Source organism: Miscanthus floridulus, chromosome 8, assembly GCF_019320115.1.
Source record: "Miscanthus floridulus cultivar M001 chromosome 8, ASM1932011v1, whole genome shotgun sequence".
NCBI lineage: Eukaryota > Viridiplantae > Streptophyta > Magnoliopsida > Poales > Poaceae > Miscanthus > Miscanthus floridulus.
This window is the reverse complement of record NC_089587.1, coordinates 66,636,244-66,708,332: the sequence shown is the minus strand read 5'-3', so window position 1 is coordinate 66,708,332 and position 72,089 is coordinate 66,636,244. Positions and strand designations below refer to the sequence as shown.

General features: G+C 42.9%; 5 protein-coding genes and 1 long non-coding RNA gene across 6 annotated transcripts; 4 read left to right on the top strand and 2 right to left on the bottom strand.

The window, feature by feature from the left end:
* The first annotated feature begins 26,710 nt into the window (after positions 1 to 26,710).
* Positions 26,711 to 27,774, top strand: LOC136472401 (protein TRACHEARY ELEMENT DIFFERENTIATION-RELATED 7-like). The gene has a single exon (XM_066470111.1). It carries the CDS (start codon positions 26,766 to 26,768, stop codon positions 27,768 to 27,770), a length of 1,005 nt encoding a protein of 334 aa, XP_066326208.1. The 5' UTR covers positions 26,711 to 26,765; the 3' UTR covers positions 27,771 to 27,774.
* Positions 27,775 to 28,254: 480 nt separating this feature from the next.
* Positions 28,255 to 33,374, bottom strand: LOC136472400 (chromatin assembly factor 1 subunit FAS2 homolog). The gene is made up of 13 exons (XM_066470110.1): positions 33,128 to 33,374; positions 32,891 to 33,014; positions 32,737 to 32,763; positions 32,392 to 32,464; positions 32,187 to 32,290; positions 31,883 to 32,097; positions 31,697 to 31,796; positions 31,476 to 31,542; positions 30,933 to 31,021; positions 30,698 to 30,836; positions 30,502 to 30,602; positions 29,037 to 29,198; positions 28,255 to 28,474 (listed from the first exon to the last, which is right to left on the bottom strand). The coding sequence occupies exons 1-13, from the start codon at positions 33,239 to 33,241 to the stop codon at positions 28,266 to 28,268; spliced, it is 1,524 nt and encodes a 507-aa protein (XP_066326207.1). The 5' UTR covers positions 33,242 to 33,374; the 3' UTR covers positions 28,255 to 28,265.
* Positions 33,375 to 45,005: 11,631 nt separating this feature from the next.
* LOC136472399 (pectinesterase inhibitor 28-like) lies at positions 45,006 to 46,001 on the top strand. Its single transcript, XM_066470109.1, has one exon. It carries the CDS (start codon positions 45,159 to 45,161, stop codon positions 45,795 to 45,797), a length of 639 nt encoding a protein of 212 aa, XP_066326206.1. The 5' UTR covers positions 45,006 to 45,158; the 3' UTR covers positions 45,798 to 46,001.
* Positions 46,002 to 52,573: 6,572 nt separating this feature from the next.
* Positions 52,574 to 53,421, bottom strand: LOC136472398 (uncharacterized). Its single transcript, XR_010762336.1, has 2 exons — positions 53,205 to 53,421; positions 52,574 to 52,876 (listed from the first exon to the last, which is right to left on the bottom strand). It is a non-coding gene; the product is annotated as an uncharacterized lncRNA (long non-coding RNA).
* Positions 53,422 to 61,865: 8,444 nt separating this feature from the next.
* Positions 61,866 to 62,643, top strand: LOC136472397 (pectinesterase inhibitor 28-like). The gene has a single exon (XM_066470108.1). It carries the CDS (start codon positions 61,906 to 61,908, stop codon positions 62,572 to 62,574), a length of 669 nt encoding a protein of 222 aa, XP_066326205.1. The 5' UTR covers positions 61,866 to 61,905; the 3' UTR covers positions 62,575 to 62,643.
* A 4,755-nt stretch (positions 62,644 to 67,398) lies between these two features.
* On the top strand, positions 67,399 to 68,337 carry LOC136472396 (pectinesterase inhibitor 28-like). The gene has a single exon (XM_066470107.1). It carries the CDS (start codon positions 67,476 to 67,478, stop codon positions 68,160 to 68,162), a length of 687 nt encoding a protein of 228 aa, XP_066326204.1. The 5' UTR covers positions 67,399 to 67,475; the 3' UTR covers positions 68,163 to 68,337.
* The last annotated feature ends 3,752 nt before the right edge of the window (positions 68,338 to 72,089 follow it).

The following is a 72,089-nucleotide window of genomic DNA, read 5'->3' as shown; positions in this document are numbered from 1 at the left end:
ACTCCAACACCGGCCTTATCGCCTCCACACCGGTCTCCAACACCGCCCCCACCACCTCCACAGCGATGCACTACAAAGACGTCTAAGGTCCCGACGGCAAAGAAGACAAAAAAAGAGTTATTTCTCAAGAAATACTTCCTAAAAGACATGATGAGCAAATAGCAGCTGAAGAAGGCAAAAAAGTGAAAGATTTTTTTATAGATATCCAAAAGCAGAGACAAGCGAAGCTTAAGGAGAAGTCATACTTTTACATACCACGAGATCAGCTGAGGCAGAAGGTCGAAGCTCACAAGAAAAAGATGCTTGAAGTTCGTAAGCCACCGCCACTATCAGACTATGACCGCTCCCTCGTGAAGTCACATGATGCACATAAGAAAAGGAAAAGAGCATCAGGGAAGGATGTCCCCACAGCTCGGACAACAGAAGCAACCAATGCAAAATCTTGTTGTTGCTAATCAATATGGTTCCAACATAGAAGTCTATCGACCAGACAACTCTAGAGAAGTGTCAGTTCAAGACCTTAATGATTTTTTTGAATAAACTGGTTTAACCTTGGATCAAGTGATGGGCAAAGCTCTAATCCAGAACCTGAAAGTTGATACCTGGAAGACTTATAAATTTGGCAAAAGTCTGTACAACCCTGCGGCTCTGAATGAATTGGGTACGCAAATGTACTTGCTCAACAAGTGGTACATGCAGGCGTGTGGCAGGGGTGAGCAGTGGATCTTTGTCAGATTTAGAGGCCATCATTACTTCCGTGGCGATGACATCTTACATATTAGTTTTGAAGAATTACATCAACTATACCACTTGGACGCTCTGGACAAATCAATCATTAGCTCATTTTGTTTGTAAGTGATTCTTACTTTTATTTAATAAACTCACTTCCATGCGTACGTGTATATAATTATCCTCACATGTAACTTATATTTATATACAGATTCTAGATGTTAGAGCTCCAAAGAATACAAGACACCAATGTTGGCTTTATTGATCCTTATATCGTATTCAAAACTGATATTATTGTCAAGGAGCACTGGGTATCTGAAGCACAGACGAATATCATGAAGTTCTTCGTGAAGCAGCACGACAAGACAACAATACTTTTCCCGTACAACTTTGAGTAAGCGTTAATAATAATATAGTCTACACATTTTATGTAATATCAATACAACTTATATGCATGTACGTGTGTGTATAAACCAATGCAGGTTTCACTGGATACTCATTGTCAGTTGAGTTAAACTCAAGTCAGTTAGTAATCTTGGACTCATTGAGAAAAGAGCGAGCAGTATACCAAGATATGATAGACATTATCCAGGGGTAATTTCGATCTCTCGCGCACAACTATTATTGAATAGACTTTGCCATAATTTATTAACGATCGTACATTATTGGTCGCACAGGGTTTGGAAAGAGTTTATTCGGCAACACCGCAAGGATTGTAAGGCACCACTTAATGTAGTTGAAATACCAGTAAGTTGTAATATATATACTTCCCCACGTGTTTAATTACTATATCATACTTCAATTTACGTGTGAGATGATGAGAATAATCTTCTTCTCATACAGTGGTGTTTGCGTCAGGAACCAGGTAATAACTTGTGTGGATACTACGTTTGTGAATTTATCACTGCATACATAAGAAGAACTCCTGAAGATGTCCTCAGAGTACGTATATATTAATTTTTATTTATTTTTAAATGAATATATATATATATATGTATTAATACTTTTCCTTTTATTTCAAATGCAAGACTGAATGGTTGAAACGAAGGGTCATGCAAAAAGACCTTCTGAAAGCAGTTCAAGAGTCAATAGCAGGATATCTTCTAGAAAAAGTGCTAAATCCCAACGGCGAGTTCTACTTTGATCCTAAGGAACTAATGATGTAAATAAATGTTTATTGATATCGTTATTTTCGAGAACAAGATTATGAAATTGTTGTATATATACATATATATCTATAATATATATAGTTTCATACTTTATTCGAATATAATAATGCTCGAGATGAGAATTAGATGTAATTATATGCGTGCGTGTATTTATATTAGCAGCGTAGAATACGTACATAAAAATATATTATATATTAAACAAATATGTGTAACTGAACTGAAAACAAATTAAACAAAAAGAAAAAGAAAAAGAAAAGGAACCTTTAGTCCCGGTTGGGGTTACCAACCGGGACTAAAGGGTGCGGCCACGTTTGCTCGGCTGGAGCGCCTTTAGTCCCGGTTGGTAACACCAACCGGGACTAAAGGTCCCTTTTTAGTCCCGGCTCGATGACCCAGGACTGAAGGTTCCACCTTTAGTCCCGGGATCGTTGTCCCAGCACGGTAATTAGGACTAAAGGCCATTACCGTCCGGGACAACCAGTCCATTCTGTAATAGTGGCATAGTGTAAAATTGTACGGCGGCGTCGGCCTGCCTCCCGATTGCAAATATACTCGGGGGCATATATATGCAACAACTCTACGCCGGCCGGTCCCGGCCAGCCGCCGGCGAGGGATAGAGGAGGATCGCCATTATTGGGGCCCGGTCCGGCCAGGCGTCAGCATGTGTCGTTGAGCAGTCACTGTCACTAGCAGTGCAGTGACAATGCCGGTGTGTGCACAACATACAGAAGATAAGCTAGCTAGGTGGTTGTCGTAGCTGCCACTGCCACTAGGAAGCAAGGACGCTCTACTAGCTATATAGCTGCTTCATTCTACCCATGCATCACAACACACACTTGCACCGATCCACTGTTTCTGTAGCTAGCATTATTAGGGTATATATGCTGAAAATTATTAGTTCAACCATATAGGTGTCACATGAACCATATATTACATGACATCACGCACAAAAAGAACATTGAAGGTTGATCCCACTTTTCTTTCAAAATTATATATATTTATATATGGCGGCTCCATCATACATATATATGGATGACAGTACTAGTACAGTGATCTGACTTTTCCATTTGCTCTACAAAAATATATATACTCCCTCAGTCTAAAAAAAAGCGTTATAGAATACGTATTGGTCAAACTTTTTAAGTTTGAGTAGACTTATAGTACATACTAGCAACGTTCATATCTCTAAATAAGTTTATTACAAAAATATATTCATCGATTTATCTTATGATACTAATCATGTATTATAAATATCAATATTTTCTTATATATATTTAATCAAACTAAAAAAATGCTAACTATTCGGAAAGTGAGAACGTCTTTCTTTTTGGACGGAGGAGGCGTAGTAGTAGATAAGGGCAGTGGAGTAAGTAACAAAATGTATATAGCATATATACACAGCATGTGTGTGCCATGCATGAATGGGCACGTGTGGGCCCCATCATCCGGCAAAAGTGCCACCGCACACCACAATCGAAGGAGGCCCCACTGCAGTGGGACCCAATGGAACGAGGATCTTTGTATCTTTGTAGCAGTCGACTGTTTCATCATTGACATGTCACTGTGCGCAAGCATATACTGATGCATGCTATGCTATCAATAAAATAGAAGTCGCTGTAGGATACGTGTATGTCAAACTTTCTCAACTTTGATTATTTTGTAGGAAATACGTGCAACATTTATATCTTCGAATAAGTTTATTACGAAAGTATATTCAACGGTTTATCAATGATACTAATTGTGTATTATAAATAATAAAATATTATATATATATATATATTTAGTCAAAGTAAAAAGTGTTTGACTTCTCGAAAGTGAGAATGACTTTTTATTTTGAGACGGAGGGAATATATATGAATATATATGCATGATTGATTGAGTAATAAGTAGTATAGCAAGCAGTGTGAGGCCCCATTTGTTTCGCTAAAATTTAACTTATGCTGATGCTTATGTTGATTTATTGTGAGAGAAAAAAATACTATTTATTTACTGATGAAGTAGTGTGGTAGAACAGAGACCGTGTTTCACGGAGCGAGCTAGGTTTACCGGCAAGCATATAGACATGCAACAGGCTGCTCCAACACGTACTACAGGCATGCATACATGCAGGCAGCTAGGATCGGGCAAACACTACCGGACACGGCCAATTTGCCGAGTGCAAAAAGCTTTGCCGAGCGCTTTCTGTCGGGCACTCGGCAAAGGCAATCTTTGCTGAGAGCCGGACCCAGCGGCACTCGGCAAAGATAGGCCGTCGGGAAATATGCCTTTGCCGAGAGCGGTCGTCGGCAAAAAAATCTTTGCCGAATGCCAGGCACTCGCAAAATTTGGCCGTCGGCAAAGGTGGCCGGCGTGACGACGGCCACCTGCCGTCAGCCTTTGCCGAGTGCCCCGACGTTAGGCTCTCGACAAAGGGTTTTTTATTTTCTTTTTAAAAAAATTCTTTGCCGAGTGCCCTGTGACCTGGCACTCGGCAAAGGCTTCTTTGCCGAGTGCAAGGTTGGCACTCGGCAAATTATTTTTTTTTTTTTGCTTTTTTCGCCCCATTTTTTTTCTGGGGCCTTGCTACAGTAATTAAAACTCCATTTCAAAAGTTGGTTCAATTTTGAGTTTTTTACTATATTTCCTTAATTATTTTTGTTTCGTTGAATTTTTCCGACTATTTCAAATTTGAACTGCATGTACATGAAATAATATAATTTGGTCATTCAAAAAATGGTATTCATGATGTTTGGCGTATGTTGAGGCCGTATCCAGGAATTCGCATGAAATTACGAGCATCTTGTTGTCGTAACATGACGATGTAGTTGCGGGAAAAGTGTATTTAAATTATATAAAATCCAAACAAAGTCCGAAAATCACAAAACTTGTCGAGGTGTCTTGTTATCGCATGTGGATGCCGTGGTAAAAAATTGAGAAAGTTTGAAGCAAGTTATGACGTCGGATGCCTAAAAGCCAGACATCTCCACATGTGATCAGCTTCGTGATTTTCGGACTTCGTTTGGATTTTATATAATTTAAATACACTTTTCCCGCAAGTACATCTTCATTTTATGACAACAAGATGCTCGTAATTTCATGCGAGTTCCTGGATACGGCCTCAACATATGCCAAACATCATGAATACCATTTTTTGAATGACCAAATTCCATTATTTCATGTACATGCAGTTCAAATTTGAAATAGTCAAAAAAATTCAACGAAACAAAAATAATTAAGAAAATATAGTAAAAAAACTCAAAATTGTCCCAAATTTTGAAATGGAGTTTTAATTACTGTAGCAAGGCCCCAGAAAAAAAATGGGGCGAAAAAAAAATTTAATTTGCCGAGTGCCAGGTCATAGGGCACTTGGCAAAGATTTTTTTTAAAAATAAAATAAAAAACCCTTTGTCGAGTGCCGCTGGGCCCGACACTCGGCAAATCTTTTAACCTAAAGGCCCAGAACGGGCTGGCCCAACCCCACCCCCTCCTCACTCCTCTCCCACCCGCCCCTGCGTCCCTACCGACCCCGGCCGCCCACGCCGCCCCCGCCGTTGTCCCCCTCTGGCGAGGTCCTGCCGGGCCCACCCCAGAGCCCCCGTCCTACCGCCCCCGTCCCGGCGGCGCTCACCTCGACGCCCGGCCGGCGCTCTCGGCCGGCCCTGAGCCGCCCAGAGCTCCCCTGGCCCCGAGCTCCCCCGCCGGCCCCGAGCTCCACCGGCCCCGCCATGCCCTACGGCCGGCCAGCAGAGGGAGAAGGAGAGGAGCAAGAGGAAGAAAGAGAAGGGGAGGAGGAAGAGGAAGAAAGAGAAGGGGGAGGAGGAAGAAGAGGAAGAAAGAGAAGGGGGAGGAGGAAGAAGAGGAAGGTGCCGACCCGACCGCCTGTCGATCCTCGTGCTGTTCCGACCGCTCGTTGATCCTCGCGCTGCTGCGGTCATCCCCGCTGTCGTCGCCGGCCCTCGCTCTTGCCGTTCTTGCTGCCAAGGTAAGCCCTACCCTTGTAGGGTTAGTAGTAATAGTAGTAGTTAGTAGTGTTAGTAGTAGTTAGTTGTAGTGTTAGTAGTAGTAGTTAGTAGTGTTAGTTGTAGTGTTAGTTGTAGTAGTTAGTAGTGTTAGTTGTAGGGTTAGTAGTAGTAGTAGTTAGTAAATAGTAGTAGTTAGTAAGTAGTAGTGGTTAGTAGTATTAGTTAGTAGTGTTAGTTGTAGGGTTAGTAGTAGTAGTTAGTAAGTAGTAGTAGTTAGTAAGTAGTAGTGGTTAGTAGTAGTAGTTGTTAATAGTTAAGTAGTTCTTAGTATTAGTACTGTTAGTAGTTAAGTAGTTGTTAGTAGTAGTGTTAGTAGTAGTTGTAGGGTTAGTAGTAATTGTTGTTGTACTACTTCAATACTTTCATCTGCATGGAATGAGAACTAAAGTATATGGCTTCTCTTGATATATTGGTGGTTGTTGGCCTTCATGCCCATGTTTGGTATATATGTGGTTGTTGGCCTTTGTGCCATGTTTTTTGTAGGTTTTGGGAACCTCCCCGTGCAGGGGAGGTGCTGCCGAAATTTTGAGTCGACACTAACCATTTTTGCCCTTTTTTGCAGGAGGACCTGTGGGATGGACTCGGCGACCCCGATCATCTTTGTCGGCGCTGCGGGTCTTCCTGCACCGCGTCGACTCGCCACTGCATCGACTCTCCGCAGCCCCGCTACCCTGACCTCACCGGCACCCTAGGTATAACCCCTCTATCCGTATGTGGTCTTTGGTCACGTAACCTAGTTAGGTGTCTCCTGTCCAAAAGAGATACGGTTGGAGGTATGCAGATCTTTGTATATCTGCGACCGTATCTGTTTTGGATTGTCCACATTTTTTGGATAGCCCACGGATGCGTAGATGGGATAGTTTCCATGGTCTGCTCCGGTCCAAGATGGTGTTTCAGCATTACCCCCTATTGTTCTCTAAATACACACTCTCCCTTGCAGGACGTGTATTGGGAGAACAGCAGGGAGGTGCTGCCGAAATTCTATCTTGGATAGGAGAAGAGCATGGAAACTAACATCATCTACGCATCCGTGGGTAGGATTAGGACCTATCCTCACCTATTAGAGAGTAGGGACACCGCGTAGATGCAATTGATGGTCACCTGTGGAGATGTTATATATGCTAGAGGATGGAGGACCGTCAGTGGATGTACACAGGCCAGACAAGTCAGGGTGATGTCAGCATTGAATGGATGAACAAGACTGATCGTTTCTTGAAGCGTGCATTTGGCAAGGCCGCTAGATACCCGAAAATGGCTTTGTGTCCCTACAGCAAGTGTGGTAACAGGAGAATGCAAAACCAGGAAGTCATGGGTATACATCTGCACAAGAATGGGTTTACGTTGAACTACACCCGGTGGGTCCACCATGGTGAAGCCAATCGTATGAGAGAGGAGGTGGTGAGACCATGCGTCGAGGCTTTCGATGCTGATGCCGGGGTAGCAGACATGGTAGATGACGTTCACCAAGCACAGTTTGTTGAAGGACGTGAGGAGGCGGAGATGCAGGCAGCCGTAGATGCGTTCAAGTACATGATGGACTCAGCGGCGATACCCCTTCACGCTCATTCTGAGGTCTCTCAGCTGGATGCCATTAGTCGCTTGATGGGGTTGAAGTCTGATTTGAACATGAGTGGAGAAGGCTTCGATAAGGTGTTGGCCGTGGTTGGCACCCTGCTTCCAAAGGACCACATGTTGCCAAAGACCATGTACGAGGCACAGAAGTTCCTTAAAGCACTGAAGATGCCGTATGAGCAGATACATGCTTGTCCGAATGGGTGTGTCCTATTTCGTGAAGAACACAAGGAGGCAAATAACTGTCTGAAGTGTAAAGCTTCTAGGTTCCTGGAGGTAGAGTCTGGTGATGGTGGTGGCCAGAAGAGGCAGCTTAAGATACCTGCCTGAGTCTTACGGCACCTTCCCTTCGTGCCGAGGCTTCAAAGGCTATTCATGACCGAGGAAACCATGAAACAGATGACGTGGCACAAGAATGGCAAATGGTACAATCCTGACAAGATGGTACATCTATCTGATGGTGAAGCATGGGCCAGCTTTAATGACAAACATCGTCTGAAATCCGATGAGGCTCGTAATGTACGTGTCGCGCTGGCAACAGATGGGTTCAATCCTTATGGCATGATGGCCGCCCCTTACACATGTTGGCCCATGTTTGTTATCCCCCTCAATCTCCCTCCTGGTGTCGCCTTTCAATGACATAACATGATCTTGACGTTGATAATTCCTGGACACCCAGGGAAGAATATGGGTGTGTTCATGGAGCCTATGATTGATGAATTGATCAAAGCTTGGAATGAAGGGGTATGGACATACGACCGAGCTACAAAACAAAGCTTCAAAATGTACGTCTGGTACTAATACTCCATGCATGACTTCCTGGCATATGGGTTATTCAACGCCTGGTGTGTTCAGGGGAAGTTCCCGTGCCCAATATGCCAGTAAGCTGTGAGGTTCATTTGGTTGAAGAAGGGTGGCAAGTATTCGTCGTTCGATCAACATCGTCAATTCCTAGATTCCAACCATCCATTCCGACAAGGCTATGTTCCTGAGCATGTCTGGCTAGTGCTTGCAGAGTTGAGCTATTTCTTCTGCTAGCTTTGTGCTAAGGAGCTATCTCGGACCGTGGTTGCAAACTTAGAGAAAGTGGCACCTAAGTTGCTTTGTAAGTTGAAGATCTTTTCACCCGACTTCTTATCGATGCAGCATTTGATTGTGCACCTCCCGTATGAGGCACGTATGGGGGGGCGTGCAGGCCTGTTAGTGCTATCCAATCGAGAGATGTCTGAAGGTCATTCGCAAAAAATGTAGAAATAAAGCCAAAATTGAGGCTTCCATTGCAGAGGCTTCCATTCTAGAGGAGGTGACAAACTTCATATAGATATACTACACAACGAACCTTCCTAGCATGCATAATCCACTCCCTCGCTACAATACTGACGAGAATGAATCCAACCTCAGCCTTTTCCAAGGGCAACTCGGAAGCGCAAGTGGATCGACCAATAAGAGGTTGGATAATGAAGAGTGGCGCAGTATCATGCTATATGTGTTGCAGAACCTAACCGAGGTGAAGCCGTTCATTAAGTTCTCAACGAACTTGTTTCAATACGCCGTCACTATTCTGCATCCAACTGATTCTTTCTCGTTTGCACACGGAATTTATTCGTGTATCCTGGCATCAACCAAGGGGTCCTACCCCACGGCAAACTGATACCCTTCTTTCACAGGGTCCGGGAGCAGGGAGGCCTAATTTCATTTCTTGGTTCAAAACAAAGGTATTGTCCAATTTACCTCATACCTAGTTCGAGATTTTGAGTTTCGCATACTTAGTCCGGCAATCTTTCATTCTTATGCTTGCAGGCCTAAACCTATGCAACTATGAGTAAGGAGTTGAGACAGGTTGCAAATGGCTTCGACAATAAGGTGAAAGCTTATTCAGGTTATGATGTGAATGGATATCGCTTTCACACAACAAGCTACGAGCGAGCTCGGCCCCATCAAAAAACCACAAATAGCGGAGTTTGTACTCCCGGCACTGATGGCCTCGAGTATCATGGTATAATCGAAGAAATCTATGAACTTTCATTTTATGGTTCGAAACCTCTTCGTCTCGTCATGTTCAAATGCCACTGGTTCAATCCTCGACTAACGAAACAGAGCCCTAATATTGGTCAAGTCGAGATTCGACAAGATTCCGTCTATCAGGGAAAAGATGTCTTTATTGTGGCTCACCAGGCCGTGCAGGTTTATTATTTGCCATACGCGTGCCAAGGCAACAAGGCTCTTAAGGGTTGGGCTATTGTGCACCAGGTATCGCCACATGGTAGACTAGCTGTCCCAAACGATGAAGATTACAACTTCAACCCAAACACATATGAAGGAGAGTTCTATCAAGAAGATGGGCTACTAGGGAGGTTGGTGATAGACTTAACCGAGGCGATCGGAATGGAAGTAGACAATGAAAGGGTCGATGACGAGGAAGAAGGAGATGAGGTGCAAAATGCCAAGGACATAGAAATGCTTGAGCGATTACATTTAGACGATGACGATGAAGGCAACATTGAACCTTCGGACAGTGTTGTTTATTTGGACAATTTTGATAGTGATGACGAGACATATGATCCAGATAATCCCAATAATGATGATTATTCTAATACATGTAATACTATGTTATTTTGTAATCGTGTTTTGTTTATTTATTTAGCATCTATTTTTAACACATGTACTAATATGTCTTGTTTGTTTCTTTTTAATTGCAGGTCATTGAACAAAGATGGCGGGCAGTCGTGTGCCAAGGAACGTGAACTCGAGGTTCATGAGGGCACGCGATGCAGATCCGAATGTAGAAGAGGGGTCGTCGGATGGGAGGAGGTAGAGGGCCAGGAGCAGCGGTAGCGGCAGTGGCAGCAGGAGGGGCCAGCCTCCTCTAGTCAGGCCACGTGACGTGCCGAAGGAGGAGCGCCGTACCCCGGACTCCTCGGATGAGGAGCTGGTTCGACAAACGGACGACGAGGGAGACGAGGCACAGTAGGGCGGCGAGGCTGGAGGCACAGCTGGTTCGGACTCCTCTGCTGTGGCCAGGATCTACTTGCAAGGTCCCTCGAAACTCCCTGGGCCTCCGCTTCTTCCCCTACGCCCAGTGATCCGCCCCCAGGGGGACAGGTAAGTAACTTTAGATTTTATCACAGCTACTTCATATAACCTATTGAAAATTGTTAGAGAAACTAATAATGTTTGTTAATGACTTGTGCAGGCACTGGCTGGTTGTGTCGCCTAGTGACTCACGCAACCCCAACCACATCCTGGGTCTTGTGTGCAAGCACTTTTACCTCGGCATTGTCACGCACAAGGGGAACACTGAGCTGGCCAAATCATAGGACCACTACAAAGATGCCCCCGACGCATGTGGAGATAAGTAGGAGCAGGTGAGGAGAGAGTTCTGGGTGGGTCTCGCTCGCACAACTTTGATCAATACATCGCATTCATTTGACTTTTTTGACATAATGAATTGATACATTGTGTCTGTCTGCAGACTTTTTTCAGATGTGAAGAGGGACAGGAGGACAGGGCGGAGAAGGTGATGGTGAAAAGTGCCAGGAAACGAATCAACGACATGCACTATGAGGAGCGCCTCACTTGCATCGTCAAGTACTATGCCACGCACCTTGGTGAGAAGATCACCAAGACACAAGCAAGACAGAGGACGCTGACTCGGGAACAGTACCTTGAGATAAATGAAGAAGAATAATACTGATTCGTTTTGAGATTAAGTAGCTTTAATTTGGTCTTCTTACATCTCAAATTCTTTATGACATGTAGACAATTCCATGGTGGTGCGACTCGTATCGGGACTGCTGGGAGATGATCGTGGACAGGTGGTTCACGGAGGGTTATATCCAGGACCATGAGGTGGGGCGGGAGCAGCGTATGGCAGCGACAGGCCCCACACACCATCAAGACAGCCCCAGCCTCGGCACGTACAAGCAAGCATGGGTACGTGAATTTTTAGTATTCTTACGCTCCATTCTTCATGTTTCTTCTAATCATCTTGTTGTCTTTCTCGCAGTCGGCTTCACATGGTGGGCAGTCCATCGCCAATTTCATGGCATATGGTCTGGCCCGCAAGGGTAAGGCGACGTCCGTTGTCACCTTCACCCCGGATGACCCGCCCGAGTCCTACAGCGACCCGAACGTCCACACCCGCATCAGTTCGTACGCGTCGGAGGCAAGGTCGGTCCATGGGCTAGACTGGGATCCGAGCACCGATGACATCGATGGGACGATGGTCATGAGGCTCGGACAAGGCAAGAAGCATGGGCGGTACTGGATAGGCGATGGCACCCTCGAGCCTAGTGAGATTCCCTCCCTCTCCTAGATCCGAGCATAGACCCCGAGCGGAGGCCCGGACATATGCCAACGGTCGTCCCCTTCACAACAGCGGGTCGACGCACTCCAGGTTAGTCTCGTTTAACTCTTCGTACATTGATCTTTAAATAACTTAGTTACCTTTGCATTACTGAAACATTCGATTGAAATGTTGCAGGCCGATAACGAGAGGATGGCTCAGGAGCTGTGGGACCTGGCGGCGAGGACCGAGCAGGCCGAGCGGGAAAGACAGGACGAGCAGGCCGAGCGGGAAAGGCAGGCCAAGCAGCTGGCGGAGATTACGACGTTCCTGAAGAACTTTGGGCAAATGCACGGTGTGGCTGTGCCGCAGTTCGCTCCACCATCGCCGCCAGTTATAGCTAGTCCTGTGAGTATGAAACCAAATTGCTTCGACTAGTGCTTTCATTAGATGACCACTCTAACAGATGCAATCTCTTGTCCTTTATGCAGCCTCCGTCGGCGGGTTCGAATAACCCATCTCAGGCACAAGCAGGCGACGACACTTTTCCTTCACCAAGCACTCAGTTTCCTCCCCACCGGTAGTTTGTATCTCTTTTTCACCGCTTGATGGACATGTGATGCACTGTGATCAACTATCGACTTGTTTCGATGGATATTGGACCTATTATGCTTGTGATGTCGTGTATGTGAGATATTGTGTGATCGACATGTGATATATATGTGGTATTGCCTTTGTGATGAGATGGATGTGATATATATGTGCTATATTGTGTTTGTGATGTCACAGATGTTATATATATCTCTTATATGCTGTGTTTGTGAATATAGAATCAAAAAAAAATAGCCTCTTTGCCGAGTGCCAGGGCCAGGGCACTCAGCAAAGAAATTACGAAAAAAATAAAAAATATTTGTCGAGCGCCAACCTGGCAGGGCACTCGGCAAAGAAATTATTAAAAAAAATCTTTGCCGATTGCCAGGGCCAGGGCACTCGGCAAAGAAATTACGAATAAAAAATAAAAAATATTTGCTGAGCGCCGACTTGGCAGGGCACTCGGCAAAGAAATTATTAAAAAAAATCTTTGCCGAGTGCCTCCCCAGTAAGGCACTCGGCAAAGACATTTTGAAAAAAAATTAAAAATCTTTGCTGAGCGCCTCTGACATGACACTCGACAAAGCATGTGTTAACGCCACCGGTGCCGTGACGGTCACTTTTCTTTGCCGAGTGCCGAGATTGCACTCGGCAAAGACTTTGCCGAGTGCCCGATAAAAGGCCCTCGGCAAAGAATTCTTTGCCGATGGATTTTTTACCGGAGGCTCTTTGCCGAGTGCTGCCCTCGGCAAAGGCTTTGCCGAGGGCAAAGTAGCCTTTGTCGAGTGCATTAGGCACTCGACAAATCGCCTGAATCCAGTAGTGAAAGGTCACACGCACCTTTGGCTGCACGATGTACGGTACGGTACAGCTTCCTATGGTGTTAGTAGGACATGCCGTGCTGCATCCTTAGTTTGTAGCTTTGTTTCCGGACGGCGGACACAAGCATATATAATCACCTTTAAAAAACATATAATTAATCACTAATAACTAACAAAAGTATTACAAGGTTTCCACAAGAACTATAACCACGAGTTTTCAAAATTGTTGTTGACTTGTTGCTGAGTAGTTTGGAATTCTTCTTTTTAATATAATTGGTAGCAGGTCTCTTGCCTAATTTGTTTCAAAAAGAAAAAAAATGTTGACTCAAGGGTTTCATCGGGAACCGTCGAATTAGACCTCAAAATTTGTTGAAATAAATTTCACAAATATTTCATGGTTTTAGTATATGTAAGAAACGTTGATGGTTTCCATCTAGTGGTAATATAATTATGAAATGAGCACACGTTACCGTGAGTAAACCAAACCCGGCCCTATGCATGTATAGAAGTACTTAACCTAGCTCAATGTGTTGATATATAATTGGATCAAAGCATAAGAGGATCAATCATTTATGTATAATTATGTACCCATTGTATTTTATTTTTGGTGGAAATAATCAAATATATTAGAGGAAGGGGGCATCTAATATATAGTATAAGGGCAGTGCTTCAATGAGGGGAACACTAACGAGCCCTTATGTGTGGCAACTATGTTAGGGTTTATTAATAAGGATTCTTAGCCGGCAACATTACACCAACATAGTGTGGGAATAGTATGCGAGTGTGGCCGGTGTGACAAAGATGTTTTTAGTTCGTCTTGCTAGCTCCATAAGGTAGCCCTAGCAGGTGGCAGAAAATAAAAATGGTTGTGATTGCACTTGAGGGTCAAATAATTCAAGAGACCTATCCTTTTTAATTTAATGTAGGATACAACTTGTATTAGAAATAATTGGTAGTAATTAATGATCGATACACCTTAATTAGATAAAAGGCATGGATCCATTTCAATAACTTGTACATATTGCCCATCATAGTAAAGGGAGATGGCCATGTATGCTCGACTACTTAGATTCTAGCAGGACACCATGGTGCAGCTTCTCTAGGAAGCACACTTCCTTGAGAAGCTGTACAAATAGAAGACAAGCATGGTTAGGATAAACTAGTCTTACCCACTCTCTGCATGCATTTTAGTACAAATAGGAGTAGTTGCGAGGAGAAGCGTGGCAAGAAATAATAATTATAGAAAAACGTGTCGTTTAGTTTTTAGTTTCAGCTTACTTTGGCCACAAATAGATTATAGGTTGTACCAAACATGAGCCATATTTGAATGAGAGGAGTAAAAAGGCTAGAGAAGAATGAAAAGAAAGTGGTGGATAAAGATGTTGGGCTGCCCCCTCAATCTGAGGAAGGTGAGGGCATGCAGTGACATCCACCGTGACGCCTTTTTAGGATAACCCTCAAGAAAGGCACTTATTACATGCATGCGTGGGGCAAGAAAACCTAAGAAACTTCTTCTCCTTACAAACTTGTTAGATTGTTGGTTGCAACTTGCAGTAGAAATTAATCTCTAATAACCGTTGATGGCTATATGTACCATGGTAACACGGTTGCTACAATACAATTCGTCGTGGAGATGTACAGACAAATGCATGCCCATAACTTATACACATTGCCCATGACACTGTATAGAAGAAGCCATCCACCTTGTTCAATTTAAGGTTTCAGCAGGGCAGCATCACAACCATGTATAAAAGATAGGTAAGAAGGCGATCATGAGACGAAGGCGGCGGAAGGTCATAGCTCAGTTGGGCCAGGTATCATACGGTGAAATTTGCCCATCTGGGTCAGGTTTAAGTTCTCGACTCGACACAGGCGTAGATTTAATGATGTTGTTCTTTCAGTGGCCGCTCGACAACGATACACAAGGCAGGCAGTGTGCCGTCCCGTTGACATGATGCACATGTGATTTAGTTAATCTCGAAATCTACTAGCTCAGTCTTTCGGAGGCCCAACGAGGCGAGGCTGCCATGCAAAAGGGGGACCGAGCGGCGGACAAGAAAGAAGGCACCAAGCTACCCACCATACTACTTTTATTTTCTCCCAATAAATGAATAATATATTTCTCTTAACATTATGGGCATATGCATGAGTTTGTGTGGGCCTAGGGGGGAGAGAGAGAGAGATTGGAAGGGGAAAAAACTTCGTGCAAGTGTGTGTGTGTGTGTGTGTGTGTGTGTGTATATATATATATATATATATATATATATATATATATATATATATATATATATATATATACCTAAACAAGCCTGGTCTGCTCCTCCAAAGGAACCACCGTCCACGTCGCCCGAAACTCCTCCCACTGTCGGATCTCACAACGGACGCTCCGGATCGCTCGAATCAGCTTCCATCAGGAGCGGCTTCTCGTGCTTCTCATCCTTCTTTCTAGCTTCTCCACTGCATCTTCGGCTTCACATCCGAATCCAGCCACATCAATATATATAGACATGGCTTCTGCTTCTCCTCCCAAATTCTCTTTCTCTCCCATCCTCTCTTTCTCTCCCGTCGATCTCTTCCTCTCCCTCGATGCGGACACGGGCCATGGTAGCGCGTGGCTGGGTGGCCACGGGAGCATGCGGCCAGGCGGTCATGGCCACACGGCAACAGCCCTCCTCCTCCTTTACCTCTCTTCCCTAGCGAGCCGGCGGCGGGCGAGACAATGACGGCCACGGCGGCGGGCGTAGGGCGAGGGTGGGGCCCAGCACCCCCTCCCTCTTCCCCATCCTCTGTGCGGCCTCCTCGATGCCTCCTATTGCCTTGGCAGATGTGCTTCTATGGTCGACGAACCCTAGGTAAGGATGGGCCAAACCCTAAATTCTCTGTCCTTCTTCCTCACCTTCTCCTTCCCTGACTTTGTTCAGTGATATGGCTGTAGATGTCGTCTTTTGTGTTTTTTAACCAGCAATTTCGATTTGGGAAGTGCCCCATGAGCCATACATGGTCACGTCGATTTGGGATATTCAGCTAAATTTTCGTTACCAAATTAGGTCTTCAAAGATGATGCTCTTGATATAATATATAAGAAGTGAATAATTCATGCTCTCATTGTTCCTTAGTTTGGTTTCATATTTTTACATATATATATCTTTGTGATTTGTTGTACGAAGTCTCATTGCTAAGAGAAGAGATAAGGGAGTTATTTGACTGATACATTATTAGTTGACGTTGATACATTATTATTTAATGTTTATAGTTTGCTACACGATTTGTCTTGGGTAAGAGAAGAGCTAAGGAAATTCTTTAACGTTCATAGTTTAGTTGACGCTAATAATTAACCTTTATAGTTTCAATTGATACCAAGGGAAACAAAACAATATGTCTCTATAAGGTTGATTTCTAAACAAAAAAGCTAGGACTTATTCTTTGTTGTATTGTATGTAACTATTTAGGTTTGAAAATAGGTGATCCACACTCTTCGAAAATGAGATGGTTTACTCTACAAACAAAGCACTCCACTGGCCTTCATGTTTGCTAGCTTTCCCCATTTTTTCCGTGTACACAATGTGGCTTCTAATTCTATCTGTCAAAATGTTCGCTGAAGTGAAGTAACCTATCCTTCCGGACTAGGCGTGCGAATATTTACACAGTGCTATGTGGCTGAAGTTAACTCTACGAATATTTTGACACTTGCTACATGGGAGGCCTGCGACGCGAGCTAGGTGAAGATACATTGTCTCTTTTTACCGTACAGATCCTCGCAGAAACACACATCCACATCACCCTAAATGTTGTTTTCGGCTATGGGATCTTCGATTGGATGGGTGCGGTGTGCTGTGTTGTTCGGTGAATCCCTAGCAGCCATTTTTTGGTACCTGATTTGTTTAGGTTGATTACCTGTTTTATGTAGGTTGGATTTGATTCGATTACTATTTCAACCTATTTTATTTAGGTTGGATTCGTGATTCCTCCACTATTTGAGAGGTCTGTTTGTTTATTTAACAATTTAACTTATTGTGCCTATTTATTATTGTGAATGCAGCTCACATGTAGATAAATTGTGATGTGCCGTGTAGGCACAATATGAATCCTTTATGTGTAGGTATCTTTCTTACATCCCTCCTCCTTCTGTTGCTATTTGTTTCCTTTTCCTTATTCACGGTGTTATTTCTAGTTATGTGTTACACAATTTTATTATTTCTATATATTTCTTTCAGATTTTAGCTAGGCTCATATTTCTTTTAGATTTCAGTCAGGCTCCTTGAAGAGATGTATTTTCCTTCCTTTGTTTTAAGTGTACGCTTCATCTAGCTCAGACTATAAGCTCTCCTTTACATTTTAGCTACTCTGCTCAAACAAGGTATATGTATATGTAGTGGTTCTTTGAATATATGGTACCATCTACAATTCTAAAATATCTTAGTCTAAGTACATTTCACACTATGAGAATGAGAAGCAATTTGAAGCCTAGGCAATTTCAATAATTATTGGTCCTATACACAAAACAAGATTCAACTCCAATCAATCAGCTATTTAGTCCACTGCATTTGCTTAAAAAACTTGGGACTCTTATCTATGATTGTCTCCATAACATAGCTTTTTATTATTGGACCAAAAACATTATTTCTATAGTTCTTTTCGTACACAGCAGTTCGTTATGTTAATGAAGGTCAATGTCGTCGTGTTCATATTTTCAGGTTCATCAAGTGCCTGGGCAGCACAAGTAAAAAATGTTCAGCACATATTTTCAGGTTCATTCCTATCGTATTGTCTCAAATTGGTTAGTTCATGGTTTCATCTGTGATTTGTATTTATTGTGGTGGGTTCAGGTTTGATTTCATACCTGTTCAATATTGAGAATAGAGCTTTGTCGTTTGTACAGTTTTGCAGTGCACAGAGTTTTCCTCAGAGAGTCAAGATTCATAGTATTGGAGTGAGTTCGTAACAAATCTTTTTGTAGGATTGGGACTGCGGACAAAGTCGAAGGAACTACCTGTTGCCTTGCCACACTTTGGTCTGGTATATTTTTCCCTACCTGCAAATACTATTAGAATTCATATATAATTAGCATATCTTTTTAGCTAGCAATAATGCATATCGTTTAGTGCCAAATGTTTAAAACTCACAACTACCGATGGATTGGTTGTAGTTCATTTGAAGATTGGTTGTTCCTTTACAACGGCAAGGCCAATATAGATTAAGCTATTGTCATTACTGCATGTCATGGTACAAACCCTGCTTGGAGATTTTTTCTACATGCTTAGATTATTAGCTCGTTTTGTTGTTCCTCCGAATTAACTAAATCTGCAATAAAAACACTTGCTTACATGATGCTGCTGTGAATGAAAAATTGGATCATCAAGCAATCAGCTTCCATCTTCTTGAGAAGCAGTCTATTCCAATTGGACCGTTTCAATGCTTCACTATGGTCCCAACAATGACTATGCACAGACGTGTTGGTTTAACCTATGAATCTAGATAAAAAGTTCCTCTCCATCTATTGTACAGTTCATAGACATGACCTAATGCTAAATGTTGTACGTGTTTAACATAAAAAACATTCATATTTGTGATTCCTTCAAACTAACAGGTTCTCTTCTTATTTCTATTTTACAGCTTACCATGCTACCCACAGTTAGGCGACAGCACTTTATGTATGCCTAAACTTTTATCGAATCCAAATTACTGCACATTAATATGATTGTTACCCCACATCTGATAATTTTTTTGTTCCTATCCTGTACGGCTACATGTGAATCTTGAAAAAGGTTTTCGTTGGCCTACATCAGTGGTGTTCGCCTGCTGTTTGAAGTTGTCAATTTCCTTTTGTTGTACAAGGTACAGACTTAAAAGAAGCTAGGTTCCTATGTACAAATTGACCTGCAGTCAAAATTTTAGGACTAAAGGTAATCCATTCATAGTTTGCAATGAATTGAGGTTACCAGTTCTTACCTTACTTTTCTACAGGTTGTGCTTTTGGGTTGACCAAGGTGAACAAGCTATTGATGTTAGTTAACTAAAATTTGTTATGCAGATAAGGCAACATGGTTCCTTTTGTTTCTGCACTAATGCAGGTACGTGTTTCCTCATGTCTATGTTTGTTTGCGGGAAAGGGATACACTTTACATGCTTCTCACAATATTGAAGTCCTTTTATGCTCTCAGCCATGTAACTGCATCTTATCTGCTGTAAGTCAGGGTCATTTCTTGTGTACGTGATTAAAAAGTCTTTTCTCCTTACTTTAGCGAATATTATCTGAAACATCAAGGTCCATTCACAATGCATCCATAAGTTAATATTATTAGTAAGCATGCAGAGACAGACTATTTGGGTACATAATAATTGTCGGGTCTTCGGTTTGGCAATCCGCTATTCATTCATTTGGCCAATTTCGATTTGGCAAAGCACTCAGTGTTCCCATAGATTGCTGTGTTGCCAGATCAAAATTGGCAAGATCAGTTTGCCTTGGTTCACATAGTTTATTCAATTTGTTAGTGAATTGCCAATAGATCTGTCCTACACTTTGGTAGTCTACCCTTACCTTATTAGTTGGTTTTTTGGTATGGGTGCTAGCATGGCAGTCTGCATTCCTGATTTTGAGCAAAAATTCCTGTTCTTTCTATAGTGTAGTTTCTTTGTGTACTAAGACAGATATTTGTACACACACATGAGTGGGAACCAACACAAAAAAACAGGTGATGAGGGGAACCAGCACAACAAAAAAATAGGTCACGAGGATAACGACAACTTAGAGTTTATTCCTACTTAGAGTTGTACATTGATTCTTTTTTGTAAGATTGACTCTATAGAGAAACATTTGATATCCCTTTCATGCTACAGTTACTGTTCCTATTAGTTCAGGCAAGGTAAATGCTGCTATTAGTTTCAGTTAATAAGTTTTGAGTTCATTCTTATTTTTTATGTTGGGGTGTAGCGGTTTCATGGGCATGTTAGCTGGTTCCCGTCTTTTAGGTAAGAAGAACAACAATATTAGTCAAATCCTTTGATTTGGTTGCAACTGGTTTCTTTTCCCTTTGCCGTGGCTAACTGCAGCTAAGAGGTTTGGACCTCTGCCTAGCAGTTTTTTTTGTTTTGTACTTACAGTTTAGTTCAGCTTTCAAAAACTATGTTCAGTAACTAAATAGAGGTAAAATATTCAGAGTACTGTGATGCAGTTGGGATGGTGCATCAGGATGCTTAAAATTGTGGAGGTCACGTTCATGCAATAGTGAATACTCTATTATGTTTTTTAAGTGTCAGTGTTTCAATATTTTTGTGTCAGTAGAAATTATGCTTTATCACTATTAAATTGCCTATACTCAGTTTCACTATTCTCTGTCTGTCAGCAGTGCATCAAGCCGGTTTTCTTCATTAGCAGCTAGAACAAGTATTCAAGTGAGTAGGTTCAGAAAAAATGAAAGGAGCTATCTCGGCATGTTAGTTTTTCAGTACTTTTGATCTCTAATTCTTTGTGTACATAGGTAAATAGTTTTAGTAATTGACATCTCAATTTGGTCAGTATGGTAGCTTTTGCAAGTTGTAACTGTATGATTTTTTAGGTATCAAATTTAGATGCAGCTCATCACGTGAACTTGAACATCAGCATGACCATAACAATGTATTTTCCATTAATGTTGATTATTCTATCTTTCGTTTCATTTGTATCTCTTTTATTCAAATGAGTACTTACTTATTTTTTGCAAGATTTTCTCTCTGTTGCACGTGTAAAGCTGATGGTGGAATTGTTGCTACACGTGAGGAGGTCCCATATTTGATTAGAGCATCTCTAAGAGTTTGCTATCTCAACTTAGCATCCATATAATTTTGACAAAACAAGAAAAAATAGCCTCCAACAGTTTGGCAAAATAACTTGGCATCAATAGCAACTTGACAAATCTTCCCTCCGCGCGCACAAATATGCGCGCGCGTATACGGCTTGGCATCCGGGGCTCTTCGTTTCTTAGCGGGGCTCTTCGTTTCTTAGCGGGCCTCTTCGTTTTGTTAACGAGTTTTTTTATTTTACCAAGTCAAAAATGCCAAACTCTTGGAGATGGATTGTTTTTTTACTTAGCATATAATTTTGGGAGTTGGCAAATCACAAGATTTGCCAAGTAAAATTTGACAAACTCTTGGAGATGCTCTTAGATCTGGTTATCGATTGTTGTAATTTCATTCACTCTTTATTGTTTTATTTTTCTATAAAATCTGGGTGTAATTGCCTTCCTTTATCTACCAGATTTTGCTCTGCTTTCAGGAAACTAGGCATCATGTAATGATTGGATATAAATCTGATTGATGGACTGAAATAAAATCATCCGGAAGATATGTAGTCGCTCCCTGATACTGCTGCACGGGCGCTCGAAGCCTCGCGCCTTGATACTAGTATATATACACGGCGCGTGGTCCTGGCAAGCCTGGAGGTGCATGTGTACGTCTGAACACACAGTATAGTTGTGATGTATTTCGGCGATCCAGCCGCCGCGTGTAGTGTGTACGCTTTCGACGATCGTGTTCTGTGTGTATGCAACACAACAATGCAAGCAGCCGGCCTGGGCAGCAGTTGTGGTGTGCCGATGGATCACGCATGGCATGGCATGGCATGGCAATATGGCATGGTGGACCTGAGATCGACCAGAGGTCGGGACCACGTCACTGATCGCGTGAGTCCATAGGCTTTATACGGCCGGCTCACTGCATGCCTTGGACACTTCCTCATCAATGCACTGCATGCATTCTACTTCTGCTGTACTACTTGTTTAGCATGCCATCACCAGCCTGCTCCATCTCCATCGATCCTGTAATACAATACGTTCCAGCGTTCAAAATTTATCCTCAAATATAATATATTATAAAGGACAAAAATCAATTTAGCATTAAATACTTTTCATTTATCAACCAATCGTCATTAATCAAGTTGATGATAGCGTCTGATTAGGAAATAAAATGAGAGTACATTGTGTCTTTTATTTTTTCTCTTAATTTATCTTAAATTTTCTATAATGCACTATATTATAGGATAGAGGGAGTATAAATTAAAAATGCATGCTGGTATTATTTGCTTATTTTCAAAGCCTGCCGCCATAGTGTACCGTTTTTTTATTTTTTTTTCCAAACCACATTACCAAGTAGACTCATCTCTCTTTGCACCTACATGCATCTCCTTACAACAACTCCAGAGGGACTCTCAAATAAACCCCTAAACCAAAATTTAAGGACAGGCTAAAAAGTATAGGTCCAACGGAGTCTCTACTTAAACCCTCGAAAATAAGAAGCCACAGATTCACCCCTCAAGCCCTTATTCCTGGACCCCGGAGGAGGCCCCTACTTTTCGATTTCGACCGTTTACCACCCGCCTCGTTTGGAATCATGCTCGCCTGAGCCTAGCACGCCTCTGCTAGCTAGGCCACATCCAGATGCGCGACCTCTTGGGCAGACTCCTCCAGACGGCCGGAGGACACCCGACCCACGGCCACGGTGTCTCTTTCTCTGTGCGTGGCCTACTCGGCTGGTGGCATGCATAACTCATTAGATAAGAGTGAGAAGAGAGAAGAACAGAGAATGATTATTGGGTTCCATATGGCAGTGTCTATTAGAATGAACTAGAAGAAGGCCCCGCACGTTGCTGCGGGTGGTGAAATTATACTACTTACATTTACTAATATGATGATTGAATAAATATCATAATATACGTTGCCTCAAATAATATATTATAAAAAAACAGTGGTCAAAATGTCATTTCGAAGACTGTGCCTGAGTCAATGGAACCACACCTTATAATTTTAGATTGCTAGCATGCTAAAACTATTTGGAGAAGTGTCCACATAACTATTGGGTTACCTCCTCCTATGTCTATACTCATATTCTTGGGAACTAGTTAGGGAAGGGGGAAAGAATTAAGATTCATCTTTGCAGGGGTTGCAGCTCTTATATATTTGGGTTATATATATGTTGCACCCATAATGATCCTGTCTTTGAGAAAAAAAAATAACTGTTCTTTTATACATACTACTTTCATCGGTCTGTTCTGCTGCACTACTTCAACAGTACTTTTCAACGAACGAACAGTGTTTTTCTCTCACAACGTTTCAGCATAAGCATCAGCATAAGCCAAATTTCAGCGAAATGAACAACATAGTTTTGTGTTTTGCTACAACTTGAGGGCACAAGCGAGATTCTCCACTTGGTGAGCAAAGTTTTTCTTGTCTGTCACTTCACTTGACATTTCGTTGACAATGAATGGGTAACTAATAATAGACTTTATTTCCTGATGGTTATTCCCTCTTGTTTGTGTTCTCTTTTCATTCCCTTTTTGTGATGATTCATTAAGCTGAAAAATTGTATGAACTTGGCTGTGTACGGTTATAGAAAGCTTGACTTTTCTATTTTCCAAAAAAAAAGAGTACCTCGTATAGAAAAATAAATCAATCCATGCATGCATACAAATATATGGTCATGGACAATTGGATGGATATGGTGGCCATCCATTCCAAAATCCATACAAGAACTTGGTTCCTACCTACAGAAGGAATGAACAGGAAAAAACCGTGATACATGCTTTGCAACCGGGGCCTAATAATATACAAACAGCGGCTCCAATGCAAGGATCATATACAGGGCCGGCTGGGTGGTGTGTGCCATGAATGAATGGGCAGAAAGGGAGGCCAAGGACATGCCTCATTTTCTTTGTGCTGCTCATGTGCAGGTCACTGTAGCATAGCACACCACCAGGAGCAGCAGTGCATTCCATGCCATGCATTTCTGCAGTAGTGCATGCAGCTCCTTCCAATAAGTATAGTTGTGTACTAACGGCCTTTTTCCCCAGCTGGTCGGCTTTAGTTTGCTGCATTCAGCAGCTAGCAGCCCATAATCCCATACACTGCGTGCCATATTGCCATGCTGCATGCAGGCCATGCCAACCGAGGGGGAGAAAGAGATGGTGTGTGTGATGTTGATGGCTCGATGCAGCATATGTGTACCATGATACCATATGCATATATATATATATATATATATATATATATATGGGGGCCTTGTTTAGATCACCTCTAAATTCCAAGTTTTTTCACTCTCTCTATCACATCAATTTTTAGCCACTTGTATGGAGCATTAAATGTAGGTAAAAAAAATAACTAATTGCACAGTTTAGTTGGAAATCACGAGATGAATCTTTTGAGCTTAGTTGGTCCACGATTGGATAATATTTACCAAATAAGACGAAAATACTACTATTCATCAGGTTGAAATTTTTTACAATCTAAACATGGCCTGGATGTGCCTTTTGGTGTCCTGAGATCGACTTTGGGATGTACCAGCAGAGAGAGGAGCCCAGCAGGAGGGCCGGCTCTGAAACTCTGAACAGCACAAGTACTTCCTCCTGTCCACCGAAAGAATACAATTCTAGCATAGTATCATAATTTAGTAAGTTCGATCAATTATAGATAAAAAATATTACTATTTATGATATCAAATAAATATCATTAGATTAATTATGAAATATATTTTAATAATAAATTATTTTGAAGCAGTAAATATGAATAATATTCACTAGAAATTAAGTTAAACATGAACTACTTTTACTGACATACTATCTGTAGTTGCATTCTTTTATGGACAGATAGAGCAGTGGCTAGTCGAATCTCTGGACTGGCAGCGCCGAAGGAAGCTCGGCAGAGATGCTATACACATCTTGTCCTGTTGTGACATAACACAAAGGCATTTTACCTTTCCTATAGTCCTTCAGTGGGGAACTAGAAAGCCACCTTTCTTTCTACATATCAGGGTTTGGACCTTGAATTTGGAAAAAAAAAATAGTAGAGACTGTCTCTATAAATCAACTGTGGGCACTACTAAATTCACAACATGTGTCCATGCACATGCATCTAACTTCTAACGCATGGGACTGTTAATTAAATTTAGAAGGAATAATTGAAAACAATATAACTATCCCATGCATGGGATGCATGAGTATGGACACGTGTCGTGATCCACAAAAGGTGCCCATGGGCCATGGCTGCTTCATGGAGATCATCCCCACTAATTTCTTTCCCCCTGAATTTGGAGACTTGCATTGGCGGTGTTCTTTAAACTCTCATCCATACTTGCATTAACATGGAGACTTGCATTAACAGTGTTTTTCTCTCACAAAAAACCAGCACCAGCCAGCCCAAACCAGCACCAGCACCAACCAGCGAACAAGCTGACTGGCTTTTGCCTAGGGACTACTGGTAACATGGTACTTCCTCTTTTGGAGGCCTCATTAACGGTGGACTTGTCTAGAGCTAGCAAGCTCCATCTCACGGATGCTATCGTACCAGCACTAAAACATCGCCCATGGTGTGCATCGGAAGTGTGTATGTCCATCCCAGACTTTAGTGTTGCTCTTTTTTTTTATAGAGAAAGTGTGTTTCTCTTCAGGTGTTTCTGTCCTTGGGATCTGTTATTAGTCTACTAGATAGATTTCTAGTAGAGCAGACAGTTCTGTAAGGCCGGACAGGGTAGGATATCAGGACACGGGGTGCATTGTCTGTGTGAGGCTTTTGCACCGTGGGCTTCTTTTTTCAATTCTATTGGGCTGGGCAGGGTAGGATATGAGGACGGGCCCATTCCAATTCATCGGCCCAAATTCTAACCGGGCCCCACATTGGTCTCTTGGGCTATAACAATACCCATCATCCATCAGACGTATATTTTTACAATGTCTCCGTTTCGTTTAGAGCGCTCTGTATTTTTCTGTGTATAGTAAAAGAAATTAAATGGACATCTTTTTGCTGGCTGTATATATGATGATGAACCAATGGAATATATATATAGTATATAATTGGTGCGAAATGATCATCGAAGATTTGCAAAGACTTGGCAGCTGCTGCACATATCTTTGCATGATATGATAGCAAGACTAGACGGTGATGGAATGCATCCGTACCTTACAACACACTCAAGCACGGTGCCATTTGCTTACAAGCCATCCCCAGCTAGAATGGCAGCATCTCCCTTGGCACCGCGCGTCTCCATGCGACCGGCCGAAAGCAAGCATGGCCGGCCGTCGCCGTCCTCTTCCTCGAGCCAAGGCCAGGCCACCTGTGTGCTTCACTCAAAAGCATTGCAGAAACTGAAGCACAAGCTGCACAAGAAGCACCATGCATTGCATTTTTTGCATTGCCGAGGCCAAGATTATGCGTGTGTCAGTGTACGTGTGATCCATATGCAACGCCATTCCAAACGAAAAACAGTCTGTTTCATTGAGGATCAAGGAAGGAATTAACTAGCTAGTAGTGCTGTAGACCATGATGTCCAAAAGGAAGATGGAGACTGGCTACTAGGTGTCAGTGTCTCGTTCATATAGACTGGAGGCAGACAGCTACATGGGGGGCTTCTTTGGGTGCTAAGGTACGCATTGTTTAGAAGCGATGCAAACCCAGCCGAAACCGTAGCAGAGGAGCCAAGTCACTTGCAACTCAAACCTTCACGCTCTTCCCTCCAAAAAGCCACTGGACATATAAATACGTGCTACATGATCACCACCACAGCTCACTCGCCTCACCTCACTACAGCAGCACAGTTGCGCCCAGCTCCCAGCTCTCCTCTGATCCAGCTAGCAGCAATGGCGTTCAACCCTAGCCCTCCAGGACTGGGCTTCCCCTACTTCCCTCCAAGCCCTTACTTTCCAAGGCCACCGCCGCAACCACGGCCACAAGCCCCGCCGCCCCCACAACGCTTCCCGCCGCCGATGCGAGCCCCACCACCGCCACAGCGTGCTCCACCGCCGCCTCAGCCTCCACCGCCACGACGTGCTCCACCGCCACCCACCCTACCACCACCACCTCCACGGAGCGTTCCCCCGCCACCGGCTCTGCCACCACCGCCACCACGCCGCGCTCCTCCGCCGCCTACAATGCCGCCGCCTCCACCACGCCGTGCTCCCCCACCTCCCACCCAGCCCCCGCCGCCACCACCGTCACCGCCTATTCGCCCACCGCCGCCACCAACTCCTCGTCCTCAAGCCCCACCGCCGCCTCGCCCGCTCGCGCCGCCCCCGCCACATATCCAGCCTCCGCCAGCGCCAGTGCCACCTCCGCCTAGCCCTCCGCACCACATTGTCATCATCGTGGTGTTCGTCTCACTGGGCGGCCTGCTGCTGCTGGCATGCCTCGCCGCGCTCCTCTGCTGGCACAAGAAGAGGGGGAGGAAGACAGAGACCAAGGCTGAGGTGCTCAACTTCAGCGACCATGTTCATGTCCACAAGGAGACCATGCCGGGCCCCGGGGGTGCCAACGTCGTCAGGCTGTCAGTAGACGAGGACGTCAAGTTCCAAGAGGCGGTCAAGAAGCAGGACGCCATTGGTGAGTCCTCGAGCACCGCAGCAACTGGTAAGACGACGGCGCATCACCACCTCCCTTGGACCTGGCACAAGAAACATGAGGGCGGAGAAGAGAAGACAGAGCTCATCAACGTCACAAAGCACAAGCATGTCGACGAGAAGATCATACTTGGGCCGCATGGGGAAAAGATTGAGGTCCTTTCAGAAGATGAAGATATCAGATTTGAAGAGGCCGGCGAGAACGAAGAAGAGTATGAAAAATCCAAGGCACGCATAAGCAAATCCTAAGATGATGATCATGCCATATATTCAACTGTTCTGCCTACACTGAAGGCCCTTCAACTTGGGGCAATTATCATACCCATACACACATATACATACTACCCTCGCATGCATTTGAGTATTTTGATATGAGTCTATGTTTTTTCATGTGAAAAAAATAAGGGCGTCACAGACCCATCTGATTGGATTCAATGTGTAATTACATGCCAGCATTTGTATATGAGCAGGTTGTGTTTAACAATTTCCTCAGAAATTTCACTGAACCCCACTGTGTGAGATGACGGTTAGTGGCTGCATGTTGCCTCATAACAATGTGTGCTCATACACACAGCCTTTCTGTTCACATTGTCCCCAATTGGGCCAAGAGCAGGAAGACAATCTATGGGACTCGGGCAGAAGGTGAACACGGCAGCACAAACGACTTTCCAGGGTAGCCTAAACATAATATCCAGTACTTGTCATCACTACATAACACATCATAATCCTAACTGCTTCAGCTACTTAGTTGATTGCGATAGGAGTAATTCGCCTCTTAGCAGGCTTACTCGATGCGCTATTCTTTGTCGGTACTGGTGGCGGTGTCACTTCAGACACCACAGGAATGGTTGCCTCCTTGACTTTGTTATCATCGACATCTACTTCCATACTGTCTACTGTTACCGGCTTCTTGTTTTCACAGGCCACATTTCCTTCAGCAAGCTCCCCTGTTCCTGATTTTTCAAGAGTTGATTCTTGTTAGTGCCTTAAAGAAAATGCATAGGATAAAGATTGCAAATAATATGGTCCAACATGGGTATGCATAGCTACTCGATAAGAATGATTTCTTCCGCATGATTGGAGCAAGGGCATCAGAGAGCCATTTGATTGGAAGGACTGTTACTGTACTGTAGATCAAATTTTAAGTGAGCAATTTATGTGAAAAAATTCTGACGAAATTTAAGATTTCTGGCAGTGAGGTTCTTTAGTAGCTGCCATGTTACTTATAACATTTGAATAGACACAACACAAAGACGGTGCTTATTTCATTGATGGTCGTTAACACAGCATATCTGTCCATATTAATGCCCCCATGTGTCAGAAGGAAATAAGCACCTATGTGTCAGAATCCCAATCTTTAGGGTAGATCAGAAGGAGAATATAGGCAGACGGGATTTCTTTAAAGATCACCTATAAAACTAAGATGTGATACTTGCGATAACAATATAAGATCAAACTACTTCAGCTACCTACTTAATTGCAAATGCAGTAATTCATTTCTTATATTAGACTTACTTGTGATGTTCTCGGTTGGCAGCAGTGGTGGTCTAACTCCTACAGCCACAGGGCTGGCTTCCATCTTAAGCTTGCTGGCACTATTATCAACCTTCATGCTATCTAAAGATACAGGCTTCTTGATCTCAGGTGTCAAATTCCCTTTAGCAACTTCCTTTGATCCTAGAGATTTATCCAAAGTTGGGCCATGTTAGAAGAGTGTCTTCCAGAAAATCACATCAGATGGGGGGAAAAAAGGGGCAATACAGTGTAAGGTTAAGGTTTGATATGCTGAACTACCAAACATATGCATCCCATCTAAAAAGATCATCCTACATACCAATAGATCACTTGTGAATCATTTTTATTAGCTTCATTACAGATTGTATAAGGTTTGATACACAGAACTACAAAACATATGCAACGGATCTGAGGGGATGATCTTACATATCAATACATCACTTGCGTATCGTTCTTATTAGCTTCATGGAACCTAGGGATTTATAGACAAAGGAAGCTCTAGTGGTCTCAGACAATTACACAAAGGTGATACATGTAACCTAGCGGTATGTCAGGTAAGTCTGAAAGCAAGAACTGCAGGGTATGACATTCCTCCAAAAAAAAAAAAAAAAACAGGGTATGGGTATGTACCACAAGTCAACGAAAAACTGGAAAAACAAAATACGTCATTTTCCTTTAAGAATAAAACAGGTACAAGTGGTAAGATGGATATGGTTCAGATGGCAAATGATATGGAGCCTTTCGGCAGGAGATGGTTAACAAGGAAAATTCGAAAATCAGTATGTAAAATCTGTTCCAAACAAGTCCAGTAACACGCCCCCCCCCCCCCCCCCCCCCCCCCGTTCCAAATTATAAACTGTTTTTGCTTTTCTAAGTACACAGCTTTTGCTATGCACCTAGATATACGCTATGTCTAGATACATAGCAAAAGCTTGTATCTAGAAAAGCCAAAACGGCTTATAATTTGGAACTGAGGTAGTACCATTCTAGTTGCCCATTGCTAATTTTTATATATTAATTATAGTTGGGCATTGAAGGGCGGGCCTGGTGCAAGCGGTAGAGTCTTACCGCATGTGACCGGAAGGTCCCAGGTTTGAGTCGCGGTCTCCTCGCATTGCACAAGCGAGGGTAAGGCTTGCCACTGACACCCTTCCCCAGACCCCGCACAGAGCAGGAGCTCTCTGCACTGGGTACGCCATTTTTTTAATTACAGTTGGGCATTGTGATTGTCATATGATTCAGTATTGAATCCTAAAACTGCTGAGAAATTCACCATGATGTACACTGACGATGAATGGAATGTTCCAAGCAGGAACACAATTTTCAACATGCAAGTACGCAACAACCCACGAAGAAAATAAATAATGCTACGGAAAGATGAACGGAATGGAGAGATACCAGGGAGGCAACAACCCACGAAGAAAATAAATAATGCTATGGAAAGATGAACGGAATGGAGAGATACCAGGGAGGATGTGAGGCTCTCCCAGTTCCTCATTCTCAAACTCTATTATAGTACAGTAGCCATCCCGTGATGACACTGCCATGTACTTAGCATCAGAAGACCTGACACAAATAGATTGCAAAGATGAATTACTTGCACCAGTAGATATGCAAAGCTCAATTGGAAGACTACAAAGCAAAACTGTATAAGTACCCACCATGCAATATCGGTAATGGCAGCATAGTGTAGACCAGCATGGACTAGAATTGGAGGAACACTTTCTGTATCATAGACATACAGAGAGTTCAAAGTAGCAACAGCAAAAACAACTCTATAAGGAAGCTTGAAGAGACCATCTGCAAAATATAAATGTGATTCAGATTCATTGTAAAAAGAGAAGTAGAACTTTTGAGGACCTCAAAGCAAAGTAAAGTTGCCATAAATTGAGCTACCTGGGTTAGAACCACGTGGTTTGAATAGCACAGGGCAGAAGCGTACTGCTACTATAGCTTTACTGGCCCCAGGGAGTTGTATTGCAGGCCTGCAGTGCCAAATACAGTCAGTAACCTAAAGAGCAATGGAACTACATGTACACTCAGAGTTATATGCTAGAGTATGTGCTTCCGGCCCAAAACATGGAATACATCATGATAACCTTAACTAAAATGCCAAATTTCTGTAGCATCTCATCAGAAATTTAGTACATACACAATAGAAAGTAAGATTCAGCACCCTGTGGCAACTAAGCAATCAAATGCGATTACCTTCTAAAATTTAGGACTTAAAGGTTTCACTTATTACTTACTTTTAGGTGCAGTAAATTAACCTTACATTGAAAAAAGAGATGTAGCAGAAACGATTCTCTGATGGTCCAAGTACCATATTATCTTATTTTAAGTATCAGTTGAAATGTTGAGTTTGACCAGATTGGTCCCCTTGTTTATATGTCAAGAACTGGTAAACACATTGGTTGCTTCAAGTAATAGATGTGCTACCTTGAGAGGTCACGCCTGGACATTATATAAGCAGTATTAACCACTTCGGAATTGTGTTTAGAAAGGCCTGATAAAGATAGAAAAAAGCTATTTAGGGGGGTTATGATGATAGAGAATTTGCTAAAAATAGACTAAATAACATGCAACCAGTGAACACAATTTCAAGCTTAAGAAACGTGAGCTGAGCTATCACTAAACACTAATGCAAAAACAACATATACCTGCTGGCAATACTAGAAAAGATCCATCAGGTGACCATGCCAACCTCCGGAAGAAAGATGGCAGTGTCTCATCATGAAACAAATGAGATTTAATTGGTGGCTGCAAGACAAAGGATTATATTATTGCTCTGTTAAAACTCAGTTTGCAACCAAATGCTGTAGCAATGAGGGAAGAGCAAAACCCACCTTAGATTCATCATGATTCTGATATTCTACCTTCACTAGTGTATGCTGGCAAACAAAGTTCAACCTCTCCGCGTTCTTGGATTTGCCCTGAGGCTTATTTGCATATATTTTACAGGTTCTGTCAGAACTCAGTGAAGCAATATACTGGCCCAAAGGATCCCACGCCACACCCTGAACATAATGCAGATGCCCCTCTAACTTTTGGTGCACCGTGCCTGAGAAAACCATCAGATATCAATCACACAAGATAGTACAGAACTCATGCTGCGGCAAATAACGGATTCCGTACTGTAGCGGGAGTCACCTTTACTAGCTTCCCAAATTATGCAAGTGTTGTCAACTGATGCAGAAACAAGGAATGCACTGTCATGCGACCACTGAAGGTCAAGAACATCCTTGTGATGGAATCTGTGAATGAAACAAATAAGGCTGTTACCATTTAGCAAGCTTCCAAAGAAGCGGGCCGGTTTGCGGAAAAGGAAGTTTCTGTTTCAGTGAGCAGAACTCACAGTAACGTCTTGTGGATTTTCCATGCCTCACCATCATCAGTGGGATGAAATTTCCAGAGGATGATGCCGCCACCTGCATATCACGAAACACGACAATTCATCGCACGTGGACACACGAAACCATCTGATAATTGAGCTATAAATACAGATAGCTTCACATTATGAATTCAGTTGTTCCGGTGCAACGAATAATCAAATATTGGCTAAAATAATTCCATTTTAGGATGGTTGGCAAAAAACTAATTGCATTTTAGGATGGTTGGCAAAACTAATTATGACTTGACATATAATCCTAGATGCCATGACCGTCATAAAAAATAATCCTAGATGCCAAATTGAGCATACCGTCAGCACCGGAGGCGAGATACTCCCCTGCAGGAAACCAAGGTGGGAAAGAGAGTCAGTTACATTACATATGCGCAAAGGCTGGAAGAGACATTACATATCTCTGTTTGTACAGGCTCAAAGGGACAGAACAGAAAATCAGAAATGAGTGTACCTGAAGGGGAGAAGCGGAGGACGTTGACCGCGGAGCTGTGGGCGGTGTTATTGGGGACGAGGGCGTACTTGAAGGTGGCGGTGGGGAGCTTGTCGTCCGAGCCATCCGACGCTACCTCCCAGATCTGCAATCCCGAACCGGTCACGGAACGCCGCCGCCGAAATGGGGAAGGGGGAGAGTCTCGAAGAAGCAAGGCAACGTCGATAGAGGAGAGGAGAGGAGGAGGGGGCAACCAACCTTGATATCGTGGTCGGCGCCGGCGGTGGCAAGGCGGCGGGAGGCGGGGTGGAAGTCGAGGCTGAGCACCGGCTGCTGGTCGTGCCAGTTGATCTGCAGCGTCCCGCCCCGCATCTTGTGGAGTGCTGGATGGGCTCCGCCGATCGGGCGTTCCTCCTCGACGGATTCCTCCTCCGCTAGTCCGCTGCCTTCGCTTCCAATCTCTCACTCTCTCTAGGGTTTGGATTTTGGGGGAAAGGGAAAGCCAGCGGCGGGAAAACGGAGGGGGATTGCGCGCGCACCTCTCACTCCGTCGCCGCGCTCTTCTAGCACTGCCAGCGAGGTCTGGGCCGAATTTTGAGTAGGCTCAATTGCGGCCCAGTTTCTGCATGTGCGTGGGTTGGGCGGGCAGTGGAGTGGATTTCGTCAAGATTGGACGCGATTCGTAGGCTGGCCCAATACTGTTAAACACGGATCGATAAGTTCTGCAAGTACCTAGGCAAAATTAACCAAAGGATAATGCCGGACGGACCGCTCTGCGCGCCCCGCCTGCGACGCTGGGTTCGCGCGCCCACGCGCCTTACTGGCCCGCGCGCCGTTGCTCGCTCCGCCCATGCCCTCGTCCACTTCGCCCTTCACGAAAGGAAAGGCAGAGGAGGTCTGCGCCTGCGCCCCTATCCACATCGTGCCGTCGGTAGAAAGGAAACACCTGTGCCATGGTAGTTTTCCACTAGGTAGACATGTTGCAGGTCTATATTTCAGTTGTTTCAGACGTATATTTTAAGTGTTTGTATATATTACTATGGCTATATAAGCATGTTTCAAGCGTATGTTTCAGACTTACTTATGTTGTAAGTGTTTTATCTGGACGTTGCAAAAGTAGATCTGTATGTTGCAAAAGTAGATCTGTATGTTGCATATGTTGCTATGGTTATACACGCATATTTCAATAGCATGCTTCAAGTGTTTCATCTGTTTTCATACTATTGTTTTATCTGGATGTTGCATATGCTTCAAATGATTATGTTGCAAGTGTATGTTACAAATGTTTCATCTGTTTCAGACGTATGCTGCAGTTGTTTTATCTAAGTGTTGCAAAAGTAGATGTGGATGTAAGTGTGGAGGAAGCCTAACCCTAAGTGGTTCAACTGTTGTGGCGAAAATCGAGGCCGCAGACATGAGAGCGGCAGGGACGGGATGCCGCGGGGGATCGGCTAGGATGTGGAGCGGGATGGGCGCGGGCGTGGTGCATGAGGCGGGATGGGACGTAGGCCTCCGTGTTGCGTGCGTCGAGAGCAGGCGCGGGAAGCTCCATCCGGACGGACGCTGCATCCGGAGTGGGGATGGGGGTGGCGCGGGGCATGCATTGGGCACGGGTCTGGGCATGCGTTGGGCGTGGGCATGGGGGCAGCGTCCGGACGGACGCCGCGGACGTCCGGGCGCTAGTCGCTTCGTTAACCGAATTGAAAAACTGAACCGAAAGAATTGAAGCTGAAGACAAAAAAATAGAATGGAAAATTTTGGTTCCAGATAGCAAGGAACATGAAAAACAGAAGAAAGTCTCTTGAATAACTGAATTAACCAAAAGAAAGTTGCTTGAGAAAAGGGTGTATAGCGAGCTGAAATCGAGTCAACAATTTAGAAGGATTTTCCTCTTTCACTACTTTTTGGTTACTTGGTTTACCACTCATGAAATTGCTAGTCCGGAGCTCAGCTCCCTAATATAACTGGTTATTCCAGAACGACCCGGAATCTCTTTAAGGGCTTGTGTGGATGAGATTGGAGTGGATTCAACCAAACAAAATCTAAGATTAAGTTCATTGTTTGGCATTATATGAACTTTCTTTTCTTTTTCAGTTTTATTAGCAAGCCGGAGCTTGTCATTCAACATCGGCATTCTAGATTTAGATCAACAAGAAAGACACCTAAATTCAAGCTGAGCATATCATAATAAGGTAATTCGGACGCGTGATTACAATTAAATTTCTTGTTCCATCAAGGGAGAAAAATCATTGTGGTTTCTTCTTTTTAATTTGAGGTGATGAAACAGATTAAAGTGGCACTAGATATTGTCTATAAGATCACATTTTTGCTAGATATATATACTAGTGCTGCACTTTCCGGGCCAGTACACAAGTGGACTGCTAGAGGATGGATGGATATATACATCCTGGTAGCTAGACATCGATCATCAAGTAGATAATGGGCTTCACTGGCGTCATTTCATCACTATAATAGTATAATTTATCCTGTTTGAAAAAGACGAAAAAGGAATTGTCGTCAAATAAAACTGATGCATGCACACTAACCACGCTTAACCAGCCAGGTAATGGGTGCACACACGAGTAATAGCTTCACCAAGTAGGAAGTATACCGGCACTATAATCTACTCCTACATCGTCTGAAAAAAATAATATATGAATCATATATTATTATTGTCGACAAACACAAAAAAATATGATGTAGTTGCACACTAATCAGCAGATAATGGGCGCACCATCTACTGCGATAAGATACTAAGATAGATAGATGCTGTAAAAAAGAGCAAAAAAGGGCAAGAAAAGGTGCTGAGCCAACACGCAAATATATGTGCACTCACTCACTACACACATGTATATTCTCCCTAGCTGTCTGCATGCGTATATAGACCACCTGAAAAAGATAGCGCTATGGGTCTAATTAAATTTACATGTGCTATCTTCAGGTGAAAAATAAAGTGCAGGAAGCAAATGGTGTCACGTATCATGTAGATTTATCAAACAAAAAAAAAATAAAGGAGAACAAACCAAGTGAGGCCTTGTTTGGATGTAATTGGATTCACATCAATCCACATGTCCAAGTGAAACCTTTAAATGTAATCGGATTCACGTCAATCCATATATGTTAGGGTGGATGGAGTGGAACTTGAACTAAATTCCACTCTAGTACACCCCAACACATGTGGATTGAGGTGAATCCGACAACATCTAAATAAGGCCTTGACTAAAACAGTTGAGCCGATGCCGTGCTTAGGTCGGTCTCAGGCCGGTTTTTTCGGTTTTACCAAATGCTTGAACAGGTTAGGCATGATATAACTATTTGCTAGCTAATTAATAAAGAAATTATATACATTTTAAATTTAATTAGTTAGTTAGGTTTTATGTGGTGTAATCTATCGACAATTAAAAAGAAAATTGTACAATTGATCCTATGTTCTAGATTATCATCATCATAAAAGATAAGGGTGCGTACATACATGCTTTGTCACAAAGATCGATCGAGTATAGGTGTGCAGAAGCAGCTACGGATTTCGAGAGATTTCATTGACTAATTAGGTAAGGGTGCGTACGTATATACTGTAGCATTTCGTTTGTATTCGGTAATAATTATCCAATCGTTGACTAATTAGGCTCAAAATGTCCGTCTCGCAAAGTACAACCAAACTGTGCAATTAGTTTTTGATTTCGTCAACATTTAATACTCCATGCATGTACCGTAAATTTAATGTGACGGAGAATTTTCTTTTTGCGTAGTGCCAAAGTTTGGATTTTGAGGTAACTAAACACACCCCTAGTGTCAAGCATATGCATGCAATAGTCAAAGTACTACTCCTACATACCTACACACGATATTTATGAAATCAGTGATGAGTCGATGAGCATTGACCGACCAATAGTGAAGCAGGTAGGAAACAAGTAGTGTCAGCGGCTCTCTTGGGTGTGTATGTACATGGTGATGCGTGCTCGGTCAAGCTAACAAAGACCGGAAGAAATCCAGCAGTGACAGTTCGATCTTGTGGGTAGCCGTGGTTACGGTCCAGCAGTGAGAGAGTCATGGTCCTTTTGAATTCATGTAATATACTATATCCATTCCAATTGATAGATCGTTTTTAACATTTCTAGATACACAATTTTTATTATGTATGACATATCGTATATCTAGATGTACTGCAAAAATCATATATACCTACAAAAGTCCAAACGAATTATAATTTAGGACAGAGAGTGGTAGTTTTTTTTTCTAACCGATCAGCTAGAAAACCATACAGGAAGTACATGAGTTTGGATGCTTGCATATGGATACGTCTTGATGAAGAAGATCTCAATCGATCGATTTCCCCCCAAATACCAGGGGGCAACAGCTCGCACGACGCGTAACATCTTCGGCTCTGTTCGGCTGATACATAAGCCGACTCCGCGTTCGGATGGTATGGTTCTTGAGGAATTTGGATGGTTTAGAGGAATTCTGGAGGAAATTGTGAGAGGAAAACACTATTTCAGATAAAAAAAAGAAGTGGATCAAGCCGGGTTTAAGGGCACGCGAACTGTGCCTAAAACTGTTTTGTTATGAGAGAAAAATATTGTAGATTCTAGCTGATAAGTTCAAGCGAACGGGGCTTCGTCTTGGATTTGTGCATCTCTACTGTAGTTGATTGGCTAGGGGACACGCAAATAAATAGGCTATCATGGACTAAGCACTAGTGCTAATTCAGCTTAAGTGGAGAGGTAATTATATTGAACGTGCTACTAAGCGCTAGCTTATACTATACTATCATTGTTGATTAACTTAGGCGGCACATCCACACGAGAAACACGGACGTGTAGTGTATTAGCAATAATGATCTGGAAGAAAGAAAGAAAAAACTATGGAGTAGTAGCACACTGTACGTGCGTGAGAACAAATTAAAGTGCCCTGACATTGTCAAGTAACAGTGGACGGATAGATGATGCCTAATGCTTGTTGAGAGCAACTTGACCTTGCATGCCAAAAGGTACGGTTGTCTTTTCATTTCATTTATTTTCTTAGTGGTGTGCATTGCAATTATATATAATCTCTGCAAGCGTGAAACCTCGACATGGTATATATATATGGAGTACTTATCATATACTAGTAATATACTTCTTTCTATATATCCATCACTGTATATATACCACTTTAATTTTCAATTTGTTGCTTGCCTTCTGAATTGAAATAAGTCCCGGGCCATGCATCTCCATATATATATATATATACTCCCTCCGTATCACAAATAGAGGACATTTAGGACATGAGTACGATTACTAAGGGGTAATTAATTAGGGATTTTTCTGTCTTGCCCTTATTAAATACAGCAGAGGGTGATACCTGTATAGCAATCCATCGTAGCTCGATTGGTCAAGGCTCCGCGGCCTGAGACCGGAGGTCCACGGTTCGACCCCTGGCGGCCACGGTAGTTTTAGTAATTCTTCAATATGCATCTTAAATTCTTCTATATCTTTAGGTGTTGCTTCTATAGGACTTGTCTTAATTATGTAGTCATGATTTATTATGTTAATTTTACATAATATATCATTCTTGTCCCAATGCTTCATTGGTATTTCTCCTATTATCTGAATATCTTCTAATCTTGTTACAATTTTATCTATATCCTTTTTAGATTTTATATCTCTATACCAATTTGGTGCTAATGATTGCAAACTGATACATTCTAAGCATGAGTTTGCTATATGAAACTCTTCTATAAATTCACCTAGCTCTTCATCTGTATAATTATCAGGGACAATTTCATCAAATCCTTGGAGTTCTAAATTGGTCTTTCCTGGATTAGAATTTATAGTCTTTCGCACTTCTGTTATATATGGAACATTGTCTTGATAAGGGATAAATGTTATTCCTTGCTCATGTATGATTGTTGTTTGTAAAGAGAACTGTAGAAATCTTAATCTTAATATCATATCATCATGTATCATAGATAGATCTCTTATTGTAATTTCATCTATTATATATTTTGTGTTATTTATTTGTACTTCAACATCATAAGCTAGTTGATTATGAACCTTTTTTATTCCAGACATATCAGTAGATATTTCTGCTTTATCTTGATCTATTATATGAACTATTTCTGGACACTTTACAAAATATTTATCATGTATAATATTTTTTGTACAACCGGTGTCTACTAGTGCTAATATTTTATAAGAGATATTAGGCGTCAATTTTACTTTTACAGGTATTCTTATTCCTATAATTTTTTAAATGGTAATCTTACTATATATTTGCTACCAAAGTTTATTATGGCTTCTTTTAATTGTATCGCTTTATCATTATTTTTATTTATCATTGCTTGGTCCTTTAACTCAGTAAGACCTCTATGATTATCTTCTATCTTATTAGCTTCATTGAGTTCTATTTTACTCTTTAGCTCTTCTAATTCTGCTTCTAAGCTATTTATTCTATTCTCTAAATTTCTGACTCTACTTACTAATAATTTATCATCTGATTCTAGTTATACTTCTTGTCTCCATTTTTGGTTAGTAATTCTTAGACATGAAGCACATGCTTGCTTTAAACATTTAATACATGTAAGTCTATTTTCTTGACTAGGGTAGAATATACAAAAAGCACATTTTATATTATAATCACCTCTACCTTTTATCCAATCATGTTCACAGTCTTCTTGATTCATTAATTCTATTTTTGTTTCTTTTGAACTATTAATATCTTCAGATATTATATCTAACCCTTCCATTGCATTATCAAGATTGAGTAACTCTTCAGCATCTAAAGAGTCTATAAAATCTTGGTAACTCTGAGCATTATTTTCTTCTTCATAACTTTCTAATAAAAACTTATTATTAATCTCTCATTGCTCTTCTTCACTGGTAATGTATTCAATATTATTTGTCTGCACAACTTCTTTAACTTTATGAGTCTCTTTGTCTTTAGTTTTTAACTCATCCTCCTGTTTCTTTATCACAACAGGTGTGATAAAATATTTATTATTTAGTTCTCTATCTTTCTTGATATTATCAAGTCTACATACTTCTCGTCTGAAGTATAATTCTTTTTCTCTTATGGCAGACCAATGACATATCATAGAGGTTTTATATTCATCATGAATTTTACTTAATTTTTTCTCATAATATTGAATCTGACTGTCTAAATTGTCCATTATAAGTAAAGTATTTGACTAATCTTTATACTGGCGGCTTGTTTAAACTTGGCAATATAATTAAATCCCTTTAATTCAAAATTTAATAACCAGGCTCTGATACCAATATATATATATATATATATATATATATATATATATATATATATATATATGAGTTATTAGCTACAGTACTGAACATATGTGTAGTACTTCAGTTCAGCAGAATGTTGAGTGTTCATACTATAGGTAAAGTGTGTTTTGGAAGGAAAATAAACATGAGTTTTGCGCTTTGTCCCTCTACTTACAAGTCACAACTAACTGATGTTTTGAGACATGTTTTATAAACATCCACATGTGGTGTCCCAAACACAACTTTGTCTTCTAGATGCACTTATCTATTAGATAATATGTTTATAACACAGAAAATATACTATTCTATATGAGACTATTTTCTATACAAGTATACTCATATTACTTTCAATTATGCAACAAAACTCAATGTGTGTAACAATGTTTATTTTTAATGACGATGATTGGAATGATTAACTTCATACAATGCCTGAAGGAGGGAGTATCAGTGTAACATGATTATTATTGCATTGTCACAATCTTTGTGTGTATATCCATATGTACAAGAAAAATGTGGAGCGTCATCCAACAAATGACATACTCCAGTATTGAAATATGTGTTGACTTAGCTTGAATGTATAGATGAGTATGGGCAAGAACCGTGCACTTGACTATATGTTGTTATGTTGGGGGCAACTACCTAAGATACTAGAAGCTACCAAGAGGGTTCAAGTACGACATAAATTCCAAACTTACCCACTTAATCTTAAGTTGTGTTGGTGAAAGCATCTGATAAGTAAAGCAACATATCAGGTGCAAACCAACTAGCCAGTGCAAACTTAGAAACTACCAATCAGGACCGCTAGGTGCTGATCCAATGGATGGGGTGAGGGGGTTTAGTGGTCCTGATTGGTAATTTCCAAATTTACACATGTTGGTTGGTTTGCACCTGATACGTTGCCGATAAGTAAACCCGACCAGATGAGACACTATTGCATTCGAAATCTGCATATGGAAATATAGGCTTTTCGGTGGTCCAAAATTGTCTCAGTAAAAGTTTATAGTAAAGCTGGTAGGTAGGTTTGGGAGGAGAAAGAAAAGTAGGAAGGCACAGGTAAATTAAAAGGGAGGCCACATGGAGATGGAATGGAAGAGAAAGGTCTATCTCTCAGCATGTTCTTTCCTAAACACATATGCTTTGGCACAGATTCGTTACAAATCTCAACTTATAATACTATTATATGATACTATTTGGATACAAATATGTTTTGCGAAACATAATTCAAGGCTCACATACATATATGCATGTACTCTTACCACTACGAACGCAACATCTGGCTGTCGATGGCCACATCATCTATGGCAGAGTAAAACTATTTTATATACATAATATGTTAACAAATATATCTATATCTGACAGTCATATACGAACTGCATATCTATCACAAGGTTCAACCTAAATAACCAGTGCACAATACGCTTGCATGTTCCATCAGAAGGTGGCCAAACACTGGCCCAAATTCTATATAAGGCGCGGCAAAGCCGCGCTGTTTTCTAGTACAGGCACTATAATCTACTCCTACATCATCTGAAAAAAATAATATATGAATCATATATTATTATTGTCGACAAACACAAAAAAATATATGATGTAGTTGCACACTAATCAGCAGATAATTGGCGCACCATCTACTGCGATAAGATACTAAGATAGATAGATGCTGTAGAAAAGAGCAAAAAAGGGCAAGAAAAGGTGCTGAGTCCGAGAGGAAAAATATGAGTGGCCAACACGCAAACATATGTGCACTCACTCACTACACACACATGTATATTCTCCCTAGCTGTCTGCATGCGTATATAGACCACCTGAAAAAGATAGCGCTATGGGTCTAATTAAATTTACATGTGCTATCTTCAGGTGAAAAATAAAGTGCAGGAAGCAAATGGTGTCATGTATCATGTAGATTTATCAAACGAAAAAAATAAAGGAGAACAAACCAAGTGAGGCCTTGTTTGGATGTAATTGGATTCACATTAATCCACATGTCCAAGTGAGACCTTCTTTAAATGTAATTGGATTCACGTCAATCCATATATGTTGGGGTGGATGGAGTGGAACTTGAACTAAATTCCACCCCAGTACACCCCAACACATGTGGATTGAGGTGAATCCGACAACATCCAAATAAGGCCTTGACTAAAACAGTTGAGCCGATGCCGTGCTTTGGTTGGTCTCAGGCGGGTTTTTTCGGTTTTACCAAATCCTTGAACAGGTTAGACATGATATAACTATTTGCTAGCTAATTAATAAGGAAATTATATACATTTTAAATTTAATTAGTTAGTTAGGTTTTATGTGGTGTAATCTATCGACGATTAAAAAGAAAATTGTACAATTGATCCTATGTTTCTAGATTATCATCATCATAAAAGATAAGGGTGCGTACATACATGCTTTGTCACAAAGATCGATCGAGTATAGGTGTGCAGAAGCAGCTACGGATTTCGAGAGATTTCGTTTGTTCAGAGTTGCACTGCCACTGTCGGATAGATTTAGATTATGTTTGAGAGGAACCCTACCGGATTTAGAAAACATGCGATTCTAGAACAGTGTCATGTTTTAGTATCTTAAGTTTAACTAATTATAGATAAAAAGTATCAATATTTATACTATTAAATAAATATCATTAGATTAATTAAGAAATGTATTTTCATAATAAATTGATTTGAAGTTATAAATATGAATACTATTCACTTAAAAACTTGGTTAAATAGGAAGTACTTTTTCTGATACGCAACCTATACTTTCGTGTTTTCTTGGACAGAGGGAGGAGGATGCGCATCTATGTCTCGTCGTCGTCATACGCGTTTCATTTGCACTACATACACCATATATATACTATTCGTTTGTCCGCTCCACTGCCACTACAACACTGCGGCATGCATGACCCATCCAAAAGCTAAATAAAGTCCGATGCAAAAGCAACGGAGATCTCTTCCTCCTAGTGTCAAGCATATGCATGCAATAGTCAAAGTACTACTCCTACATACCTACACACGATATTTATGAAATCAGTGATGAGTCGATGAGCATTGACCGACCAATAGTGAAAGCAGGTAGGAAACCAGTAGTGTCAGCGGCTCTCTTGGGCGTATGTACATGGTGATGCGTGCTCGGTCAAGCTAACAAAGACCGGAAGAAATCCAGCAGTGACAGTTCGATCTTGTGGGTAGCCGTGGTTACGGTCCAGCAGTGAGAGAGTCATGGTCCTTTTGAATTCATGTAATATACTATATCCATTCCAATTGATAGATTGTTTTTAACATTTCTAGATACACAATTTTTATTATGTATCTAGACATACCGTATATCTGGATATATTGCAAAAATCATATACCTACAAAAGTCCAAACGATCTATAATTTAGGACAGAGAGTGATAGTTTTTTTTTTTATTTCTAACCGATTAGCTAGAAAACCATACAGGAAGTACATGAGTTTGGTGCTTGCATATGGATACGTCTCGATGAAGATCTCAATCGATCAATTTTCCCCCAAATACCAGGGGGCAACAGCTCGCACGACGCGTAACATCTTCGGCTCTGTTCGGCTGATACATAAGCCGGTTGATAAGCTGGCTAGTGGCCCCGTTCGGATGGTATGGTTCTTGAGGAATTTGGATGGTTTAGAGGAATTTTGGAGGAATTTATGAGAGGAAAACACTGTTCCGGATGAAAAAAGAAGTGGATCAAGCCGGGTTTAAGGGCACACGAACTGAGCCTAAAGTTGTTTTGTTATGAGAGAAAAATATTATACATTCTAACTGATAAGTCGGCTGATAAGTTCAAGCGAACAGGGCTTCGTCTTGGATTTGTGCATCTCTACTGTAGTTGATTGGCTAGGGGACACGCAAATAAATAGGCTATCATGGACTAAGCACTAGTGCTAATTCAGCTTAAGTGGAGAGGTAATTATATTGAACGTGCTACTAAGCGCTAGCTTATACTATACTATCATTGTTGATTAACTTAGGCGGCACATCCACACGAGAAACACGGATTTGTAGTGTATTAGCAATAATGATCCGGAAGAAAGAAAGAAAGAAAGAAAAAAACTATGGAGTAGTAGCATACTTACGTGTGTGAGAACAAATTGAAGTGCCCTGACATTGTCAAGTAACAGTGGATAGATGATGCCTAATGCTTGCTGAGAGCAACTTGACCTTGTTTGCCAAAAGGTACGGCTGTCTTTTCATTTCATTTATTTTCTTAGTGGTGTGCATTGCAATTATATATAATCTCTGCAAGCGTGAAACCTCGACATGGTATATATATATATATATATATATATATATATATATATATATATATATATATATATATGGAGTACTTATCATATACTAGTAATATACTTCTTTCTATATATCCATCACTGTATATATACCACTTTAATTTTCAATTTGTTGCTTGCCTTCTGAATTGAAATAAGTCCCGGGCCATGCATCTCCATATATATATATATATATATATATATATATATATATATATACACACACACACACACACACACACACACACACACACGTATAGTCATAGTATTATTAATAATTCATGAATATATAGTAAGCATTTCCATTTCCATTTCCATTGGCAGAGGTGTAGGCCGGGAAACAGTATATATAATGAGTAGAGAGAACCTATATACTATATCATATCCTAACTAAGATTTTGTCTAATAATATAAAAAGCCAGTATAGTAGCTGGTTGGGCACTAAGGGAGTGAAGAAAGTGTACACGGCATGGTGGTCATGGTGGACTCCTCCACTCCACTTGCATTGCATTGTTGGAGTCAACATTGACAGCCAACGATCCTCACCTCCTATAAAAACCCTCCCTCCCTGCTCTCCAACACAACTCATCATCATCTCTTCATCTCATCCAATCGACACTAGCCATACCAAAGAGAATTGAAAAACACACATACAGAAGCTTCCCATATATATAATACAACCTCATCGATCAGTAGTCATCATCAGAGTCTTCTCACACGCAAACTAGAAAAGATCAAGCTCATCATCATCATCGTCATAACATGGCAGTGGTGGTGCTTATCCTGTTGGCCCTGCTCCCTTTCAGCGCCCTTGGCTCTCGCTCCGGCCCGACGGCCGTGCAGCACCACGGCCACGCCGGCCACGGCACCCCCAAGCACTCGTCACCTCCTCAACCAACCACGGCGGAGCTAGTACGCAGCACCTGCAACTCCACGGCCTACTACGACCTGTGCGTGTCCGCGCTGGGCGCCGACCCGTCCAGCGCCACGGCGGACGTCCGCGGGCTCTCCACCATCGCCGTGTCCGCGGCGGCCGCCAACGCCTCGGGCGGCGCCGCCACGGCCGCGGCGCTCGCCAACGGCACCGCCACGTCGTCGTCCAACGCGCAGGCGGCCCCGGCCACCGCCGCCACGGCGCTGCTCCGCACGTGTGCCGCCAAGTACGGCAAGGCCCGGGACGCGCTGGCCGCCGCCGGCGACTCCATCGCGCAGCAGGACTATGACTTCGCGTCTGTGCACGTGAGCGCCGCCGCCGAGTACCCGCAGGTGTGCAAGGCGCTGTTCCGGCGGCTAAGGTCCGCACAGTACCCGCCGGAGCTGGCGGCGAGGGAGGAGACGCTCAGGCAGCTCTGCTCCGTCGCGCTCGACATCATCGCGCTGGCCTCCAACAGCAGTGGCTAGCTAGCTTGTCTTCAGTGATGGTATATGAGTCTACGTGTAATGACACGGATAGGTAGCACCTTTTGGTTACGTTTAGCAGGCACATGCATCGGCATAAAAGGTGCTTGTACGATAACTTTGAACAAGCATATGAGCAGCTCATCAACTTTGCGTTGCACTGCATGTGTAACACCCGCTGTGTTACATTGTATTATTCCTGCTAATCCTTTCATGAGCATCATAATTATGTGCATATGTGTATAACACGAAGTATAAGTCGATGTTCGGCACTTGAAACATTCATACGAAACATGAGACAAAGGTTACGTTTCATATAATACTGTTTAGTATTCCAATCGAATGGTTGTCGAAATAAAAATGCTATAGAGCGTTGTTGCGAACGGCGATGAAATATATGAGGTCGAGGGCATGGGTAGCTAGTTAGTACATCCCGTAGGTTGGAATTGGATTTCGACGCGGAGTCGTTCGTTTCGACGTCGTTCGCGTAAGTTTCGGAAGTGATCGACGAAGCCACTTTTGGCAAGCTGTGTGGAGCGATTGGTTTAGGAGGCAGCGCGATGTCTCGACTACGGTAGATAGTTGGATGTACCCTCTTGCGCGTCGAGCAATTAGTTTGGCGTTCGGAGCTTTGAGTACGAGTTTTCTGGCCGCTTTAGAAAGCGTGCACGGCATGTGATTTGGTCCGGGGCGCGGTCACCACCGCTGTTGGCTTGCTAGCGCTCCTGTCGCGCCGGCCATGCCCACTGCCGCGCGAGCCTCGCCCCCTGTCGCGCCGGTCGCGTCCCGCTACCGCGCCTGCGCGTGTGCGCACTCGCCCGGTCATGCGCTTCGGGTCATGACCGTCTACCTTCGCTGCCGGCCACGCCCGCCGCTGCTGCTCGACCACTACCACTGCCCGTCCTGCCGTCGCTGCTGACTCGCCCTGCGTGCCGAGGCATAGACCACGTCTTCTTGCCGCCGTAACGGCGACGCGCGCTGACCCTGCGCTACTGCCTTGGCTGCTTGCTGTCTCGCTAGCGCGCGGGTCACCTCGCCGGCTACTGCGCTGCGCCCGGGCCCACCGACCAAGCTCCGCCAAGCCTTGTCCTACCTCGCTTTGGCCGTTGGCGCACCGGGTCCAGCGTTCACGTCACCAGCGGCCACACACGGTACTGATCGCTGACTTCCCTTGGCTGCTCACTCGAAGGATGTCCGCCTGCCCCGCCATCCCCTCCGCGTCACATCACACTACGGCATTTGTCTGGCGCTGCCCGCCATGGTGGCGCCATACCGTGCTCGTTGCCTTACCGCAGTGGCCGTGCAGACAACCGTCTAGGGCACGCACCGCCTGTCCCGCTGTTCCCTTAGTGGTGTGTTGGCTCGTTGCGTTGACGCCGCAGACGGACCAAGCCAAGCCATGACAGGACCCCCCTGCTGAAAGCTCTAGTTTGGTTTTGGTTAATTGATGAAACCCTAAGTGCTAACCTAGTTTATCAAGATGATTATGAGATAGATAGCACTACTCCAAGTGATAAAGCAATGGCGAAGATCATGACAATGGTGATGGCATGGTGATGGTCAAACTCGTATCAGAATGCGGTTATCAAAGTGCCACTAGATGCTCTAACTCATTGCATATGCATTTAGAATCTAGTGGAGTGCTAACACCCTTGAAAATGTTTGTGAAAATATGCTAACACTTGGTTTGCAAGCTCGGCGGGATTCGGCGCTTTCGGGAAAATGGAATGCCTATTTTCTATTGCGCCGGATGCAAATCTTGTGGTTGGCACATTGGAGCAAGGGTGAAGAAGTTAGAAGTGAAAACGAGTTGATCGCGAAGACGCTGGCGTCGGTCAACTGACTTAACGCTGGGTCTGAAAGCACCGGACCCTGGCAGCGTGCGTCCGGTCAAACTGACGGGTCTGCAAAGTATCGAGGGTATTGCACTGGACGCTAGTCTGTGTCCGGTCAAGGTGGACCGAACGCGTCCGGTCGAAGAAATACGCCTCGGGGAGCTTACTGGAAACGACCGGACACTGAGGATTCTGCGTCCGGTCAGTTTAGCCGGAGCATCCGGTCAACTACGTAGCCGTTGAAATCTGACGAGTAGCGTTTGAAGCTAGTGACATGTGGCATGAATCAGTGGACCGGACGCTGAGTCCAGGGTCCGGTCTGTATGACCGGAGCGTCCGGTTAGAGCGCGTTTTGCCTAGTGAAGGGGTATAACGGCTCTATTTGATTGGGGATCTATTTATAGCCCCATGGTCGGCTCAAGGGAGCTCTCTTACACATTTTCATTGAAATAGCAATCTTGTGAGCTTAGCCAAAGTCCTCCCACTCATCTCCATCATTGATTCATCATCTTTGTGAGATTGGGAGAGAATCCAAGTGCATTGCGTGAGTGATTGCATCTAGAGGCACTTGGTATTCGTGTTGCACTGCGGATTTCGCTTGTTACTCTTGGTGGTTGCCACCACCTAGACGGCTCGGTGCAGCGGTGGAGGATCGGCATGAGTTGGTGATTGTTCGTGGCCGTCTCCGGTGATTGTGAGGGGAGTTGTACCTTCCCTGGCGGAGCGCCGAAAGGTAACTCTAGTAAATTGTTCGTGTCATTGAGTTACCTCACTTGTGGGTCGGTTCTTGCGATGTCCTATCGTGTGGACGAGGTTTGTGAAACACCTCTTAGCCGCCGAACCACCAAGTGTTGGTCGACACAATGGGGACGTAGCGTGTTGGCAAGCACGTGAACCTCAGGAGAAAATCAATTGTCTCTTATCTTTGGCATTCTCCCGGTGATTGGCTATATATTCTTCTTGTGATTGGTTCATCCCCTACACGTCGGTATAATCACCCTACTCACTTATTTATATTCTTGCAAACTAGTTGATACAAGCTCTTTAGTGTAATTAGAATTGAGAGCTTGCTTTATTATTTACATTCATCTAGTTGAGCTCTTTAGAGTAGCAAGATTGAGAGCTCTTAGTGAGTAATTACTTTGGAAGTTGTGTGTCTAAGTAATCATTGCAACTAGAATTGTTGGATAGGTGGCTTGCAACCCTTATAGAGCTAGAGCAAGTTTGCATTACGCTATTTGTCATACTAATCAAATTGCTCTAGTTGATGTGTAGATTTTTAAATAGGCTATTCACCCCCCTCTAGCCATATTAGGACATTTCACCTGCCTCCGCTGTCTCCATGGCTGCCGAGGCATTTCTTTCAAATTCGCCACGGCAGCAGTGTTTCGTTGCTAATTGAGCACGTGTTTGACTCCGTTAGGTATCCTGCAGCCCTACCGACCCCACATCGCCGCCTGTAGATCAGTACTGTGCTCCAATTTGGAATCGCCGCTCGCCGAGTCCATAAGACCATGGTGACCTACGCCGTCGGCTAACCCAGCAACCAAGGCATCTCGGTCCAATCCCTCGCGCTAATAGCCTCTCCTCCTGTCGGGTGTCACCGTGCTCGCCACATCCTAAGCCCTCCCGCCATAAGAGCAGCCCCTGGCACAGCATGCCATCGCCGTGCACCGCCGCTCCTCATCGCGCGCACATGGCCAGCGCGGTTCGAGCCATCTCCGGTCGAGTCACCGCGTCGTTCAGTTCCATGGTGAGTCGCTGGTGCTCAATCAATACTTGGTTTGCCTCGGCCTTGCTAACGTTCACCAGAACGGCACCGCCGTGCCTACAGGTTAACCACCGTCGTGGTCCGACCTCCCCGCTACGTCCCGGATTGCGCTTCCTCCGCCAATCGCTTCGCATTCGTTACTAGGTAAGTATCGGCTCGGTTATTGGGGCAGGGATAGCCTGGGGTGGCCGGCGTGGGTCACCGGTGCCAGCCCCGCCGCGCCGGTGCGCGCGGGTGGCCCAGGGGTATCGCCGGGGGGGGGGGGGAAGACAGGTAGTTCGGAGGGCGTATTTGCAAAAGCCTAGACTGGGTAAATAGTGTCGTAGAGTTCGCTGGGGATACCGAGTCAATCAGGGGTGTCCGTGCATATTTGCCGTCGCGCGTGGGCCTTCCCCCGTCGCGGGCCGTTGGTCGGCTGGGCCGCGCCTCCACGTGGGCCGCACGATGGCCTGCTGACGCGCGTGGGCGGGAAGGCGTGCTGGGCCGAACGGGCGCGTGTTGGGCCGCGAAGTCAGATTCGGTTTTCATCATTTCCAGTAAATAAGAAAAGTTTATTTGTTTTAGTGATGAAGTGAACTTCAATAAATCATAGTAAATTGTGTAGTTGTCCAAAAATGGTGAAACCAAGTTTGTTAGATTCACAAAAATACCGTCTATCTGTTAGTGTAGTTAGTTCATAGTTATCTGTTGCCGTCATAGACTCATAAATTCTAATTGGGAAGCTTAGTATTATATAGATTAATATTTATAGGAATTCTTGTGGCAAATTGGTAATAGTTTTAGCTTTGAAAACTTTACAGTAGGTTCCCGAGGATATTAGGTGCTCGTTGTAAATTTTGTAGCATTAAAAGGTGTCGTTGAATAAAGTAGCTATTACCCTTGTTTATTGGTATATAGCGTAAATCGGCGTTAGGAGTGAAAATACCGATAGTTGCTGGAATAACGATGAATGCCTTACTTGATACTTGTTGTCGAAGCAATAGATAAATTAGCACCGTGGTCGATAGCACTAGCTTAGTAGTTTAATCGACGTACTTCTATTTTAAGAGCTGGTTGTTATATTATTAAACATTGCATCATCATTTCATGTAGATCACGAACGGGTAGATTTCGTGCCCGTCGGCGAGCTAGAGTACGGCGAGGTGATCGAGGAGTACGAGGAGGAGATCTTCGCACAGGAGAAAGCCCAGGAGCCTGTTGGTGCTGACCCTGCTGACCCAGCGCCTGCCCAAGGCAAGTCCCGGTGCATAACCCCTATTTTTAAATGGTCACTGAATATATATATGATATGTATTTACGTTACAGGCATTTTATGGAAACTATATACATAAACATATCTACCCATGAGTCATACTAGTACAGGTCGAGTAGTTGCTATGCTCAGGATATCAGTAGCGTGAGTAACCTGCCGTTACTCGCAAATAGGTGATTAAACTATGATATCATGATGAAATAATGGAAAGGTAAATAGTGACCAGGCAGGGATATGGATTTGGTACTGGTGGGTGTGAGGGGTTGTGCCCTGCGGCCAACAGGGCATAGCCCAGTTACACTTTTTCCCTGTCTGTGTCGATTAAGGACCGGTCGTTGCATATGACTCTAGACAAGTCACAGATTATTGTCCCGAGCGCATACTTGGGTATGGGCGCAGGGAAGGCTTGATGCTCTCTTGTCGCGGATCCGGCTCTTTCCGGACCGACTGATGGGAAGAGGAGGTGGTGGAGGTCCTTGCACCACACTGAGTCCGGGACTCAGGGGTGGGGGCTTGGAGTCCAAGTTTGGACGAGGACCTGGACACCCGGGATAGGAGAGAGGTGGTGGAGGTCCCAGCTGGGCACATTGATTCACGAATCGCCAGGCTATCCGGTACGGCTTGTCTATGGTTTAGCACCGTAGTAAGAACTAAAAGTGGAAAAAGGAGAAGAAACCGAACTGATTGCTCAACCCTTGCTTGAAAATAGAACAGGTGCTTATATAGATTGACTAGAGGAAAACTTAATACGACTAATAATAATAATGCATCAATAAGAACTCACTGTTAGTATTGCTTTCTGCTAAAGAAAACCAGTAAACCATAAAGTCTATCATATCCCTTGGAGTCGGGAAAGTATTCCCACTAGTCGGATAAGTCTTGCGAGTACATTGTGTACTCAGGGTTTATTTACCCCTATTGTAGGTGATGCATGAAGAGTGCCTTGTGTGGAGGATCCTTTTAGTGGGCTCAGACGGATTCCTCGCCCCTACCGCTAGATGTTATTTTTAAATTCCACTGTTTATCATTCCGAACTCTGGTATTTTGTATTGTAATAATATACTTTTTAAGAAACTCTAATGTATGAAATGTACTTGTGTTGTAACTCGTTCTCATTATTGGATCCTCGGGAAAAATGTGGATCTTTCGGGTTCTCCCTCGGGGTGTGCCCGACGGACACCACTCGATGTAGCTTGCTTTCGGGGTCTTTAGTGTCTGGTGGAAGGTGAGCGCCTCTGTAAGTATGCTATTTTGGGCGGTTCTGCCACAACATGTGATCTCCATGACACGGTTAGAAAATGAAGGGAGTCGATCCACTCATCAAACCACTAAAAAAAGATTAAAAACTAAAGCTGGTCGATCAAATTGATTAATATAAATTGAAGATTGGAAGAGTTTGAGGACTTCACCCCCTTTAAAACAGAAGCAAATGAAGTGGCACATGTAAAAGTTAATAGCTAGATTTTGTTTTTTTCATATAAAAAAAATAATTATAACTGGGTCAGCGACTCTTAGATTCTAAGGATCGCTGACCCAATTATTTTTTACATGAAAAAACAAAATCTAGCTATAGTAACTTATTTTACTATAGTAAGATAGATGGCGATGCAACTTATTTTGATTATCCATAAAATTGATATGAAGGTTTTTCTTAAAAGATAGCTATCATTACCACATTAAATCTTTCACATATAGGCCGGGTGATGAAAAGCCTTTTTTTTAGACCAGAGGCCTTGGCCAACTTTTGTAGAAAGCTTTAAAATAGGTTTCCTAGGGATACCAGCTTACACATCAAGTTCATGAAGGGGACTAAGACTATTATCCCTTCTAACCTCCACTACCAGAAAATAACTACCCTGCTTTATAGTCTTGAAATAACAATCAATCTGCGTATTACAACTTCCTCTGGAGCCCAAGAAACTACTAGAAAATCTATATTTATAATGAATCATTTTTGTCATAGTAAATGCCAATATTATCATTGAAAATCATCTGTGATGAAGTTATGATGAAATATTTGCCGTCATGTTTGTCGCGTCACATATGAAACTTAATGACAATTTAGCATAATTCATCATAGATAAGTGTTGGAAACATGATGAATTGGCTACATGTATGAACCGCCTTCTTCATGTGCATCTCACCATCTTGTTAGGCCGTTCTTTAGCTCCAGGATCAACTCCTCGACCGCTTTCCTTTCCTCCTTCCTTGCCATCACCTGCCACTGAATTGGAAATGCGAACATCTCATGGAGGCTGAGAGAAGGAGGGCAGCGGAGGTGTAGGTGGATATCAGAACCTATATTGGTATTATGATGGCAAATGTAGGAACTATTGACACAACAAGACTTTATTGATGAGTTTGGTGTACATTTATAGGATGACAAGGCCTATAAACATAGGATGTTAGCCACGACCGATCTAACTACATAAGAAACTAACACTGAGTTAGCTGCACATGCATGGGGAAGCAGTCAAGACTTACATAGAACTGATTGCTAATAGAGAGGAAGAGGGGGGGGGGGGGGGGGGGGAGATGAGGGACCAACTCACTGGATTTGGATGCTATCATGATTGGGCAGGCGCTTCTAGAGTCGCAGGGAGGTTGTCATCGACTTACATGCCAGATCCACTATGCCCTCCTTCCCCATCGATGAGTTTGGATCTGGGGTATGGTCGAGGATTGATGAAATGGACCGAGGTTGGGGATTTCATTGGAGGACCGAGGTTCCAACAGACCCGCCTCTTGCAGGCTGCAGTGGGAACGCACCACCATGGCTGCCATGACATTGGGAGAGAATATAGGATCGGAGTGCTAGCATTGGGAGAGGTCGCGCCATGGTGGAGACGAGCGTTAGTGGATCTAGGCCTATTTTAGAGGTGGGCCTTTAAGAGGTCTGTCTCTAAAAATAGGTTATACTCCCTCTGTCCCTAAAAAAGAGTCACTATAGGAATCATGCTGGTCAAACTTTCTCAACTGACTAGATTTATAGAAAATGTGTGCAACATTTATATCTCTAAATAAATTTATTATGAAAGTATATTCAACGATCTACCTAATGATACTAATTATATACCATAAATATTAATATTTTGTTAAATATATTTGATCAAAGATAAAAGTTGTTGACTTTTTGGGAAGCGAGAATGACTTTTTTTTAGGGACGGAGTGGGTATCTCTTAAGAGATTGGATGTTAATTGCTTTTCAGATGTTTGTCTCCTACAATCTTTTTTGTGATAGTATATTTTATTGGGCTATCTCTATAAATGAGCAGAGCGTGTTTGAAATTCGATATTGATTGATTTTCGGTTGTCTGTCTCCTACAATCTTTTTTGTGGTAGTATATTTTATTGGGCTATCTCTATAAATGGGCTGAGCACGTTTAAAATTGCTTGATATTCCGCGATTGGAACACTTTTAGGTTGCCTTTGTAAATTAAAGAGGTTGTCTCAAAATTATTTTGTAGTAGTGTATAGCTTGCTGGCTAATTAGTAAAGTAGATAGACACAGCCATGCTTCCAGTTCGATCGAGATCATCCAGCAGCAGCCATAAGCAGACATGGTTGACTTGCAGCATGTACGACGCCACTGGATTTCAGATCTTCAGATAGAGAGGAGCCTTGCCTACCCTACCGGATTTCGCCAGACTTTACAACTGGGATGTCTATAGACTATATGCATGCATGACCTGTCAAAGTCTCGTCGTCGTCTTCAATTCATACGCGTTAATTCCCACACCATACATATATATTTTGTCCGCTGGACTGACACCACTGCGCTGCCGTGCGCCGATGGAAAGCAACGTACACATACAGGCGGCAAAGGATGATCCATGATACCTCTGCTGCAATAGTCAAAACACTTGAGAGATTAGTGAGTGAGTGGAGTGGAGTCAAGCTGGTAGGAAACCAGCAGCAGCTTGCTAACCTGCAGCTGGGGCTGGGACGACTATCTAGGAGGCCAGGAGCTGACCGAGAGAGACAGCAGCAGCAGGACGCAGGCAGCAGCATCTTCAGTTCAGCATCAGTACACGACGGAAAATCCAATGTGTAGTCTATCATGGGCGACTCTCTAAGCACAAATAAAAGCTAGCTAGTTTAAAGTCTGTCACCCCTTTAAACTAGAGGTGGAAACTGAAGGTGTGCTACCAACCTAGGAGGCATCCACACGAGAAACATGCTAGTGCTCCATATGGAAAATGTCCATCAGTGCCCTTGCACTGTCCAGTAAAAGTGGCTGCTTGTCGACAGCAACCTGACTTTATTTGTTTGCCAAAAGGCAGAATTTTGGCTTTGATGTTTGGAGGCCATTTTGGCGTATGTTGTACTATTGCGCCAGTTATTACTTATTAGGGCTCCTTTCACAATACACCATACATGTTTTAATTAGCGCATAGCTTCTCACAAAGCACCACATATTTTGTATCTCACTAAAAAAGAGCTAGCTTGGCACACATCAGCACCACATGCGCCAATACATGATCAAGAGGACCTTAAGTTCTATTAAAAAAATCCTATTAGGAAAGATGGGAATTAAAATAACTGAATCGTTGGTGTTGTTTTGTTCAAAATTAAGAAATGTATATAAGGAATAATTAACTACATGAAAAATGTGTCATTGCACTGTTAATTGAGCTCTCCGGTGGCAAAAAAGACCAAGGGCCCGTTCCTCAAGTAACCAAGCAGTCCATTATAGGTTTTAGCCAAATAAATCTAGTGGTCCTCTATTATTTTAGTCGAAATAAATGAACCCATGGATCCATCACTGATGTCCAGTATATAACTTATTACCCATGATGATTTTAGCATTGGCTATGACTCGGTCTATCCATGGGTTGATGGACATGGAGAGCATTAGCCCGCCTAGGCCTAGCTCGAAAACAACTTTGGGTGGGATAATGCTTCATTATCCGGCGAGCACTAAAACAACGGGTGGCCTCTTTCTTCCATTTTTGCATTTGAGAATTAAAGTTTGAAAATTACTTGGCCTTGATCGATAAAAATGGCTCTTAACGAGTGTGTGTTGGATTCAAAATTCAGCATATGGCATCGAGCTTTGAGTGGGCTCGAGCGCTGCATTTCCCACCAACCTTTTTAAAGCCTAGCCCAATGTTTGAACAAGTCTAGAGAGCATAAGCCTTAATGGGTCAAGAATTGAAGGTGTAAAAAATCTGGTTCTTGTGCCATATCTGACGATGCGACCATCGATATTCTTTCATTACTTCATATATGTTTCAGTCTGGTTCCTGATATTGTGGCATCTCCGGTATTTGGGGGTGGTTGGTGAAATTAGCATGGGACTTGCAATCTCTACCTTCAATGTTCGGTGGGCTCTCTTCATTCGAGCCATCACATAATTTATGAAGGTCACCGGGGAAGAAGCTTATGAAGGCCTAGATAGATATTGTATTTTCTTTGTTTCGTGTTTTCCATATGTAATTTAGGAGGTACTATTTATTAACATAATTTCCTTCCATCACTTCGCAAAAATGAAATAAAATAGGGGGTTCCTACGACTTCTCTTAAACACAATACACATGTATTCACTTATATACACCCACATAGGCTCATCCCTGTGAACGCGCATGCACAGCCTATTTTTATGGGCACTTCCAAGCGACTATGCCTATATATATTGAGATTGGCAAAGTCACTATAAGCACCTCATTATCGATGAGCATGTCATGTAGCATTGAAAGAATTAGCCATAAATGTGAGCATTGAGTTGGGGACTCAAATATGGCAGGTAGGTTACACCACAAGCAGCCTAAGTAGCAGAGCTATGCTCCATTGACGATCGGTGCTTACTTGTCTCCATTGAAACTTGAATTTGCTTTCCTAAAAGGTAGTTTTTTTTTTCTTTTGTTAGTGTGTGTTTCAATCCACTAGCAAAATTGTGGTATATATTGTCTATAGCTACAACTTGATCCTTTACTCATATCTATGGGACACTAGATGTTCTATGGCTATAGCTCACTTGACAAGTGTTTTACTATAGACCACCACTATCTCCTCATATGCAAAGGCCCATTGTCTCTTTTGAGTCAAGAGATATCATGCCCTTTCTCGTAAAAAAGAGAATCATGTTAAGATTGTTTTAGATTAAAGGTTTGGAGCCTCAAACGTCAATTGTCTTTTTGAAGGATACGTGATGCGGTGTGGAAATGGAAAATTTCCCCAAATCTTCTCCTTCCTCCAACAACTTTTGGACAATGATGTTCAACTAAATTCTAGCTATTCCTTTCAACAACATCAACAATCACACTAGCAATAGCTCTAAAAACACTATTCTTGATAAGTGATTATAGGATGAGGGCATATTTGTGTACAAACATGTGGGAATCAACTTTATAACTGTCACTTTTATATGCCTCTAGGTACAACTTTAATATCTAAGCATGTGCATACTTAACCATGGTGAGAACCATTTGTATCAAATGCATAACTTGTTACTAGATCTTTGCCCACGGCTCAGTAAGGTATACATGATCGATCCCATTCTCCATAGCATGGCATGCAAGACGTACAACACGTCTTTATCTTCCACACATACCATCCAACATTAATTTTACGTTTTTTTTAATTTTTTGTCCAAAAGGGGGCTAGTACGTTTTTTAAGTAAACATCGTATAAAAATTAATTTATCTTTTGTCAAAACCATGTCCTTTATTTAAGTCTAACAATAATGTGAAACGAATATATATGTTCTCTACCATACCATCCAATATTAATTTTACGTTTTTTTTTGTCCATCCTATTGTAGCCAACCATGGCAAACATATTGGTTAGCCTACTTAGGACAGCCCCAACCAGAAACTATGAGATAGCTTCTATACTTGTCAAGTCATCTAGACACCACATGCAACCAATTTCTAGACACCACATAGAAACCACTTTTTCAATAGATAGTTTCTTCAAAACAATTTTGGTCTAATCAGGTGCCTTCTCTCTCTTATCATCTACTTATCACATCTCTTCATATCTTGATTCCCGTGTAAACATGATTTCTTATTTAAGAAACCATTTCCTTCTCTTTCTTCCTTAATTCCAATGCCACATCATCATTTTGCTTAGTTTGCGCGCTAATGAATGAAGATATCCTAGTTTCTTGGTTGGGAGTGCTTTTATTAGACACTCTAGACCCAAAGAAGTGATGATAAACCTCCAAGAAACCCTGCAAAATGAAAAAATAAAGTCTTGTCGTGGTAAGGATAAAATAACACTTTTATTTATTACCAATGCAGATCCTTTGTACTAAGTTGTCTTTGATTAAGGTTATTCCAATTCTAGACACTATGGAAAATATCTATGTTTAATGGAAGTTTGAGTTACATAGGACCTGTTAGTATTTACATTATGAAATACGATTTAGAAGAGTTCTATAATTTAGTGGATTAAGGGCAGCCCCAGTGCACGTAGCTCCGGCTTGCGCAGGGTCGGCTGCCCTTAATTTAGTGGATGAAGATTGTAGAAATTGTTGATTTTGATACTGAAATCCAATGCATCCCTATAGTGGTTAAGTTAGCAACTGGCAACACAAGGTACAAGGTTATGCCATTATATACTAACTATTGCGATGATCCCAACCCGTACTACTAAGGAAAAAGAATAGGGCCTGTTTGGTAGAGCTTCAGCTCTGAAAAAACAGCTCCAGATTCAATGATCCAGCTAGCTCCACCATAGACCAGCTCCACTATTGATCTAAGATCTCAAAAAGTGTTTGGTACAGCTCCACTCTCCTCTCATCTCACTAGCAATTTGGGCCCATGCGTTAAAATAAAAAAAAGAAAAAAATGTTTTCTTCCTCATAGCAGGTGCGGCCTCGCGTGCGTGGGCGGGCGCTGCCTCACGCGCGGGCGGGCACGGCATCGCCGGCGGGCGAGCGGCCTCACCGGCAGCCAGGCACGGCCTACGTCGGGGCGCCAGACAGCCACGCGGCCACGGCCGGGCGCTGCGTCGAGGATGGGGCGCGCCACGGTGGCTGGGCACGGGTCACAGCTGGGGGAGGGGTGGGGCTCGCCGGGGAGCGGGCGCGGCCGGCCTGGGGAGGGGCGGCGCTCGAACGGCCAGCCTGGAGGCCCTCGCCGGGGAGAGAATGTTGGAGGTACGACGCGACGGGAAGAAGAAACGACGAGGAAAAGAAAAAGAACGAAGCGATATGTTGTGCAAGGAGTGGCAGTGGTGGGTATTCCTCCAACTCCACCAAATTTGATTTCGTGGAGCACCCCTTGAGGTGCTCCACCAAATCCATGGATCTGGGGGCAGATCCACCTTTTTTGGAGCAGATATGTGGTATAGCTGCTAGATATAAAACCGTTTGGCTGAAAAAAAAACCTGGAGTGGAATTGTTTTTGAGGATCTGGAGCTACGCGGAGCTCTACCAAACACCCCCCTCAGAGGAAGATTATTGAAACAAATATCATTACAGACACAACCTAATTTTCACCTACTAAGCCATGGTCGTTTGATCTCCTAATAAGTAAGCATATTAGTATTTGTTTAAGCAAATTCTGTTGCAGCCCATCACCATTAGTTAAGTTGAAAAGCCATTTGCAAATTAAGTAGGTATGGAAGTCGATCAATATTTCGGATTCTCGAAGCAAACACGTACATACCACTAGCCTTTTGTTGGCGCTGAACAATCCACTTGGACAAATTTAATCATTATCTAGACCTAAAGTTTCCCAAGTTATTTAGAATTCTTCTAAAGGATTAAAAAAACATAAATATTTTAAGATTCGGGGGCACTAGCGCCCGAACGTCCAGCGCCAGTAGCGCGTCGGACGCATCTCCCAGTCCCCAACCAATCGAACCGTGGGCTGGCATCGTGGCCTACCAACAGGACCATCTCAGCATCCCGCATAAAATAGAAAATTAAATGGGTCCGAAGTGCTACCTACCCGCGTAACGGAAGGGGACAACGTGCGCTCGCGTCCACGCCGGAATCCCCGACGCGTCCCGTCCGCCAGCCCCCAGCGCACCCCCTTCGCCGGCCATCGCTGCGCCCCCTCCGCATTCTGATAAGGATGCAAGGCAGCAGAAGGTGAGGAGGAGACACCAAGGCGAGGCAGCAGAAAGTGAGGAGGGAGATGCAACACCCGATCTACTTTCAAAACATCCAGATGCAACGATTGCAACATATTCCGAAGACAGATGAAACATTTAAAACATGCATCTGAAGCAGTTGCAAAAACACCGAAAAAAACACTTGCAAACAATTGCAACACATATGCAACATCCAGATAAAACGCTTGCAACATATGTGTAAAACAAATACAACATCCAAATAAACACACTTGTAACATATGTATGAAAAAATAGATGAAACATTGGGAACAAACGTTTGCAACATACGTGTACAACCATTGCAACATATACAACATCCCGATCTACTTTTGCAACATCCATACGAAACCCTTTTAACATAACTCTGAGACATATGAGACACTTGAAACATACGCTTGCAACATGCGCTTTTAGCGCAAGCGCAATGTCACCTTGCTGCTTGGACGAATGGAGCTCGTCGTTGTGGAGCTCGACACCGGCGCGGAGCTCGATGCCACGGTGTGCGCGGAGCTCGTCGGTGGCACAGACCTTGGTAGTGGCCACAACAGGTAGATATGGAGCGCAGACGCGATGGGAGGCGCGAGTAAGGGTAGGTGTGTGTGGCTCTCGGGTGGGGGCAGCGCCGGCGAGTGGCTCGAGCTGGGGGGCGAGCAGTGCGGTAGAATCCGTCCTGCGACTGTGAGCGGGGGCGCGCAGCACAGAGCGGCGTGAGCGACGCGGGTCGAGTGGATGAGGATGAGCCACGAGATCTGAACGGGAAGTCACACAGGCGAGTGGATGAGGACGAGCCACGTCCAGAGGGAAAGTCATGGGATGGACGCCCGAGCCATATCATTATCGTTTTAGATTTGGGCATCGACGTGTTACAAGATTTGAGAGGAACCATGCATACCGGATTCTACCCGACTTAATTTGACGACGACTGGGTCCATCTATATGTATGTTTATTTCATCGTCGTACGCGCTACGAAACATCTTGATTGATTTGGTCAAGCAGGAAAGAAAACAGAAGACCAAGACACAGCAACATCTTCAGTTCAATACTGTGATTACTTCTCAGTGGACTAAGCACCAAGTATTTACGTACAAGTGGCGGCAATATATATAATTTATAACTAACGTGCTACCAACCTAGTAGGAGGCATCCTCATGCACGAGAGACACTCGGGCTCAAATTCACAATCAGGAAGAACTACAATAGACTAGAATTAGATTATATGAGAAGTGCCCTTGGATTGTCGAGTAAGTGGTCGGTGATGTCTACTTGTGGAGAGCAACTTGACTTGTGCTGCTTCACAAATCACAAGAGTTAGTCTTTTCACTGTCTTTTTTTCTCTCGAATACGCATGAGCCATGCGTATCATTGTATTAAGAACAATTAGTCTTTCCACTGTCGTTAGTGTGCTTTCAATCTACAACTATAAGGACATCTATATGCAGTGCTTAATACTCATTTCATCCTAAAAAGAATGCAATTCAAACATAGTACCGAGTAAACCATTTTGAGTTTTTTCCTTAAAACATTTTGAGTTTAACCAAATCTATACAAAACTTTGTTCATAAAAAATAAATCTATACAAAATTTTGTCTAGATTAGATAAATATCATTAGATTCAAGTGCTCTGGGTCCTCGAAAAGAGCTATAGAGAAAGAGCCCTGCCAAACGGACCCTCAATAGGTCAAGCAAAAGTCAGTCCAAAAAAAAAAAGATATCGAGTATTATTTTCAACCCACCCCAAACCCTATCTGATGCAACACGCTTAAACAAGTCTACACGGAACTATCTTGAGTTCTTGACTAGAAGGAGGTTCATTTCTGTTTTGATGGCTAGTCTACTAAGGAAGAAGCAGCCAGGGAGCTATAGTCTCTCTAGATTGTTCCTGCCGAACAAACTAGTGTAACAGCCTATATATGGGTAGTTAAGCACACTGAGGAAACTGAGGAGAGCATACACGACATGCGGCAGCGGCGTGGTGGTGGCTGACCGTGGACTCCGCCACTTAGCTTGCTGGAGTCAACATTGGCAGCCTACCATGCACGCCCTTCTCCTATAAAACCTCGTCATCCTCCCTTCACTCCAACACAAGCAAGCAGCTCAACTCAACCTCATCATCACGACAACAGCTGAGCAGCAGCTAGCCAAAACCAAGAGCAAAAATAGAAGCTGCTCGTGCAATTGCTACAACAATGGCAGCCACCACCAACACCAGGAATTTAGCACTCGTGCTAACCCTACTGGCGCTCCTCCCACCGAGCATCATCGGTGCCCGCACCAGACCGTCGTCTCCGCACCATAGCCAGGGCCACAAGCGCTCGCCGCCTCCCGCTTCTCCTCCGCCTCCGCCTCCGGCGCCCACCGCACCCGCGGCCGCCGCCGGACTCGTCCGCGCCACGTGCAACTCGACGGCCTACTATGACCTATGCGTGTCCACGCTGGGCGCCGACCCGTCCAGCGCCACGGCCGACGTGCGAGGCCTCTCGTCCATCGCGGTCTCCGCCGCCGCCGTGAACGCCTCGGGCGGCGCGGCCACGGCCGTCGCTCTGGCGACCGGCGGCAACACCACGATCGCCGTCGACGGCACCACGCAGGCGCTGCTCCGCACGTGCGCGACGAAGTACGGCGAGGCCCGGGACGCGCTGTCGGCCGCCAGGGACTCCATCGCGCAGGAGAACTACGACTACGCGTCCGTGCACGTCAGCGCCGCTGCCGAGTACCCGCAGGTGTGCAGGGTGTTGTTCCAGCGGCAGAGGCCTGGGGACTACCCGCCGGAGCTGGCGGCCAGGGAGGAGACTCTCCGACAACTTTGCACCGTGGCGTTGGACATCATCACGCTCCTCTCCAACAACACCAACTGATCATGGTGTGTTGCCGTTGCCGGTGCATGCATCTACCATGCATGCAAGTGATACCAACCTTACCTTATTACTTACTCCCTCTGTACTAAAAAATAAAGTCGTTTTGGACAAGACTTAGATCAAACATAGTAATTATAAATCATGAATAACTTTTAAGTTGTTGAGTTTGAAAATATGAAAGCCATATAAATAGATTTGTCTTAAAAAATACTTTCATAAAAATATACATATATCATTTTTTGATAAATATTTTTATAAAAACAAGGAGCCAAAGTAATACTTTGGAGACCGTGTCCATTACCGGACTTAGTGGCTTTGCCGAATGTCAGGGGCACTCGGCAAAGCCCAATTTACACTCGGCAAAGGCTTTGCCGAGTGCAGCACTCGGCGAAGGCCACTCGGCAAAAAATGGGTCGGCAAATGCGTCTTTGTCGAGTGTCTTTTGTCGGGCACTCGACAAAGCCTTTGCCGACACTCGGCAAAGTTGAAACCGAAAAAAACCCCACCGGCCAGCGCCCGCCCATCTCCGCCATTTTTTCGCGTAAAATTCGCGGCTACGAGGCCGGTGGGATTCGAACCGGATACCTCTCCCTCGCGCGTCCCCTCCTCTAACCACTGCACCACACTGCCACCTATGTCTAGATTCCATTTTGGTTCCCCACATATTATACTAAACTGAGTGTAAATTACTTGTTTGAGGCCCTAAACGAATTCAAATAAAAAAGTTATAAACTACAAAGTTTTATAACTTTTCGAGATCTACACTTTTAGTTTAGGAAGTTTTTCCATCCGAGGTCGTTTACAAAATTTGAATTTCAAAATTTTGAAATTCAAACGTAGTTTTGCATGACAAGATGATTTCAAATCAGAAAGTTGCCAACTACAATGTTTCATAACTTTTCGAGATCTACAGAGTTTATTTTGGTTGTTTTTCCATCCGTGGTCGTTTGAAAAGTTCGAATTTAAAATTTTTAAAATTCAAACATAGTTTTGCATGGCAAGATGATTTCAAATAAAAAAGTTGCCAATTACAAAGTTTCATAACTTTTCGAGATCTATAAAGTTTATTTTGGTTGTTTGATCATCTGTTCATCCGACATGGTCGTTCTAACATTGTTCACAAATCTTATATCTCTCTTGTAGTTTCATAAACCACAAGAGAGATATTAGATTTGTGAACAAATTTACTTTCACTCTGTCATATGAAGAAAAGACCAAAACAAACATTGTACATCTTGATGTGTTATACAACTTTGTAGTTGAAAACTTTTTTATTTGAATTAATTTACTGCTTCAAAATGTGCTTTGAAATTTTCTTTGCCTAGTGTCAAAAAAAAACACTCGGCAAAGAGCTTCTTTGCCGAGTGTCAAAAAAAAAACACTCGGCAAAGAAACATCTTTGCCGAGTGTCAAAAAAAAACACTCGGCAATCCACTTGGCACTCGGCAAAGTGCTGGTCTCCGGTAGTGGTCGCTATCCAAAACGACTTTATTTTTTTAGTATGGAGGGAGTACTTAATTGATTCATTATTTATTCACGTCCAACACCAATATATGTATGTAATATGTATGCGACGTAACGCGTAGCAGTCTCGTGATGAGTCTACATGTAATATGACACTAGACGTGTTTTTATATTTTTTTGCATATACATGACATATATATGTTACTCTACTTGTTAATATGTATGTTATGCATTATGGTTGTTTTCAACAGGATGCCTTGAGAATGTGCCAATTTCTTTGAGTACAGAAGGATCGTATAACTAGTCGCCTATGAGGCCACAAAGCTAAAAAAAAGAGAACACATGCAATGCCACGATATATCATGTATAAGGACTAGTGATGAGTTGTAGCCTATTTCTAAAAAGTTCCCAAACCATGATAGGACTAGCTATCATATGACTTTGCATTGGTATATGGAACTCCTCGCATGAAGACAAGGGTTGTCGATGACTAATGTGTTGTTGAGAGGAAGAATCAAACGATATGGCGAAATTCATGCTTGATAAGTACAAGATTTTGGATGGATTTTGGGTGGAGGCGTTGTTAACACAACGTGTCATGTCAATTGTCATGCATGCAACCAACCGTGTATATCTCCACAAGATCTAGCTTGAAGAATACTTCATATGAGCTCCTAACCAATAACAAGCTTAGATGTTAGACTTTAGCGTGTTTTTTGAGAGCACGTGTTTCATACATATCAACAGACGTAAAAATCTCCAAGTTTGCACCTAAGGTGGATGATGATTTTATTCTTAAAAAGTTGTCAATGCAAAACTGTTTACTCTGGCGATCGTCTCACATCAACACAAGCGTAGATGGATCCGCTCTACTAGAATCATCGAAAGCTATAGTGATGCTTCATCAGGAACTCGCCGAAGAGATTGATCCGGTCTAAACATTTGGCTAAGTCCCTAGGACTCAAGAGGCTCAGCGGACGATACGGGTGATGGAGAGATGAATGGCGGGTCTATTTTTTTAAAATTTAGAGAAAGTCCAATTTGCTCCCTCCTTCCTAAAACATTGTCCGCATAACCCCTAAACTAATTTTGTATTCAATTTGCACCCAAAACAACTTTTAGTCCAATCTATCTCTTAATAAGATTTTTCTTTTACGTTTCTCCATGTACATATGTTGGGTTTTAAATTCAGATTTTATGGGGTGTGATACTGTGATAGGTGACATCAAAGCATATATGTTAGAAAAAAATACATCACATTTTTCCCAATTATATAGGGGGTTAACTTAAAAAGGCATAAATAGACTTGCTCGTGCGTTGACATGTTACAGATAGGATCTGATTTGAGAGGAATCCTACCTGATTTTACTGGATTTTTACGACCGAGAGATCGATATATGTTTCTCGTCATCGCCGTCGTCGTCCTAGTACACATTGGCGTTGTTGTGTTTGCACACTGCCGCTGATGGAAAGCAAGCAAAAGCATGCATGCAACAGTCAAGGAAGCACACTTGTTGAAACGACTTTGAAACTACTATACATGTAGTGAGCGGAGTGAAGCAGGCAGGAAACCAGCTAGGCTGGCCGAGGAGCATACACAGTCGTCAGGCGTCAGCGCGTACGCCCCGATCGATCCGGTCAAGCAGAAAAGGCAGGAGCAAACAAACACCATGTTAGCTGGTTGGTTTCAGCGGCTTATCAGCCAGGCAACAATGTTTTCCCCTCACAACAAATCAGCATCAACCAGGCTTATCAGCTCAGAAACCAACCAGCGAACCGACTGAAAGGTAGCAGCAGCGACTTCAGTTCAATATATACTAGCTATTGCTCAGTAGTGGTCAGTGCACACGCAAATAGCCTATGTTGTGGACTAAGCACCAAGAATTTGATTTATAAGAAGGGGAGGCATCCACACGAGAAACACGGCCCATATTCATGGTCAGGGACTACTGAAAGAATTAAACTAATGAGAAATACCCTTGCATGTTAAACTTGATGCATAAGTTTTATCCTAAGTCAAATCGTCTAAAATTTGACCAAATTTACGCAAATGGATACTAATGTTTATATTAACAAATAATTATCATTTGATTCCTTATGGGATGTATCTTTCATAGTTTATTTATTTGGTGGTATAAATAATGTTGACAATTTTTTTTTCTATAAATTTAATCAGCACAGGTTAGTTTGATTGAGAAAACAACTAAAACATCCAAACGAAGGGAGTGTAAATCAAAAAATAAAAAAGGACCAATGATGTCTACTTGTCGAGAGCAACTTGACCTTGCTGCTTTATTTCCAAAAGTTAGCTAGTCTTTTCAGTGCCGCCGTTGTTAGTGCGCATTCCAATCTCCAAGTAAACAACATGTGGTATTTATTTATGGCTGTAACTTAATTTGATTCTTATTATTTTATCACTTCACCCCCTTTCATCTCTCATCATTCATCATCTTATAAAATTACAAAAAATAAAAGTCCATCGTCTTATAAAACTCCAAATCTGCACAAATCTTGAAGACATGCACTCGATCCGTTCCCAAATAATTGCACATCTCGTTTCTCAAAAGATCAAACACTTCTAAATTTGACTAACTTTATAGTAACTAGTGTCAACATTTGTATATTTAAATAAATTTATATAAAAATTATGCCACGACTAGTCTATTGATATTTACTACACATCATTCTGTTATATATCTTTGTGCAGACTTTAAAAACTTTGGCTCTTTGAAAAATAAGATGTGTATTTGTTTTGGGGCGAATGGACTAGATTAATCCAAAAGCTTAAACTAATGAAGAAATATGCATTTATACTTCACCACCCACACTCACGAGCAGACTCTCAAGTTTCAAACATGGAAATTTAGGGGCTCGCTTGAATTATTTTATTTTGATTGTCTTCCCTGCCTAGATTCGAACTTTGAGACCTCTTGAGTGGCATGCAGTAGCTAGCAGCCAGTTTATTAACTTAAAATAGAAATGTGGGTAATTCACTTCTTTAATAGCTAGGTAACTTAGTTGAAAAATATATACCGTAAGACGCGGGATCATCTTGACTGACTAGAAGAAACTTCCTTGCCATTGCCAAATTCTAGCAACGAGAGAGAACCTATCTAGGTTGATGTTTGCCTAACCACCTAGTGTAAGTGTGTGTAACAACCTATGGTAGCTAGCTAAGCACTGAACAAAGGTAGCTAGCTAAGCACTGAACAAATGTTGTCTGGAAGCAACGAGCATACGCGGCACGGTGGTCATACGCGGTGGACTCCTCAACTAGTAGGCAGTATGCATTGCTCTCCTCCTATAAAACGCCATCACTCGCTTGCATCCTCCCTTCACAAGCTCATCGTCGATCACAGCCGAAGACAAGTGACGACAACAAGCTAAACACAAGCTAAGCTAGCTCGTCTCTCTCTACTCTCTTCGCAATAGCAGCAATGGCAGCAGCAACCACCACCAAGAACTTCCTGGTGCTCCTCCTCCTGGCAGCCCTCCCTCTCGCCACACTCTCCTCCCGCGCCGGCCCGACGCCCGCGCACAAAAGCCACGGCCACGGCCACAGGTCGTCGCCGTCGGCCAAGCACCCGCCGCCGCTTACTCCGTCCTCACCACCTTCTGCTCCCCCGCCTGCGCCGGCGCTGGTGCGCGCGACCTGCAACTCCACGGCGTACTACGACCTGTGCGTGTCCGCGCTGGGCGCCGACCCGTCGAGCGCGACAACCGACGTGCGGGGCCTGTCGGCCATCGCGGTCTCGGTCGCGGCCGCCAACGCCTCGGGCGGCGCGGCCACCGCCGCGGCGCTGGCGGCGAACGGCACCGCCCCGGCGGGCACAGCTACTTCCACGGACGGCACGGTGCAGGCGCTGCTCCACGCCTGCGCCGCCAAGTACGCCAGCGCCCGCGACGCGCTGGCCGCCGCCGGGGACTCCATCGCGCTCGAGGACTACGACTTCGCCTCCGTGCACGTCAGCGCCGCCGCCGAGTACCCGCAGGTATGCCGCACGCTGTTCCGGCGGCAGAGGCCCGGCCAGTACCCTGCTGAGCTCGCGGCCCGGGAGGAGACGCTCAGGCAGCTCTGCTCCGTCGCGCTCGACATCATCGCGCTGCTCTGTAACAGCAGATAGCTTGGTATACCTGTCGTCGACGATGAAGTCCCGGTCACACCAATGTCACCATGCATTCTCACCTCCTTGGCTTGAGAAATTCTTTCATGTCCCTCGAATATATACATATATTAAATGTGTATAACAAAGTGTAACAACTTGTCTAGCTAATAACGTGATCCTACGTGTAATGACACGTATGTCGTCTCTTGAATTGGTTTTGTTTTGGTAGAAAAGACTACTAATCTAGTAGTAATTGATCCACTTGGTTCATGACCTCTACGTACTCCAGTGTTCATCTGAGTGGTTAGAAGATTTCATTGCATTATATATATATATATATATATATGAGTTATTAGCTACAGTACTGAACATATGTGTAGTGCTTCAGTTCAGCAGAATGTTGAGTGTTCATACTACAGGTAAAGTGTATTTTGGAAGGAAAATAAACATGAGTTTTGCGCTTTGTCCCTCTACTCACAGGTCACAGCTAACTGATGTTTTGAGACATGCACTACCGGAAACCGGCACTTTGCCGAGTGCCGGAGGTTTTGCCGAGTGTATTTTATCGGGCACTCGGCAAAGACGGTCTTTGCCGAGTGCCAACACTACTAGAGAACAGACTTTAGAACGATGTCCCAATTTAGCATTAGCCTCGGCATTTTTTGCCCCCGGGACTAAAGGACCATTTAGTCCCGGTTGGTAATACCAACCGGGACTAAAGGTCCCTGTCCAACGGTCGTCCGCGGGGCAGGGATCTTTAGTCCCGGCTGGTATTACCAACCGGGACTAAAGCTTTTAGTCCATGTTTGGGTGATGCCCCGGGAATAAAGATTAACCTTTAGTCCCGATTTGGACCCATAACCGGGACTAATTATCCCGGCCTATAATTCAGCTCATTTCTTCCTCCCCGAGCCCAAACCATTCCATTCAAACTCACTGTCTCTGTTCTTCAGCTTGCAGTTGCTTCCAGTTGCTTTAAGAGGAATTCTACCTCCACATGTACGTCTAGCCACCGTGAAGCTATGTGCATTCCTCAATGCAATTTCTCAGAAGGCAATCAATCCAGTGGAACTAGCTACTCTACAGAATGATGTGGTTCAATGTCTTGTCAGCTTTGAGTTGGTGTTCCCTCCATCCTTCTTTAATATCATGACACACATCCTAGTTCATTTGGTGAAGGAGATTAGTATTCTTGGACCTGTGTTCTTACATAACATGTTCCCCTTCGAGAGGTTTATGGGAGTCTTGAAGAAATATGTGAAAGTTCGTTCTAAGCCTGAAGGAAGCATCGCCCAGGGCTATGGAACAGAGGAGGTCATTGAGTTATGTGTTGACTTTATTCCTGACCTTGCCCCGATTGGCGTTCTCGAATCACGACATGAGGGGAGACTCAGTGGTAAAGGAACTTTAGGGAAGAAAACATATATCGGCATGGAAGACGATTATTTCAATAAAGCACACTACACAGTTCTTCAGAACTCGTCATTGGTGCATCCGTACATCGAGATACATAAGGAGTTCTTACGATCCAAGTTTCCAGGGAAGACTGAAGCTTGGATTAGGCGTCAGCACATGAAAAGTTTCAGTGGTTGGTTGCGAAAAGAATGTCAAGGCGATGACAATATTGATGAGCAACTGTATTTGTTGGCTAGGCAGTCATCGTGGCATATCCTTACGTACCAAGGGTACGAGATAAATGGGAATACATTTTACATAGTTGCCCAAGATAAAAGGAGCACCAATCAAAATAGTGGTGTTCGCATAGATGGCACAGATCCAAATGGGAATATACAAACATATTATGGCCGCATAGAAGAGATATGGGAACTAGACTACGCACCTAATTTTAAAGTCCCTTTGTTCCGGTGTCAATGGGTGAAGCTGACCGGAGGAGGGGTAACAGTCGATAAAGAGTATGGAATGACAACACTGGACCTCAACAATATTGGGTACAAAGAGGAACCATTCGTCCTTGCTGCCGATGTGAGTCAGGTGTTCTATGTGAAAGACATGTCTACAAAATCAAAGAGAGGAAAAAACGAAGACATCAACTCAATGAGGGATGAGCCAAAGCGCCACATAATTTTTTCTGGGAAAATAAATATAATGGGAATTGAAGACAAGTCAGACATGTCAGAAGATTATGAAAGAAATTTCCAAATTCCACCCTTCATAGTGAAGAAAGATCCAAGCATCATGTTAAATGATGAAGACACTCCATGGTTATGACAAGATCATAACCAAGGGTCATACGTCAAGAAGAAATTCACTATTGTGCCCGCATGATACAATGATGCATGTTTAATATATTATGTTTTAGAGATGGATATTATGTAATATGTTATGACTTCACAATTATAGATCTTGCTGAGATGATCAAACTTGGTATTCAGAGTTTTTTCATCTGAGGTCATTTAGTGTCTCATTTGGGCAAGTTTGACCGACTCAAATTTGGTCAAATAAAAAAATAACACTTTGACTCTAGTATTATGAACTCTAAATGACTTCAAATTGAAAAGTTTTGAATACCAAGTTTATTAAACTCATCAATATCTACAATTGTTGTTTTGGTCAACTTTCCATTTGAGAAAGTTTGGACAGTTTAAATTTGTGATTTTTAAATTTCAACGCCTACAAACTAGTTTTCGGGACCCTAGATTGTCTCAAATTGAAAAGTTTTGAATACCAAGTTTGTTAAGCTCATAAATATCTACAATCCTTATATAGATTATTTTTTCATTTGAGAAAGCTTGAACAAAATGTAGTTCAAATTTCACAAGTGTGTGACATCGTTTTAGAAAGTCTATATGAGATTCAAGAAGTTGTGACTAGTGTTTGATAAAAATTTCTCAAATGAGAAAATGAGATATTTAACAATTGTAGATCTTGCTGAGATGATCAAACTTGGTATTCAGAGTTTTTTTATCTGAGGTCATTTAGTGTCTCATTTGAGCAAGTTTTACCAAGTTAAATTTGGTCAAATAAAAAAACAACACTTTGACTCTAGTATTATGAACTCTAAATGACTTCAAATTGAAAAGTTTTGAATACCAAGTTTATTAAACTTAAAAATATCTACAATTGTTGTTTTAGTCAACTTTCCATTTGAGAAAGTTTGGATGGTTCAAATTTGTGATTTTTAAATTTCGACGCCTACAAACTAGTTTTCGGGACCCTAGATTGTCTCAAATTGAAAAGTTTTGAATACCAAGTTTGTTAAGATCATCAATATCTACAATCCTTATATAGTTCATTTCTTCATTTGAGAAAGCTTGAATAAAATATAGTTCAAATTTCACAAGTGTGTGACATAGTTTTAGAAAGTCTATATAAGATTCAAGAAGTTGTGACTAGTGTTTGATAAAAATTTCTCAAATGGGAAAATGAGCTATGTAACAATTGTAGATCTTGCTGAGATGATAAAACTTGGTATTCAGAGTTTTTTCATCTGAGGTCATTTAGTGTCTCATTTGAGCAAGTTTGACCAAGTCAAATTTGGTCAAATAAAAAAACAACACTTTGACTCTAGTATTATGAACTCTAAATGACTTCGAATTGAAAAGTTTTGAATACCAAGTTTATTAAACTCAAAAAGATCTACAATTGTTGTTTTTGTCAACTTTCCATTTGAGAAAGTTTGGATGGTTCAAATTTATGATTTTTAAATTTTGACGCCTACAAACTAGTTTTTAGGACCCTAGATTGTCTCAAATTGAAAAGTTTTGAATATAAAGTTTGTTAAGCTCATCAATATCTACAATCCTTATATAGGCCATTTTTTCATTTGAGAAATCTTAAACAAAATGTAGTTTAAATTTCACAAGTGTGTGACATAGTTTTAGAAAGTCTATATGAGATTCAAGAAGTTGTGACTAGTGTTTGATAAAATTTCTCAAATGGGAAAATGAGCTACGTAACAATTATAGATCTTGCTGAGATGATCAA

Bases quoted from the DNA above. Each gene is read 5' to 3' on its own strand.
- LOC136472401 (XM_066470111.1), top strand. From the start codon at position 26,766: ATGGCGTTCAACCCTAGCCCTCCAGGACTGGGCTTCCCCTACTTCCCT.
- LOC136472400 (XM_066470110.1), bottom strand. From the start codon at position 33,241: ATGCGGGGCGGGACGCTGCAGATCAACTGGCACGACCAGCAGCCGGTG. The intron at 33,015-33,127 runs GTTGGTTGCCCC...TCGGGATTGCAG, and splicing joins GCGCCGACCACGATATCAAG to ATCTGGGAGGTAGCGTCGGA. The intron at 29,199-30,501 runs GTATCTCTCCAT...ATAAATCTCTAG, and splicing joins AGAGCCTCACATCCTCCCTG to GATCAAAGGAAGTTGCTAAA.
- LOC136472399 (XM_066470109.1), top strand. From the start codon at position 45,159: ATGGCAGTGGTGGTGCTTATCCTGTTGGCCCTGCTCCCTTTCAGCGCC.
- LOC136472397 (XM_066470108.1), top strand. From the start codon at position 61,906: ATGGCAGCCACCACCAACACCAGGAATTTAGCACTCGTGCTAACCCTA.
- LOC136472396 (XM_066470107.1), top strand. From the start codon at position 67,476: ATGGCAGCAGCAACCACCACCAAGAACTTCCTGGTGCTCCTCCTCCTG.